This window comes from Thamnophis elegans, chromosome 4 (genome assembly GCF_009769535.1).
Source record: "Thamnophis elegans isolate rThaEle1 chromosome 4, rThaEle1.pri, whole genome shotgun sequence".
NCBI classification, from domain to species: Eukaryota; Metazoa; Chordata; class Lepidosauria; order Squamata; family Colubridae; genus Thamnophis; species Thamnophis elegans.
The window spans coordinates 2,696-74,784 of record NC_045544.1 but is presented as its reverse complement, the minus strand read 5'-3'; the positions used below and the strand labels follow the sequence as shown (position 1 = coordinate 74,784).

At 43.2% G+C, this 72,089-nt stretch overlaps 1 protein-coding gene, 1 long non-coding RNA gene and 1 pseudogene across 2 annotated transcripts; all 3 read right to left on the bottom strand.

The window, feature by feature from the left end:
- Window positions 1-18,187: 18,187 nt before the first annotated feature.
- LOC116508478 (transmembrane protein 18-like) lies at window positions 18,188-25,543 on the bottom strand. The gene is given in 6 exon segments (XM_032217120.1): window positions 18,188-19,017; window positions 19,724-19,773; window positions 19,776-19,816; window positions 22,043-22,097; window positions 23,749-23,869; window positions 25,296-25,543. Coding segments are annotated over 6 exon segments (417 nt in total). The 5' UTR covers window positions 25,347-25,543; the 3' UTR covers window positions 18,188-18,918.
- A 16,443-nt stretch (window positions 25,544-41,986) lies between these two features.
- Window positions 41,987-42,857, bottom strand: LOC116507176 (annotated as a pseudogene).
- A 146-nt stretch (window positions 42,858-43,003) lies between these two features.
- On the bottom strand, window positions 43,004-50,166 carry LOC116508475. Its single transcript, XR_004255344.1, has 3 exons — window positions 50,081-50,166; window positions 48,907-49,382; window positions 43,004-43,818 (listed from the first exon to the last, which is right to left on the bottom strand). It is a non-coding gene; the product is annotated as an uncharacterized LOC116508475 (long non-coding RNA).
- Window positions 50,167-72,089: the final 21,923 nt, after the last annotated feature.

Below are 72,089 nucleotides of genomic sequence, written 5' to 3'. Positions count from 1 at the left end.
CCAGTCCTTGGAACTATCTGTTTGATGAACCAAACTGTAAAATTAACATCCAGTTTGCCCGAACTGGTCTTGATTGGCTGAATCCCATCCCTGGACACTACCACACTTAAGGCAACCGTGTCAAAAATAGTGTTATCTATAAAATCATTGCCTTCCCTTTGCCATGACTTCAATGCAGATGGATTCCAAAGCAGAGGTGCGTTCCTACCGGTTCAGCCGAATAGGGAGTAACTCAGCCGGACACGTGACCGTACCGGTTCTCTCCTTGGTGCCACCATCTTTATTTTCTGTTCTGCACATGCACAGAACAATCTTCATTGAAAAAATGAAATTTTTAATGCCAGAAAAACAGAAGCATTTTTGCCTTCCCCAGCCCCCAGAAGCACTCTGCAGGCTTCAGCAGGGCTGGGGGAAGGAAAAATGCCTCAGTTTTTGTAGGAAATTGCCTGTTTTCTGCCCAAAATGAGGGCATTTTTGCCTTGTCCCAGCCCTGCAAAGTGCTCCTGGGGGCTGGGGAGGACAAAAACTTTTTTTTCTTACGGGGTTTTGCAGGTGCCCCCTTAGCTCTGGCGAGGCTGGAGGCCCCCCCCAAAAAAACCTTTTTCCCACCATTTCGGTGGGCGTGGCTTGGTGAAGGTGTCATGTGACTGATTGTACGTGAGTGATGTCAAGTTAGCCATGCCCATTCAATCACATGCCCCCCCCCACCATCTAGCCACGCCCACTGAACCGGTAGTGAAATATTTTGGATCCCATCATCCCTGTTCCAAAGGGATGAAGAACTGACTGGGATTCAGAGTGGGAAGAACTTCCGCAGTTGTTGGATTTCAGTTGCACCTCTACGGTTTTTAACTTGGTGCGTCGTAAGGGGGCTGCCACCGCTTGCAACATCTTGTCATCTGAAAGGTCTTCTTGCCTGTGAAATGGAGCCTTTTGTTGCAAAAACTGATGAAAAAAGAATGATCTTTTTCGGGAGATGGTGGGCCTCCCTCCCTGATTCCCTGATTCAGCCCATCTTTAGTGATCGGTTTTCCGTTAGATCGGCTGGCATAAGAGGTTCACAAGGTCTGTGTGTATCCATGCTTGTGCGTGCAAGGTTGTAAACTTGACATTAACAAGATTATCAGAAGACTAAAAAACACTACACCGTTCAGGAAACATGCAAATTAGATTTATCACAGATACAACTTCTCTTCTTGCGCCCAGGGGTCACGTCTGGGTTAATTTAATTTTCACAGTTCTATTTTAAATAGGGCATCACATTTAGTTGGTAAAAAAAAGCTCCCGTGTTGTCATCTTATTCTTTTTGGCAACAAAACTGTTTGGCTACACAATAAAGTTGTCTCATTATATACATCCCAGATGTGCTTTACACTTTTTGTGCGATGTTTGCCAAATGTAAACCCTAAGATACTTTGGTAGTGGGGATAAAAAAAAGCTGGATCAAGGAGGAAAGCTTGAAGTGAGAGAAAAAGAGGAAAGATAAATACAATTCAATGCTTATCAACCTCAGATGATGCCATTATACCAAAGTGATAATAGTGTTTATGGGAATGTTCTGGAGGTGCTCTGAACAGTTTAAACATAGCTGCTGTCATTAAAAACTATATCAACTTGATTGTACCTAGTTGATTACAGTTTCAACCCAGCATCAGCCTCAATCAAACATGTAAACAAATCGAGGTGGATTGCTGCCGGTTTTACTACCGTTTCGCAACCCGCATTTGTGTGCGCTCTTCAATGTAAATTGTTCTTTGTGCATGCGCAGTCGCTAAAAACCAAAATGGCGGTGGCCCAGTGGCGGCAAGGGAACCAGTTCAGGGGCGTGGCAGGCCTGGGTTGCTACCGGTTCTGCAACCCAGGCCTGACTTCCACTACAGGTTTGGCCGAATTGGCTGAACTGGGAGAAACCCACCTCTGAAACAAATGTACTATCATTCTTTAAGCAACTGTTGACTTACTAATATAGTGATGCCATATTGCTTATCTGACAATGGAGCAATAAAATCCCACCATCCTTTCTGGTAGTGGAGCTAAATGGGTCATTATATGAATGGTACAGATGGTGGCGCAGTGGTTATAGTGCAGCCCTGCAGGCTACTTCAGCTGACTGCTAGTTCTGCAGCTCGGCGGTTCAAATCTCACCGGCTCAAGGTTGACTCAGCCTTCCATCCTTCCAAGGTGGGTGAAATGAGGACCCGGATTGTTGTTGGGGGCGATATGCTGACTCTGTAAACCGCTTAGAGAGGGCTGAAAGCCCTATGAAGCGGTATATAAGTCTAACTGCTACTGCTATTACCCCTGAAAACTGACAAAGCAAATCTATTTGGTTCATTGTTTCTCACTCAGCCTGTTCAAACAGGAGGAAGCATCAGTCATATTTCTCATACTCCTGATACAAGCAGGAGGCCCTCTACCATTTCAGACAAATGCTTGTCCATTCTCTTCTTAAAACCCCCGTGGTGGAGTATCCACAACTTCTGAAGGCAATCCGTTCCATTGATTAATTGTGATAACTGTCGGGAAATTTATTATTGCTATATTGGTTCTCTCCTTGTTTGATTTCCATCCAATGCTTCTCGTTCTGCCTCCAGGTGTTCTTTGTTGTGTCAGCCCCTAACTACCAGAACTAAATTTGCATCTTAAATTTTAAACTAGGAAAGTGTAAATTTAATATGCTGAATTATGTATGGAATTGAATGATGCCTTTTATATAATGCCTAATAGATGGTGATACAATTGAAACATTTCTAACAATAATATGGGCCTATGCTACACTACCATAATGGTATTAGTACATACAAAGATGCTTTTGCCCTCTTGGTATCCTTTCTGGGTAGCATCTCCTAACCTGATATCCTCCAGAAAGCTGGGATGCCAGCACCATCTGGAGAGGAACAGATTAGGAAAGGCTATTATACAATCTTGGATATCCGGGGTCTCCACACTATAAAATTTGATTTGATTTGATTTTAATGAGCATTTATATGCCGCCCTTTTCCCTGAGGGGACTCAGGGCGGCTTACAACAATGGGGGGAAGGGAGTGCAAGACAAGACTTAAAAGAAAAAAAATGTGAATAAAAAAATTAACCATAAAAACACAACATTCACTCAACATTCGGGCGGGGTGAGAATAAATCCTATCCCCAGGCCTGACGGGATAGCCAGATCTTGAGGGCTGTGCGGAAGGCCTGGACTGTGGTGAGGGTACGGATCTCCATGGGGAGGTTGTTCCATAGCGTCGGAGCTGCAACTGAGAAGGCTCTCCTCCGCGTAGTCGCCAGTCGGCACTGACTGGCGGATGGAATTCGGAGGAGGCCTACCCTGTGCGATCTGATGGGACGCAGGGAGATAATTGGCAGGAGGCGGTCTCTCAAATAGCCAGATCCACTACCATGGAGCGCTTTATAGGTGGTAAGTAAGACCTTGAAGTGCACCCGACGATCAACAGGTAGCCAGCGCAGCTCACGGAGGATCGGTGTTATATGGGCAAACCGTGGTGCGCCCATGATCACTCGCGCGGCCGCGTTCTGAACTAGCTGAAGTCGCCGGATGCTCTTCAAGGGCAGCCCCATGTAGAGCACATTGCAGTATTCCAGCCTAGAGATCACAAGGGCTCGAGTGACTGTTGTGAGAGCCTCCTGGTTCAGGTAGGGCCGCAACTGGCGCACCAGGCGAACCTGGGCAAATGCCCCCCTGGTCACAGCCGACAAATGGTGGTCAAAACTCAGCTGTGGAGATGCTGAGATGAAAAGATGCTGAGACTCTAGAAAAAGTGCAGAGAAGAGCAACCTGGATGATTAGGAGACTGGAGACTAAAACATATGAAGAACGGTTGCAGGAACTGGGCACGGCTGGTCTAGTGAAGAGAAGGGCCAGGGGAGACATGAGAGCAGTCTTCCAATATTTGAGGGGCTGCCACAGAGAGAAAGGGGTCAAGCTATTTTTCAGGACACCCGAAGGCCAGACAAGGAATAATGGATGGAAGCTGAACAAGGAAATATTCAACCTAGAAATAAGGAGAAATTTTCTGACAGTGAGAACAAACAAGCAATGGAACAGAAGTTGGCTTTGGAAGTTGTGGGAGCTTCTTCACTGGAGGCCTTCAGGAAGAGATTGGAGTGTCATTTGTCAGAAATGGCATAGGGGTCTCCTACTTGGGCGGAGGGTTTGGACTAGATGACCTACAAGGTCCCTTCCAACTCTGTTTATCTAATCTAATTGAGGTGTAAAACCAGATTGTAGGACTATATGCAGTCACTGAAGCTTTGGGTAGTAGCCAAATTGTAATTAACAGTAGGGCATAAGAGGAAATTGATTAAACAGTTGTCATATTAAGAAAGTAAAGTGCAATGTGCAAATTAATTATATTTGATGAATTGAATCAGATATAAGTGCCAGTTTAATTTTTGTTCTGGTCCCATTCATTTCTTAGTTTTGGCTTGGAATTCCTGTTGGCAATTCTGATGAGATTGGCCCAAAATAAGCTGCTTGCCAATATATTCTCTTGGAAAATGACATTTGACAAGAGGCCAAAAAAAGAAAGTCTCTGAATATGTGGAACATTTGAATTGTATTGAACAAGATTTTCATGATCACGCTGCAATCATTATCATCATCATTCCAGTTACTGCAGGATGAAGCCCTCTTCTGTACGTTTCCAACCAAAATGGTCTGGAGCTTTCTTTTGCTTGTTGGGCCCAAAATACTTGCTGATGAAAACACATTCAAAAATGATTTTAATGTTGTATGTTCATTGTGGGGAAATTAGAGGTGATCCAGAAAAAAAGCATGCAGTTCAAGCAATAATTTGCTGTGCGACTTAAATAACGTCAAAAGCGGTTATAACATTTTTTGGTTCTGATTATCCCATGCCCTCAGAATCACTCAAAATATTAATTGTATCATGCCACAGTTATATGAAATTTTATTATAGTCAATCATTTGGCACATTCGGCATGTAAATTAATCCCAATATGTTTCTGTTATGATGCCCCCCTTTTAGAAAGTGCGGTATTTTCATTCTGTGTCGTTTATAGTTTTATAACTTCTGTCACATAACAGACATATGAAAGGGAAAAAAACCATTAATTTTTCCTCAGATTGAAGATACATCAATTCTGAGGAACTATGTTGCAATATTTGGTATTCTCTTTAAATCTGAAATGTCTCCCTCCCTCCCTCTCTCTTTCCCTTTTAACCCAGGCATAATAACAATAGTACTGGATGCATTTCCTTTAACACTTACTGAAAGAGGTTTTAAATACAAGTTTAAGTCAACCTTTTTTTAAACAAACAGCAAAAGGGTGGTTACAGTATTGATTTCGTAAAGTTATTAAGATTTTGGACTTATTCACAAGAATCCTTTCCATGTAAAAATGCTGTTGCTGTGAATTCTTTAAAAATATGATAATATGGGACTTTGAAGATTAGACACTAGTGAGAACCAGAAGGAATTACAAAAATACAATTAAGGGAGAAGAACATTTAACTTATTAATACAGAATGAAACAAAATACTTTTAACACTACCGGACATATCAAAGGTTATTTGTGACAATGAACTAAGAAGTTAATTTTAAGAGTGCCTCCACTATAGACAGGCTGTATTTAAAAGATATTATGAAAGATGAATAAGTTTTACTGGGCAAGACTGAATCTGAAAATGGATTTAAAAATGACAGACTACATAAATGATGTGGAAAAAGATGCCACACTGGACATACAAATGAAACTGGCAGATGTCTTGATAATGAAAAAGATATAGAAATAACAAACCAAATCTATATCAGTTGTTATTATTCTTGCTGTTTTTTTCCCCACTTCCTTTCTAATAACTATTAGCATGGAAATTGCTTTTCATTTTCCTCCTCCTTGTTTTCAGTGGAAGTGTGACTCATTGTCACACTCATGAGCCAAGGTGGTGCATGAGCCAAGGTGGTGCAGTGGTTAAATGCAGCACTGCAGGCTGACTGCTAGATCAGCAGTTCAGCGGTTCAAATCTCACCGGCTCAGGGTTGACTCAGCCTTCCATCCTTCCGAGGTGGGTAAAATGAGGACCCGTATTGTTGTTGGGGGCAATATGCTGACTCTGTAAACCGCTTAGAGAGGGCTGAAAGCCCTATGAAGCGGTATATAAGTCTACTGTTATTATTATTGCTATTGTCAGCAAGTTTCAGTGAACTTTTTATTTGGCTGTTTTCTGAGGGTTCAGGTAAACATCCATCGAAGTGGAATGAGGATGTTTGCATCCTAGTTCATCATTTTCATTTCCTATTTTCCCAGCAGCATCTCTTTTAAGGCCAACGGGAAGACTTTTCACTGGCGTGTCCTGGTGGTTCTCCCTTTAGACGTTTTGTTTTTCTCTTAGATTTCTTGCACCTTTTCAGATTTTGAGATTTCCTCAAGACTGACAGACACGAAGGTGAGCATTAATAGGATGAATGTGCAAATGTTTATGATTTGTACTAATGAAATTTTTTTTTTGTCATTCTGAGGAAAGCTCAGGTTCCGAGGGATATCCCTGAGGCACGTGGCCCATGACGGACAGATTGGATTTCTCAGAGAGGAGCTAACAGAGTCAACATCCTTAATGCGATTCATCTCATTTCCTATTTAAAAAACCAGATTAACCACGTATTGTGGAAACTGTAGACTTTATTTACGTATGTGTTGGACTGTAAAATACGGAGGCTGAATTTCAGCCAATATAAGCAGTCAAGGTGGTTTCCGTTAGTAAAACACATACAACACATAAAACACAGCAATAAAATCAATACAATTAAAATCAAATAAAAATTAGAACGAAGAGAATTTGAATCAGTCCAACTGTTCAGTTTGGCAAATGAAAGAGGCCAGAGAGGTTTTTCTATATATGAAATACTGGGAGGTGAAGGACCATCAGGGTGGGCTGCTGGGGGTTCACACGGGTTCCCCGTTGTCAGAAGGTTGAAAAAGATGATCACATGGGACACTGCCACTGTCACAAATATGAATGCGTTGCCACGCGTCTGAATTTTGATCACGTGACCATGGGAATGGTGAAATGGTAATACATGCGCAAAATGGTAATGTCACGGTTTTCTGAACGCTCACTTCAATGAACTGTTGTAAATCGAGCACTATCTGTATTGTAGTCTTGGGATGTATGCCAGTTTTCAAAAGTATATCAACACTTTTGCCGGTATATCAAGTTTGATGAAAAGAAGGACTATGATAGCAGTCTTCCCAATATCTCAGGGGCTGCCACAAAGAAGAGGGAGTCAAGCTATCCTCCAAGGCACCTGAGGGCAGGACAAGAAGCAATGGGTGGAAACTAATCAAGGAGAGAAGCAACCTAGAACTAAGGAGAAATTTCGTGGCAGTCAGAACAATTAATCAATGGAACAACTTGCCTCCAGAAGTTGTGAATGCCCCAACACTGGAAGTTTTTAAGAAGAGATTAGACAAGACCTCCAAGGTCCCTTCCAACTCTTCTTCTGTTCCGTTCCATTCCATTCTCAGCAAAGGAAAAAAAATTAAACAACTGAATTATCTTATGTTTTTTAGGTCACAATCTTCCATTGTTTTCCCTTGATTTAAGGAGCACAGCTTGGAACTATGCCTTTTGTGATCACCTTGACAAAAGGGAGAACAATCAATCACAAAGACTAGCCCATGTGGTGTTTCCCATGCATCTGGGAGATCTCAAACTCATTTGTCAGAGAAACGGATCTGAGAAAATATATGGGGGAGGGTTCCCCTAGCAATGAGTTTAATCCTGTAACATTGTTTTGTGAATATTTAATATGTGTTTTGATTAGTAATAATGCAGTACTTCGTTATTTGGGGAAGCAATTTTTCCAACCACTGGAACAAAATGAAGTAAAAACTTTTCTACGTTATTAAGAACATTTCTCTTCTTCACCTGCGATTCCTCCCCCCCCCCCCTTCAGTGCAACTAGAAGACTATCTGGGTGAGACAGAAAAGAGGATTCTCTTTTCTGTCTCACCCTGGAAGTTGCACTGAAATCCCACTGCTTTCAGTAGGAAATACATGCCATTCACTTAACTTGGAATCTATACAATGTATGCTTGAAAAAAGATAGCTGTTCCCCAGAGAACTGTAAAATATTTTCCCCAAAACGGAAGAACCACGGTGACCTGCCTCCATCGAGAGTGAAAATGATTTCTACCTTCAGAAAAGTGGCACTGACGCAGGCCCCCCATTGCTGCCTCCGGCCTCACACGGTAGGTGGCAAATAGAAGAAATACAAGTCTTGCCAAATGAAAAGATCTGGAGATCTTGAAAGCTTACACATTTTGCAATCTCTGGGATGGCCTAAAAAATCTAAGAGAGATCTTGGGCTCTAGAAATCAAGATACGAACATAACGAGGAGGTAAAATATTCAATTTCTTCTCTAATTTAGTGTGAATTATATTCAAACCATAGAAAAATTTCCTCCAACCATGTCTGGCTCCTAATCATCACCCACCCACCCCTTCATTGCTTTCTTCCAGGATATTTTTTTTCTAGCTTTCAATCTAGCCTGCAAATTTGCTTTTACCTTACTTTTCTAGCTAAATCCTTTCTGTTTCTGCAGATGAATGGATTTGGTTTTGTTTGATTTTTGGGGTAAGGGCTAGTTCTGGATAGTTTCTCTAAAGTTAAGGATGCTGTTCAAATCCAGCCATTGTGACTTGTTAGCCATGATTTGTTGTGTGAGCTCTACCAAGCATAATATTTAATGAGCCAGCCAATATGCTCAAATCAGAAATGCTTAATAATTCTTATCAAATTCTTATTGTACAGTGGAAGAGTCAGAGGTAGAAACCAAAACAGATGATCAAAAATTCTCACCAGTTCAGTGAGAAAGGAGCCAGTAAATGATTTCAGGATCTTTTAATTCAAATAGTGAGAAATCAGATTGCCCTGTGCTAGCTTTCTGTTTTCTTCATTCCTCACAAGTTATTTGCAAGCCGCCCTGAGTCTTCCGAGAGTGGGCGGCGTACAAAACTAATAAATAATAATAATAATAATAATAATAATAATTTGATAAGTAGCTTAAGTTACAAATAACGAGGTAGGAACAGTAGACTACATAGAGAATGTCTCTTTGATTCCATCAACTATTCAAGTTCATTCATTTGAACTTAAATAATGAATCACAAGCATTAGCACCAAAAATTGTGATACTAAATACCGCTGAATGACCTACCTGAGTTTATGTAAAGCTTTCTTAAACTTCCAGCTCAGCAGTAGAGCTGGTGAATGAATCCCATGATACAAAGTAAAGTATTTTAACTCTGAAAGAATTCAAAGATATTTAAGTGACGATGTACTCAGAACTGTCTTTTCAGATTGTCCTTAAAATGGGCTCAAAAGAGAACGTAGAAGAGGATGCAACTGAGAAACAGCATATTCAGATATGGATTTAAAATTGGCAGGATACAAGAATGATATTGACAAAGATATTACATAGGATTTACAAATGAAAGCAGTTGATGTTTACATAGATAAAAGCGACATACAAATAAGAAACCCAAATGACTTGGATGTGTGGATTTCAACTCAGAAAAGTGACTTGGATAACTTTTATTTTTGATAAGTATCAAAAGTGATACCTCTATGGATTTCCTGAGAAAAGTCAGAATGAAATCAGTTTCTGAGACACTACTTAAAAGGAATAAATATCAAGACTTTCAAAAATAAACAGATTTATAAAATTGTCTTATTCCAGCAAGGTTAAAACGTACATGATTTTTTTCCCTCTAGCAACTTTTAAATGGTTTTTTTCTTGACCAGGACTGAATGATTTGCTTATAGATAAGCTATGAAGAGATTTTTTGTGTGGCGTTTTTTTAGAGGAAGTGATAAATATGTTATTAAAATTGAAAGGAAGTGTTAAACTTGTGAAGGAGTTTCTGAGGTGAAGAGAAGATGGCAAGAAATTAATTTGTGGGATGTTATTTGATGGGATTAAATTTCAGTATGTTGTTTTTGTCAATTCTTAATTAAATATTTTATGATTAACTTTGAATGACAAGGCTTTAAAGGTCTGTTTATAAATATAAGGATTGTTTTTGGTATTTTTTTAGAGAAAACAAGTCACATGTAAAGTAATATGAAATGTATGTTTGAGGTGACTACACACACAAAAACCCCCCCTAAAATCCCATAACGGAATAGTTTTGAATGCAGATCGTGGGTTTAGCTATCAATAAACCCTAACAGACCCATTGTAGTTGGAATAAAAGCTTGAAGAGAGGAAAGAATTTAAGTTCCCTTTTACATCTTACTCATTTTACTCACAATGGGTAGATGGAAAAGACCATAGGATCTGTGGACCTTTCCATTCTCATAAGTAAAAAGAGCTGGTGAAATCTCTGTCACCTTTCAAGACTATTAGAAAGAGAGGGGAAGGAAACGCAGGACTTTGAAAGGCGGGGTACTCAGATAAGGCCCCAAATGAAACAGCAATTATTTTACATGCTTGATGTTTAACATTATGACTTAAGCTTAGCTACCTTCCCCAAATTTTGATTTTTCGGAGTTGAGGACTACAATTCCCAGGCACTTTAGCTTCTGACCACACTGGCTGGAAATTTTGGGATACTCAAGAGCTGATAAATCTAGAGGAAGACAGAGGCAGCTTCCTTCAGCAACCCCATGAATGACCCTTATGGCATTAGGCTCTAGCAGACTGTAATGCAGTTTACTTTGCAATCCATGTAAAATTAAACAGATTTGAATTTAAGATTTGTAAAGCCAATCAAGACAAAACATTTACGTAAGATCTGCCTTTGGGGAATTCTCTGCCTGGATTAAGGGACGCGGTGGCTCAGTTGCTAAGACGCTGAGCTTGTTGATCAGAAAGGTCGGCAGATCGAATCCTAGGGCCACGTAACGGAGTGAGCTCCCGTTCCTTGTCCCAGCTTCTGCCAACCTAGCAGTTCGAAAGCATGTAAAAATGCAAGTAGAAAAATAGGAACCACCTTTGGTGGGAAGGGAACAGAGTTCTGTGTTTAGTCATGCTAGCCACATGACCATGGAGGCGCCTTGGGACAGCGCTGGCTCTTCAGCTTGGAACGAAGATGATCACCGCCCCTGGAGTCGGAAATGACTAGCACGTATGTGCGAGTGGAACCCATTACCTTTACCCCACTGCTTGGATTGGAAGGCAGTTGTGGTCAGTTGCTGGAGACCAAATCACTATCGTCCTTCCATTGGATCGGACTCTTAAGTCATAGTAATCTGGTCATCTGTGTGGATGCAAAATCTCTGCTTTTTGGTGTTCGTATTCTACTGTGTGATGTTGCCACGTTTTCCTGCTTGTGTGGCTACTTATCTCGAAAAGCAGCATAAAACAGGAGAGCTTCCCCTGCCCCTCGGTCTCTCCAGATGGCCCTGCTTAAATTATAGTTCCAGGTTCCCCCAAAATCTGTGAAGCAGCAGCACCTGGTGGCAAATTGCAAGCATTGCACTGTGCTCCAGGGAGGAGTGCATTTTCCTTCCATGGATTGCAGTTTATTTACACCTCGAGTTACAACATTTAAAAAAACAGACAGTAGAAAATTCAAACATTTGGATGATTTCACTTTGTTTTCAAACTGCTCAAATTCAGAATTATATTTTAATAGCCTTTTCTTGTGAGAGGGGTAATCTGCGGTCTTTACTAGGCTAGACTGTTCTACAAACACCTGCATTTGTTTTTTTCCCCCCCGATTACTAAAATATTACCCCTTTTATTTATACAATTTAGACACCACCCATCTCACTCTGAATATCAGCGTTTTGCATGCAGGTCATCGTCAACGTTTGCTTAGGAGTTTGCTTAGAGGCAGTTTGCAAAAAAGTGAGATGACTGTTTTTCCTACTTACAAACGTTGCAGCAGCCCCACGGTCACATGATCAAAATTCAGACGACGGTTGCAGTGTCCCTGGGTCACGTGACCCCCTTTTGCAATCTTCTGACAAGCAAAATCAATGGGGAAGCCAGATTCATTTAACAACCATGTTACTAATTTAACAACTGCAATGATTCACTGAACAACTGACAAGGTCATAAAATGGGGATAAAATCACTTGAGTTTTTGAGTTTGAGTTTTATTGGGATTTATATGCCGCCCTTTTCCCTGAGGGGACTCAGGGCGGCTTACAACCACAAGGGAGGGGGGTGCAGTGTCAAAAACAGAACAGTATGTGAACAAAGAAAAAATAGTAAAAACACAACTTTCATTCAGCAATCAAACACTCGGGCGGGTAAATTGGGAACCTATCCCCAGGCCTGCTGGGAGAGCCAGATCTTGAGGGCTGCGCGGAAGGTCTGGATAGTGGTGAGGGTACGGATCTCAACGGGGAGGTCGTTCCACAGGGTCGGAGCTGCAACAGAAAAGGCTCTCCTCCGTGTGGTTGCCAGTCGGCATTGACTGGCAGATGGAATTCGGAGGAGGCCCAGTCGGTGCGATCTAATTGGTCGATTTAGGGAGGTAATCGGCAGAAGGCGGTCTCTCAAGTACCCAGATCCACTACCATGGAGTGCTTTAAAGATGGTCATCAGTACCCTGAAGCGCACCCGGAGACCAACAGGTAGCCAGTGCAGCTCGCGGAGGACGGGTGTAACGTGGGCGAACCGCGGTGCGCCCACTATCACTCGCGCGGCTGCATTCTGGACTAGCTGTAGCCGCCGGATGCACTTCAAGGGCAACCCCATGTAGAGCCCGTTGCAGTATTCCAGCCTAGAGATCACAAGGGCTCGAGTGACTGTTGTGAGAGCCTCCCGGTCTAGGTAGGGCCGCAACTGGCGGACCAGGCGAACCTGGGCAAATGCCCCCCTGGTCACAGCTGACAGCTGGTGGTCAAAAGTCAGCTGTGGGTCCAGGAGGACTCCTAAGTTGCGGACCCTATCTGAGGGGTATAAAATTTGACCCCCCAGCCTAAGCGTTGGTGTATTAGCCAAATTATTGGGAGGGAAGCACAACAGCCACTCGGTCTTCTCCGGGTTGAGTACCAGTTTGTTAGCACTCATCCAGTTCCTAACGGCCTCCAGACCCTGGTTCATCACGTCCACCGCTTCATTGAGTTGGCACGGGGCGGACAGATACAGTTGCGTATCGTCCGCATATTGGTGGTATTTTATCCCGTGCCTCCGAATGATCTCGCCCAGCGGTTTCATGTATATGTTAAATAGTAGGGGGGATAAGACCGAACCCTGCGGCACCCCACATGTTAGGGGCCTCAGGGACGATCTATGCCCCCCGACCAACACCGACTGCGACCTGTCCGAGAGGTAGGAGGAGAACCACCGTAAAACAGTGCCTCCCACTCCCACAGACGTCGCAGAAGGATACCATGGTCGATGGTATCGAAAGCCGCTGAGAGGTCAAGGAGAACCAGGATGGACGCATAGCCTCCATCTCTGGCCCTCCAGAGATCATCGGTCAATGCGACCAAAGCGGTTTCTGTGCTGTAACCAGGTCTGAAGCCGGACTGGAAGGGGTCAAGATAACTAGCTTCCTCCAAGGCCCGTTGAAGCTGGAAGGCCACCACCTTCTCAACAACCTTCCCGATAAAGGGGAGGTTGGAGACAGGACGAAAGTTGTTTAGGATGGCTGGATCTAAGGATGGTTTCTTCAGGAGGGGTCTCACCACCGCCGTTTTAAGTACGGCGGGGAAGTGCCCCTCCCAAAGGGAGGCGGTCACAACCGCCTGGATCCAGCCATGTGTCACCTCCCTGCTGTTGGCAACCAGCCAGGAGGGACACGGGTCCAGAATACAAGTGGAGGCACTTACAGCTCGAATGGCCTTGTCCACATCCCCAGAGGCAACATCCGGAACTCAACCCAGAGATGGTGTGGCAAGTGGTCCTCCTGTGTCTCGGCTGGATCTACTGCGGTGGAGTCCAAGTCCGATCGAAACCGAGCTACTTTGTCCGCCAAGAATTGAGCATAGTCCTCAGCTCTACCCTGCAAGGGGTCTCCCGCATCCCTCCTATTGAGGAGGGAGCGGGTTATCCTAAACAGGGCGGCTGGGCGTGACTCGGCGGACGCAACCAAGGCAGAGATGTATGATCTTTTTGCAGTTCTTAGTGCTCGGACATAGTCCTTGGTGCAGGTAGTTAAAAGTGCTCGGTTCGACTCGGACTTATCGGACCTCCACAGGTGCTCTAGGCATCTCCTCCGGCGTTTCTTCTCCCGGAGCTCCTCGGTAAACCAAGGAGGCCTCCGGGATCCACTGACCCGGAGGGGCCGTAGTGGCGCAATCCGGTCAAGAGACTCCGACGCCGCCGAATACCAGGTGGCAGCCAGAGTCTCCGCCGAACTGTGGGCGAGAGTATCAGGAATAACCCCAAGCTCCGTCTGGAACCTCAACGGGTCCATAAGTCGCCTGGGGCGGAACCACCTGGTCGGTTCCTCCTCCCTACGGTGGGGGTTTGGCCTCCGGAAGTCAAGCCTCAGTAGGCAGTGGTCTGACCACGACAGGGGTATGATCTCATTACCCCTCAGACCAAGATCACACATCCACTGCTCCGAGAGGAATACGAGGTCGAGCATGTGACCCGCTGCATGGGTTGGGCCCCGAATTACTTGGGTCAAGCCCATGGCTGTCATGGAAGCCATGAACTCCTGCGCCCCATCAGAGCGTTCACCGAGCGATGGCAAATTGAAATCCCCCAGAACTATAAGCCTGGGGAACTCAACTGCCAGCTCGGCTACTGACTCGAGGAGCGAGGGGAGGGATGCTGCAACGCAGTTGGGAGGCAGGTACGTTAGCAGCAAACCCACTTGACCCTTGAGGTCCAACTTTATCAGCAGGGACTCACACCCGACAAGCTCCGGAGCAGGGACCCTACGAGGTAACAGAGACTCCCGGATTACAATAGCCACACCGCCACCCCCTTCCCTGGGCTCTCGGCTGATGAAGCACCTGAAATCCCTCTGGGCACAGCTCTACAAGGGGGACTCCTCCTTCTGTGCCCAGCCAGGTTTCAGTAATACATGCCAGGTCTGCCCTCTCGTCAACAATTAAGTCCCGGACGAGGGGAGCTTTCTGAACAACAGACCTGGCATTTAGCGACAACAGCCTGAGACCAGGGTCCTGACTGCTCGCGCCATCTGGTCTTGGAGTGGGACTCATAGGGCCGGAAGGAGGGATCTCTGTGATGTAGCGAACCCTCCTTCCCCGGTAATGGCCAGCCCTAAAGTCCCCGCCATATCTGCCTCTCCCTGTCATGACCGCTATGCTCCGGCCCACTCCCGTGGCCATGGTCCCCCCAACCACCCCGGTACCCCCCGCCTTCCCCAGCAGGTCCTCCGAGTCAAACATTCTCATTTATCCACACTAACAATTCCCACGTAAAATTTAAAACATATAAAAATACAAAAGTAACAATTACTAAAAGTGGGCCATTCATTCAATTCCAACCAACTCCCATACACTCAACATACTATTTAAAATTGCGCAGTTATAATATATAGTAATATAGAAACAGTGGAGGAAGCGGTGACCTGCTCCTCTCCCTTATTATGTCCTGGAGAGATGTCCTTGGCCACCAAATCAAACGTGCATAATCTATAAGGTGGCTGTATACAAGCAAGATTGAATGTGGAGCTCCAAAGTTCGTAAACGGCAACCATGTAGTCTTACCCCGCTGGTGGAGGTTAGTGGGCTGTATATTCAAAAGTCTCTTTCCCAAAGATAGATAAGGGCCCCAATGTAGGAGACCAAGGTTCGAGGCTGACTTGTGCCACTCTTGCAGATGGAGGGAAAAATGCTGGTGTTTTCGAGGCTCAGTCCTCGTCACTGCAGCCACCATCCTCTATCGCTCCCTGCCAGCTAAGCCACAGTCCTACTCCTCCTAATGGTTAAGTAAGCAGGGAGCAAAGTCCGGGGGGGGGGCTACAACGACGCAGAGCCCAGTTCAAAGATTGTCCTCTTCCCTGCCCGGGAAGTACACCAGTTAACCTAGGACGGCCAGGTCTTTCCTAGGGCCGCAGGAGAAGGCAGTAGATAATAAATAATAAAGTAGGTAACAGATAGTAAAGTGAGCAAAGATAGATCCGAGGGGGGGGGGGGGGGCGTCTAGGACGGTAGCAAACACAACCATTCAATCCGCAGTTTCAATGCAGCCTCCGACAGCCCCTTCTTTCAAATGAACAACTAAATTAAAAATTAACCCCTCTCAGCTCACTAATCAACAGGGCTCACAGTCACAGTCACAATCACTCAGCTCCAGCAAAGTCAACAGGCTGGCCAGAAAGGAGGATGTAAAGATGTAATGCTGTGGGTCAGCTGTTTAGCGCCGCCATTTCCCTCCATGCTGTCCTCCACTTAACAAATGCCTCACTTAACAACAGAAAATTTGGGCTCAGTTGTGGTCGTAAGTTGAGGACTGCCTGTATAACCTCATATTGCATAACTATTTTTCATTTATCTTGCCTTCTTTCTGAAAGCTTTTATCTCTAATTGAACATTACCTACCAGATTCCCTAATAAATCTTTACCTTCCAAAGCTACAATCTAAAGAATTAGCTTCACTGAACTGAAAATTATATTTAATAGACCTTGAAAACAATTTCAGGAAAAGAAGAAATCCTTCTGATTCTCTGACTTTGAATCCAAACTGCTGTGTTTTAAAATGATTTTGTGCACAAATGGCAAAACTCCTTTTTAAAAAAATATTATTTAAACAATATGAGAAAAATACCTTCCCTCACAGCACTTTCAGAATTGGAAAAGCAAATGTTTACAGCCCCATCAAACTGTAGGACAGAGAAGACAACTACTTCCAAAATCTCAGCTATTTTCAGTTTGCCTCTATGAACTGCTTTCCCGCTCCAAATGGATGGATATGAAGATCCCCCCCACACCCCCGTGTCTGTCTGTCTGTCTGTCTCTCTCTGACACACACACACAGACACACACGAATGAAAATAATACCTGACACTGGGGTTTTCCTGCCTTCCTAATTACACTCCTTTCTCCTATTTTGGATATTATTATTATTTTGATAAGGCATACAAGTTTGCCAGACCCTTGTAAATATTCAAAAACAAATATCAAAGTACATTTGAGGATTATAGGATCAAAACTAAGAGAAACCGCCAGGCTGTTGAGTTTCTTCTTCTATTAACAAATATTTCAACCTCCCCACCCCACCCCCGTTTGATACCCGTATTTTCACGCATATAACCCGCGGGTAATGTGTGTTTCACCTACACAGCACGCCCCCCGCGGGGTATAAAAGTGGGCGGGGTATACGGAAAATATTTTACACAGATTAACTAAAGGGAGAGCTTGGGACCACCACTTTCCTCGCGGCAGTGGGCTGGGATGCAGATCAGCGGGCGCCCTTTGCGCTGGCCTAATGTTTTCCACCCTGACAGAATACTATTATTTCTGAAAGGCAGCCTGTGAGTTTAGCGGATGAACGGCAGAGGCGACGCTCCCGGGATGCCGAGGGAGTTCGAGGAATTGGGAGGCAGCTTTACCTCGGCTCCCCGTTCTCCATCGGGGGCACGTGCAACCAGACTGGAAAGGGCTGGGGGAGACTTGGCTCGACGGCTCGGGCTCCTTTTCCTCCCTTTTCCTGCTTGGGTTTCGGGATGCCTTCGTGAAAACCCCGCCCCTGGCTATGGGCGAAGCGACCAGGAAGAAGCAGGAGGCGAGAGGAAGCGCAGGCGGTGCTCGGCAGCCCGGATTCTGCTTCGCCGCCAGTTCAGCAGCTCCTTGCATTCTCTGGCTTGGAAGTCCGGCAGGAGGGACGGGAGGCGGGAACGGAGGAGAAAGCCTGGGCGAGCTGGGGAGGGAAACTGCTGTGATGGTGGAAGGGACGGGAGGGCGGGAACGGAGGAGAAAGCCTGGGCGAGCTGGGGAGGGAAACTGCTGAGATCGGGAAGGGACGTGCTGTGACTGCGGGTTATATAAGAAGGCGGGGTGTATAAAAACTTTTTACATAAATCTTGAAAACCTGCGGGTTATTTGCGTGGGCGGGTTATTTGCGTGAAAATACGGTAAGCCTTTCGTTACCAGTTTGTCCAAAGCAGGAGAGAACATTCCTCTCGCAAGACTGGATTGAATCTGGTGGTATCACTAGCACCAAGTTTACAATTAATTCTCTTTTAATCTCTGTATCCACTTCAGATCCAGGACTTTTGATTCTCTTGTAAAAAGTATTTGCAAGAATCTGAAAAATGATAAGAGCCCGATGAACCCATAAGCATTTAATTAAAAAAACAGGAACAAGTTCATCATATGACAAACACAGCAACCCACATGATTAAATTACTCTTCTCATATAAAAGTTTGAATAAGACGTCCCCAAAGTCCGACAAATTTACAAGCAAGCAGATTTAGCCTCGGCCTTCACAAAATGGAGGGAGACAAAGGCACGTATTATATATAACTGATATTGGGAAGGATTTGCCTCATGTCACAATGCACATTTTATCACTTTTGTTTTATTGAAGTTTGTACCAACAATAATTACTTTTGTATCATGAACATGTATAAACTATTTGTTATATGCTATGATAATTCCTAAATGGAAATTAGTCGTGAGTGGCAATTATGTAGCTAACCAGTTTTATGAACTGGTACTTATTAAAATTTACTTGTTCATTTTGGCATATTTGATGCACATCATGATAAAACCATGAACAACCCCTGTATTGAGCTGTGATAAAACAGTACGTTAGAGAATTCTAATAAACGTATGAGATGCCTTATGACTGGTTCAGAATGAAATAGTAGTCTATATAGCAAAATGCCATATAAGAATTGCTCTAACAATGGGCCTCAAAATGGACATGATTTTTTTCTCATAGAACTGTGAGAACATAAGACCATTTATAAAGGAATGTAAAAATCCCTAACTTCCAACCTCAAGTTAATAAGGGTGACAGAATAGTTGGTAACATAACCAGTTACAAAGATGCACTTATTCATTGACTTTTCTTATTTTCTCTCCTTGCTTTCCTTTCTGCTGTATTGTCTTTAGTTCCGTCATTACTTTCACTGTTTTATAAACCCAAGCAATCTGAAAAGCAAAACAAATTATGACATGTGAAATTCAATTCCTAATTGTGTTCTCATTTCTCCGGGGGCCTCTCTTTATGCAATCCAAATCTCCAGACATTAAGAGAAGATGCTATCAAGCTTGGTAAAGCCCAATATTTGAAGTACTGTCAATTTTTTCCAAATGAGAACAAAACCTCATTAAAAATACAGAATGTTACGAAAATGGTAGTGAATAAACAGCAAAATCATCCTAAGTCACACGGCCTTTGTTTCCTCAAAAAAAAAAAACACCCCACTTTCTAGTTCTATCTACCTCAATCACCTCACTACTTAGGATTTTACAGATTACAGAGATATTTTAATTCGTATAAGCCTCTACAAGAGGGGCGAATTCCTGATTCTTCTTAGGTTTTCTAGTGAACTTCTCGCATGCAAATAATTTAATGTTCTTTGAAAGGATGGTATTGCTGGTTTCCATTACTAACATGCTTAGTGGTTCAAAAGGGTTACCAGTTGAGTAATTGATGTCACACGTGTGTCAAGATGTCACTAAAGTGATGTTATTTACATTATAATAGCTACTAATAAATGCCTGAGCATCAAACATTATGAAAGTATCACCAGACATCATAAATAGGAATGGTCTATAATAAAACAATCTTTTTCTGGTTCCTTTTGCATTTTGACTTGATATCAACATTTGAAAGAAAGAGATTGGTGCTTACCACTATGAGGATGGCGTTTAGGAGTAATGGTACTGAAAACACTAATGAATAAACATTCCTTGAGAATCAAAGTACTGGTGCTTTGAGAAGAATCTGTAAAGGAGCAAAAAATTAAAATAAGCATCCTTGGTGAAAACCAACTCCATAAAAGACAACAGTGACACAGGCAGACTAAAGGCTGCATTCCAAATGGACTTTAAAATACAAAAAGTTTGAAACTTGTTTTGCTTTATGCCAGTTTTTATTTTGCTGGCTACCCCTGAGCACTTGGCTTGATTTAAGATGGCAGAGTGTTCAAATAAATGCAATCTTAGAATCATGTTTTCAGTGCTGCTCCTGCTGTTGAGTTTAGGATTATTCGTTTCAGGAAGCCCAATTACACAAACGTTGGGCACAAGGTAGCAGCTGGAAAGGAAGGAAAACCTACCTTGTTAAACATATATTGTTTTATGGCTTTTACAGTATAGATTAAAAAAAAACAACCCAGGAAAAAACCCAAAGTTAAAAATACAAAAATGAAGAGAAAAAAAACTTTTTTAAAAAAGTGGGGAAAAAACAACAAAAGAAAAAGTATATCAATTTGGCAGTAGTAATGATGTCTAGTGTGATTATTATTCAGCTGCATGAATATTTTAATGCATTTTTATAACTATGTTTTGGCATGCTGTATAAATTGGTCTATTTCATTATATTTGTCCATATAAAGTTATATGTATAGGCAAACTACTGGTAAGTGGCAAGTGCAATCAAGTCCTTAATCCATTAAGTGAAAGGGATCATACATTTATTTTTCCAATTAACACCAATTGTTGGCTTCCAATATTTAATATCTGACAATAGGCTCCAGATTCAGGAAACTGAATCCTCACTCGTTAACTGGTAATTGAAATTTTCTGTAAAGACATTCTCCCAACTGAAGAATCCCATAGAAATTTCCTAAGCAAAGGGAGTATTTTCTGAACTATTTTGTAGATATATAAACTGGGATTCCTTTCACATTATAAATTAATCTGGGAACAATATTTGAGAGTGTATGCCTTTCCCCAAAGGGAACCAGGATGACTCTCATTTATTAATACCTGAAGAAACTCCTCTCCATATTTTACTTATTTTAAATGTTGCTGAGATTTTTTTTTAGCGTAGACATACCGAATAGTTAATAGATTCAGTACAAATATAAATAATTGATGACTTTTTAAACTGATGGGTAACCAAATTTCAATCTATAGGCATCAGTTCCAACTTGAACAATGCTGCTTTTCTATTAAAAGCACCGATTTTTTGCCTCAACGGTGGACTAGTATTATAAATTTAAAAGTAAAATCTTATCTGCAAATAAACCAATTTGTGTTCAACTGATTTATGTACTACTCCATGGATCTTTTCAAGTTGTTTAAAAACACAAGTCAAGGATTCCACGCAGGTAGTAAAAAACATGGTGAAAGTGGACACTGTCTTTTTTTCTCTAAACAGTGGAAAAGTAGGAGAAAAATTCTCATTCTCTTTAGATGTGGCTGATTCATATAATATCTTAATCTATTTTATGAATTCCAAAGGAAATTCAAATCTATTTAGTATGGCAAACTTTCTCAACGTCCAATGGGAAAAACCTATAATTTTTCAGCTTCTTCTTGCCAAGTCATAGATTTTCTTTTGTTTTAAAGATTTTTTTTTAAAAAACCCACCCCAAATCCACACATGCTATATGGAAGACACTGATGTTTCCCAGCATGAAAACATTTACTCGAAAGGGAAAGTTTACAGATTATACGGTTGAACAAAAAGGTTTAATGTGAAGCACACTGAATCTCACTGAAAATTAGGCACATGCTCCGGTCTCCCGATTGTTAGGGCATTTGGCATGCGGCATTTAAAGGAACTGAATCATTTCTGCCAGAGGTGGGTGGAATATAACACACTGTTGCCAAGTTCAATTTCCTATCAGTCCTTGGTAAAATGGCCAATGGTAATAGAAGATGGGAGTTGCAATCCAATTATACTTGGAAAACATATACATTTAGCCCTCGACTTATAACCATAATTGAGGCCAAAATTTTTGTTGCTAAGCAAAAGAGTTGTTAAGTGAGTTCTGTGGCATTTCATGAGTTTTCTTGCCACAGCTGTTAAGTGAATCACTGCAATTGTTAAATTAGTAACATGGTTAAGTGAATCTGGCTTCCTGATTAATTTTGCTTGTCGGGAGGTTGAAAAAAGTGATCACATGACCCTGGGCTACTGCAGCAGTCATAAATACATGGCATGTATGTATGTATGTATGTATGTATACACAAACACACACAGTAAAAATAATGTAGCTACCTCCAGTTTGCAGCAGCTGCTTCATTTATGTATTCTGCAGAGAATACCAGGATTACTAGAAAGACAAGTACAATTGCAGATTGTTAAAGGATACTAAATCATCATTACAACCGATTGGACAACTAGCATATAAAATGTGTGCCACACAGAAGAAAGGCTGGCAAGGAAAGCATTTCACAAGGGCCCTCCCTAGTTTCCCAGACAGCAAAAGGAAAGGCCTGGAGAAATACTTTCAGTCTTGGAAGATTTTGCTAATGTAAACTTACAATGAAGACAGGGTAGAACTCCTGGTTTTGCTTCTTGGCTGGACTACTTCACAGGGCTAACAATTTGTAAATGGTTGGTAACTAAGGTAATTGCTAAATGGCAAGTGGTTGTAAACAGAAGTGCAGGTTTTGCATGCCTCAATCCCAAAATTACTTCACATGCCCAAGTAGGAGCAGCAGCTGAAAGTGAATCAGCAATGTTACAGCATCCCTGGTAAGGATAATAATGTTTTCAATACTCTTCTGATTTGAGGATAGTTAGAATAGGAATGGGAATTGGGAGCTTCTGGAAAGACACTGTTCCTATTCCCGATTTTTAAATTTAACCTAAACATGCTTGGTAGTGTGGTTGGAGGGTGTTGGAGAGCAGTCAAGGCCTGTGTGGGACACGTGTAGAATGAAATTTCGAAGCGCTCTATTTAGCAATATTCCACAGTAAGAGAAAATGTCAGCTAACATTCAACAATATCTAGAGGACAGTTCCTCATTTTAAAATCAAGGATTATTACATGGTGGATGGTCTTTCCTACTAAAGCTTTTTAATATACAAGACTCCCAGCCCTATTACTGATTTGATTTAAACTAGTGGAAACATTCTGTATCTTTTTTAGAAGTTTTAGAATTTTTACATTTATTATTATATCAAGACCACATAACTCATAAACTCAGGATAGAAATTCTTTTATTCATCCAATATAGAAACAATCCATACTATCCTACAGAGTATAGATTCCAAGGAAACACTCAGGAGCTAATTCTCATTCATATCCCCTCTGCCAACAGCAGAGAGCACTATGGGCAAGAACTAGTGAACCTAACTCCCGATTTCCCCTCATGAGTTGAATAGTATCATATAAATATTCCTGCCAGAACCTTAACTAAAATTAAAGTCTCTCCTGGGCTAACTCATTGCTCTAATCAAAAGGACCGAATAATATGTGACCTCCATATACTCTTCAGAATGGACAGAGCAAAAAATTCTGCACTTAAGGAAAAAAAAAACAGACTATGAAGGAATTTAAAAGACTTTAAGTCATAAAACATATTTTTTCCATTTAATCCATTAAACATTTCTATTTCTTACCCCAATTGAGCCCATTTGGTGGTACTGCCCTAGTCAACCCACAGCTATCCTCATGCCACAAAATACCAGTGTGGCCATTCAATGGAAAGAAATTACAGTATCCCTTTGAATAATACTATAGTGCTTGGTGTGGTTTCGTATATCCAATAAGTCCAAATACGGGGTTTATAAACCCTGGTTAGTATATTGCATGAATTTAGCCAACTGTGTTTTATTCTATAAACCATGGCTTAGTGTGACTTTATAGTCTAAGCATTCTTAACAAGTGAAAAACATTCATACATGACCCTTAAAACATGTCTCATAGTCTATCAGAGAACAACTATGTCCATAGAAATACTTCACATAATACTTACTGAGAGACAGAAAAAGTCCTATTTGGAAACGATAATGCTGCAATGAAAGGTAAGTAAAACATAAGCAGACTATGTGGAAAAACACTAGAGTTAAAATCCAGGGTTCAGACCAATCCGTGTCCTATGAAAAAAACGAAGATAAATTTATCAGAATTATAATTGCAGATGAGAACCATTCGCTGACAAAAGTTTCCAACCACATCTATGTTTACAAATATACTGAATGAATGCAATCTGCAGCCCATGAGAATCCTAGGTCCGCCTTATATCCCCCCCCCCCTCAACAAGAGTCAAATGTTCAGGAACAAAGGAACAAAGAAAGGGTTGCCTCCCCCCCCCTTCCTCTCTCTCAATTGTTTCTTTTTCCTCTCATTCTCTCCCTCCATCATTTTCTCATTTCTCTCTCTCCCGCCTTTCTCTCTTATTGTTCATATTCCTCTCCCCCCTTCTCTCTCTCATTTGCTTCCCTCTCTCATTTCTTCATTTGTTTCCTCCTTTCCTCTCTCATTCTCTCCCTCCATCATTTTCTCATTTCTCTCCGCCCGTTTCTCTCTCGTTTCTTTTTCCTTCCTCTCCCCCTTCTCTCTCTCATTGTTTCCCTCTCATTTGTCTTTCATTTGTTTCTTTCCTCTCTCATTCTCTTCCTCCATCGTTTTCCTCATTTCTCTCCCCCCTTTTCTCTTTCTCCTCCCTTTTTCTTTTTCTCCCCCCTCCTTTTTCCTCATTTGTTTCCCTCTTTTCCCTCTCTCTCATTCTCATCCATCATTTTCTCATTTCTCCTTTTCTCTCCCCTTTTCTCTCTCATCTCTCTCTAGAAACCCGCACTAGACCACGGAGGTGATGCGATGGTCCCATGTGGGAAAAATGGTTATAAGTCACTTTCGGTGCCTTTGCAAACTTCAAACAGTCACTAAATAAACGGTTGTAAATTGCGGACTGTCTCTACCTGCCTGGCTACCCAGATCTCTCCAGCTGCTCATCGCATCGCATGGCAAAAACTACTATAATCGCACCCCCCCCCCCCCGTCGTCCTGCTTTTTACCCACGCAGACGCCCACGCAATAACGACTGCACTTGGGGGCCAGATGACAAGTTGCCTGCCGTGGCTTATCGGTCGCCCCGATTTCTTCCTGAAACCACACGGGGAGCCGGCAGTTGGGAGAGACGGCGAGCTCAGCCTGACTCGCTGGCAAAGCGGACGGTCCTCCCCCCCCCCCACTCGGGATTCTCTGGACCCCCCCCCAAAAAAAACCCTTAAGCCTCCCCACCCCCCCAACCTCTGGGCAGCTGCAAACTCCCCCGCACCCCCCCTCCCCCTCCCCCCCCTGCAGGGTCGAAGAACAACCGCCCCCCCCCACACACACACACGCCGCTTTTCATTGCAAAGGGCTGGTTCCCCCCCCCCCCGCCTCCCCATAAACCGCAGAGCTCCTTCTCCTCTGGCTCCAACTAGGGAAGGGGTCCACCCGCGGGATGGTCGTGGCTCAGCCTGGCAAGAGCCGGTCGCCCCGCACCCTTCCAGCAAAGGCTCCGCGGCCAGGAATTACCGTGAGGACCCTGGTGACCCCGATCCCCGGCAGGCGCCCTGGGGGCTCCATGATTTGGGAAGAATCCCTCCTCCTCCTCCGCCTCCGCCTCAGCCGAACGCGCCTCAGCCGAGTGTGCCGGTGAGGGACGGACGGAGGCTGACTGTGAGCCACAGGAGAGGAATTGGCTCCACGCGCGGCCCAAGGCTCGCCCCCCCCCCCCCCACTTCTTTGCCGTCGCTCTGCGGTCCGTTCCGAGAGAAAGCCGGAAGTGCTTGTTGCAACTACTTTCACCTGCAGCTCTTTGGGAACGTGGGATGGGTATTCTCGCGAGAGCCGACCAGCTAAGGATCCCCCCTCTCACCCGACGCCTGCAGTGACTTGTTTCTCGCGAGATTTCGCTAGCCTACGGTTATATAAATGGGGGCTGGGCGGGTGTGGCGCGGCGTTAAAGGTGGCGGGAGGGCCCGCCGGGCGCGTCTGCCGTGGCTGAAAGAAGGGCGGGAAGGGGGGGAATGGGAACAGGCGCGGCGGCTTCTCTGAGAAAAGGAAAGCGTTGAGAAGGGGCAGGAAAGCAAACGAAGCTCTGAGAGAAAAACGCTCTTGTAATTTGAAGGGCAGAACCGCTTTTGCGACGGCGTCTCTCTTGGGAGGAAAGGAGGCCAGGAAGCTATAAAGAAATCGAGCTTGGTTGTTTTTTTTTTTGTGGAGGGGGGGGGGAGAGATGAATGCAGGTTGTTCGGGCAGCAGCAGCAGCTGCGCCTTGAACGCTCAGCCCCTCATTTCAGGGACTTTTACCCTGCATCCCATTCGAGCACTCGAGGGCACCGACGGGCGTTGCAGAAACAGAAGCGAAGGGAAAAGCCGTGGAAAAGGCCCGGGGGGGGGGGACCAGGAAAAAAGGGCAGGGAAAGACGCCTCTGAAAGCAGCCCGTGTTGATTTATTGCGAGTGGAAAGTTAATGTAGAGGAACAAGAATTTTTAAGTGCAGCTTCCTTGAACTTTACGGGTGGGCTACACGCTTTGTTCTGCCCATCTAATTCTGCCTCCTTTTGCTTAGCGGCATCGATTTTTAAAAGCAAAAAGGAGCTGAGATCTTGTGGAGTTAATAAAACCCTGAGTAATAACATGTGAGAGTTTACTGACAATGCCTTGTTGCAATCAGGCGCTCAGGTAAAACACACCTGATACATTCTCAGCCTCTCCAAGCGCACAAAATGTCTCTAGCTATAGTGTTGCTGTGCCTGCAGGAATAACGAGAACCGTTCTCGGCCCCCGCCAGCCACAGTCCACCTCAGTCCACAATTCCTGCAATTTGAGGGCTTTGGGCTCCAACCTTGTTAGCTAAACTCACTTGGACTGCAGTTCTTCAAACTCTGTTTGGCAGTAAGCTAGTTTGAAGACGAATGTGATTCCAATTGCTCTCGGGAAAATTTGCTCAGTAATGTGGAATACACCCCCCCCCCATGAAATTTTTGGGGATATTCAAAGGGGGGGAATGGGATATTTCCCCTAAAGGAGAAATGGGGGGAAAAAGACCTTAAGGGAGGCAGAAATCAGCCTGTTTCCCTGCCCCAAGAAGAAACTGAAGCCAGTTTATAGGAATGCTGATTTGTTAATCTATTCAGAAGGACTGAGTCAGGAAAGAACTTCAGATAAGCAACACAAATCAAGCCAAAAGTTGATAAAATTAACTTAAAAGCCTAGAATTTATATTTCCCCTTTTGCCTACAAAACTAGCCATGACCCATAGGAATATAGACCGTATAAAACCCATCCACTCTGAACTCCCAGAACCTCCTCACATGGTTGGTGGTTCTGCCGCTTCATTATATCCTGGCTTGGATGGAATCTGGATATTTCTTCCAACAACAGTTTGCTATCTGAACTGAAATGTACTTTTTTATCTTCAGAGAAATCTGAAATGTCAAGTGGGGGGAGAGAAGGCATATCGTGTAGCTTTTTCTTCAAATAGTTCTGAAGATTGCAGCCAGAAGGGGATTGTTCACTTTGCCTCTAGTAGTCGTAAATAAAACCTGGTTAGATCTAGCACTCAATTCTATCACTAACCACATTGTAATAAGGCATTTAAGCACAGTATTGTTGAAGGGGGGGGGAAAGCATTTTAAAATCAGAACAGCTGAAGGTAAATTCCTCCTGCTGCTTCATTGGAGGAGGGGGGGGAGGTGTTGAGTTGAAGATAAGGTTGTTCAGACAGTCATTTAGAATTGTTAACAAAACATCTTCATGCTCGATTAGTGGAATGTGAGGAAGATGACCTCTTGGAAAAAATTGTGGTTTGCCTGAGGAAGTTTTAGCTCAGATCATAGTTGTTCTTTTGCCTCCTTGCACCAACTTAGGTGGCAATTTACTAGCAAGCAATCGGTTTATACTCTAGCTTTGGAGTTTGGAAAAAATCTCTCATCCAAAAGTCTAGTTAAAAATCAAGATTATTTCTAACACCCTCTAAATCTTCCCTTGCGTTTCCTATTTTTAATTAGTTTTTCCCTTCTGAGATCTTTAATATGCTGATTCTCCGTTTCCAATAAACTGACTTGGGTTTTTTCCATAAATGGGGGGGGCATGCATGTTCTTTGATTTTGGTAACCTGATTCCAGAGTGATTTTGGGCTGCTCCCAATATAAAGCAGTAAAATGTAACAAATTCAATAAAAGTAACACAATGGCAGCCTGTAAAGACCCCCCCTTTTAATTTAGTAAATAACATCACATGTCTGAAGGTGAATCTACATCTACACACAACTACATATATTAAAATGCTGTATTTGTATTAAAACAGTTCATTTATTTTGTAAGGATATAGATTAAGGGCATAATGGGTTATGTACAAAGTATTTAATTATTCCATATTCCACCTAAACTCGCATTGAAATTTGATAAAAAGCATAATTTTGTTTTAATAAGCGGGTTCAGTGGAATGTTTGTAATGATTACAAAAGAACATTATACTTTTTGCTAAAAAATTTCATCTTTTTCCGGAAACCTATCTGATACTAAGAATTACATTGTTAATTAGCCAAATAGGTCATATCAAAGCAACAGAATAAACAACAAAACATTATATAGAAAAACCATCTGTATAAAATGGAATACAAACATTAAATGAAGAAAACATGATACAATGTTTCTGTTGTCCCTACAGTTTACTCCTTCTGACTCACGATATGTAGATTTCAACTATTTTATTCAAATAGAGGATTGCTATATGATTTTCAAATTCTGAGCACATGAAATATGCTGCTTTTAATATAAGTGTCCTAAATAACCAATATGGTAAAGTTCTGGCCTAGAAGTCAAGAGACGAGTTCTAGTCCGCTTTGGGGGGCATATGAAAGCTGTGACCCAGTTACTCCCTCAACAACTCATCTAATTTTTTGTGGGGAAAGCATGAGTAAGAAATATTTTGTGTTCATTGCCCTGAGTTATTTTAAAATAATAAAGGTGGGATAAAAATCTTAATACGTATAATTTGCAGTCCAGGGTACCAGTCTTTTTCTTACACAATTGTCAATAGGATGTGTTACTGTAGCAGAAAATGAGACCAGACCAGCTCTTTGTCAGAGGGAGAGGTTTATTTGCGCAAAGGTTCAGTAGTGATTGGCCAAGCAAAATCTGAACCCCGAAGGGCAGTTGTTTACAGTCTTTTATACTCTTAGCCAACATATCGATCATCCTAAAGTACTACCTGGCCTTCCTGTGTCACGTAGACCTCATACACGATCTCCCAAAACAGAGACAGGACATTCATTACTCATTTACCTCCCCACAAAGGGGGTATGGTACCAATATCCTGTTTCATTTGTTTTAGTTAGGTGAAGCAAACAGAACAACTAATCTTAAGGGTAATCATTCCTTTTTTTTCCCATTCCACATGGTAAAGAAACTTTAATACCCAAATAATCTGTCTAGTTATCAAATTCTCTTTTATTACTGTATATCTTTTATTGCTGGAGTTCTGCAAATACAAGTTCATTAGAAGTATTGGAAATAGTTCCGCACAAAAACAAACTGATTAGTAAGAAAATAATTTTAGTTATCCAAAATAAAATTTAAAAAGCAGTTTGCAAAGTGTGGTGGGTCTCAACGAGACTTCAACAGGAAGTTCTAAGCCAAAAACCACACCCCTGAATTCAAAAGCAAGACATTTTATACGCAACCCTAATCCGACGCCCCATTCCCTCCCCTTTGGTTCCATGGGATATAGGTCCTCCGGGGTTACAACTCATCCAAGGGGTTAGGAATACATTAATCCCCTTCCCGCCCTTTGCTTATGTGCCATTATCAGCCAAACTTCCTGGCTACGTGCAGTTTTAGCATGACTTAATTCCTAACGGTTGATACTATAAAGGATTTTATTTTTGAATTTCATTGTTCCTTACAGAGGGGACTTGGCTAAATTTTCTATTTAACCATTGCGTTCTACTGCTTCAATCCTGCATACCTCTCATTTTAGGCATTTTTGTCTTTGAGATTTTTGGAAAATTGAAAAATGTTTAATACATTTATACAATACAGTATGGTTATAAGTTTCTCAGACAAGGTTCTGGGTGAGGTGTCTGGTAGAAGGTGAAGAGTCAGTTTCTAAGGCTGGAACAAGTCAATATTTCATGTTATATACACAGTTGGTATAAAATTCAGCCTTTAGGTTACAATTGTTGCCTTTTAGGGGTCAATATTGAACAAATTAATCTGGTACTGGCAACTGCAGCTGTAAACCCAGCAACTACTGCTAATGATAGTCTTGTCATTTCATTTTTTAAATTGCTTTACACAACTGAGTGGAGAATTGAGGACTGTTTAACGTCTGACTCAACTCAGGGCACTTATCAAGAACATTGGCTTGCGGTAATAACTGTGTAAGTATAATATCCACTTGCAATGTGGTAGTATTTCAAATAGTTTAGAATTTAGCATTTCTAATTCTATTAAATTCTTATTTTCCTGTAAATTCTTATAAACTTGTAAAGCAGCACAAAAAATACTGATTAGTGCTGATATGGAATCACATAATCCACTGAATGGATTATTTCTATGGGAAATAGGGTGATTGGTTCCATTTTGATGAAAATGCTTCAGTTCATTGAGGTGGGGGATATTTCATTATACATAGCTCCCTTGAGGGTCTTTCCACAGCATTTCAGTTGGGTTGAGGTCTGGACATTGACTGGCCTATTGCAACAGCTCGATTCTTCTTCAGCCATTCTGTTGTAGATTTGATGGCTGGGATCATTTTCCTGTTGTATGACCCAGTATTAGCCAAGCTTTAGCTGTTTGACAGGTGGCCTCACATTTGACTCTAGAACATTTTTGATATACTGAGGAGTTCATGGCTGACTCAATGACTGCAAGGTGCCAAGGTCCTGTGGCTGTAAAGCAAGCCCAAATCATCAACCCTCCACCAATGAGTTTGATGGTTGGTATGAAATGTTCCTAATAGGCTGCTGTGTTTGGGGTTTTGTCAAATGTGGCACTCCATTATGGCCACACATCTTTGGTCTCTTCTGTCCAAAGGACAATGTCATAGAAGTCTTCCTAATTTTTTCAGAGGTTTGCAAACCTCAGCTGTGCTGCCATGTTCTTTTTTGAGAGAAGAGACTTTCTCCTGGCAACCCTTCCAAACAAAACCATCCATGCTCAATCTTTTTAATTGTACTGTCATGACTTTTAATAAGGCAGCAGGCCTGCAGAGTCTGAGGTATTAGTTGGATAAAGCTTTGGCAAGTAGTCCAAGCAAGCCCAGTAAGCTTACATCTGGGATGGTGCAACACGGCTCCTATCAGAATTACACTTTGGATAGTAGCTACTGAAGGCATGGAAGAGAATATTCTGGTTCATTCCCCTGAAAGCAGTGCATTGATGGAAGAAACATCTCTTGCATGTGTAAAAGAAACGTCCTCAGGGGTGTGGAGAGGGGGAGGGGAGCCGGCCCTGCGTCCCTTTGGCTTCCAAGTAACAAACTCTGGTGAACTCTTGTCCTGGGCCGATGGTGTGTATGACCACAGAGAGGACCGTTGAGTGCCTCCTCTGAAACACATGCCACAGATTTGCTGCCACGGTCCTAGAGAGTCACAAAAATGTATATAATTTAAATTGGTTTGCTCAGCATCAAATATCTGGTTAACTGAGAAATTGTAGAGTATTAACCAGAATGTGCTCAGTTCAATCCTATTCATTTTTTTTTAGTGATTTTTTTTTTAGTGATTTTATTAATATTTATAGGCCGCCCTTTTCCCTGAGGGGACTCAGGGCGGCTTACATAAAATAGGGAAGGGAGGGTACAAGACAATAAACGCAAACAATACATAAGAGTAAAATAGTAAACAACATTCATCATTCGGGTGGGGACAGATCATAATCTTTGTCCCCAGGCCTGACGGGCTAGCCAGATCTTAAGGGCTGTGCGGAAGGTCTGGACGGTGGTGAGGGTACGAATCTCCACGGGGAGATCGTTCCAAAGGGTCGGAGCTACTACTGAAAAGGCTCTCCTCCGTGTAGTTGCCAGTCGGCACTGACTGGCGGATGGAACTCGGAGGAGGCCTAATCTATGCGATCTTATTGGTCGCAGGGAGGTAATTGGCAGGAGGCGGTCTCTCATTTTTATTCAGAAGCAAGTTCTACTGTGTTCAGTAGGATGCCCAATATCAATTCCAGTATTTGACACCTACTCTTCACTATGTCCGCCATGTCCAGATTTTGTAGACAGTGAAGTACTCTCATCACTAACATTCAATTGTTTCTCTAAATCTTTAAATCGAGAATTTACTTCCTCGGATTTTTCTTAAAAATCCAAACTGGCCTCGTGAGATTCTGACCTTCGTTTTACATTGTCTCACATTGTTCTGAATTTAACATTTCATTTTGGTTAGTTTTGCTTGTTTTGCATTTAACGCCAAATTGAAAAAGTGTCTCCCCTTTATTAATTTCATCACGTTTCTGTTATCTTTTTTTAAAACATTTTTATTAGGTAAAAACGTTGGACATAGTGCAACATTTCTGACAGTCATTTCCATAGTTTTTTGATCTTGCAGCAATAACAGTTTATATCCGTTCCATAGGCACGTGCAGTCAGTCACATTACCTACCCATTAATCCCCTTTGTTATATTTACTATCAGTACATATACATATCCAATTCCTACCTATTGTACAATATTAATACCATATTTTCGAGTTCTGTTTTTCTGTCCTGACCTTTTCCCCTCGTTACATTTGTCCTAGATTTCATGGTATTCTGAAGTCTCACCCTTGTCTTTGAACTCGAGAGTCAGCCTGTCCATTTCTGCACACGTCTATTATTTCTTGTTCTGGGTGAAATCTTTGTTTTTCCAGTTCTGTGCGAAGACCAGTCTTGCTGCTGTTAAAATATGCAACATTAAATACAATCCACCTTTGCTAGGTTTCTTTTGTGATCTCTTAATAGAAATAGTTCTGGCCTCAACTTTATCCTTTGATTTAACATCTCTTCCAACCATTTTCCTATCTGGTGCCAAAAGGCCCTGGCTTCCGAGCACTCCCACCACATATGGTAAAAGGTTTCTAGCACAACATTACATTTCCAACATCCTGGCGATGAGTGTTCATTAATTTTAGCTAATGTTATGGGTGGGATGTGCCACCTATAGAACATCTTGTATACGTTTTCTTTACACGAGGTGGCTGGGGTTAACTCTCTATTTCTTTCCCATAAGTCTTGCAAATTGTCCAAATCTCTTATAACCCAATTCCTACTCCATGCTAGCATAGTTTCCTTTACCTGCTCTTCCGCCCTTGTATATTCCCACAAGTATTGGCAGAGTTTTTAAATCGTTTTCTCTTCTCCAAAGAGCGGTATTCACATGAATGTGCACATGCGTCTTAGCGCCTCTGTGATGCTCCAGCTGCTCAGCGGAGCGTCGCACAGGCTCTATGTGTCATGTGTAGATGCACCGAAGACTTAAAAAGACTGGTAAGGTGCTCGGGTGGGTGGGGTATATCCGGAGCAATGTACCAGAATGGTATCCGGTGCTCCATGTAGGCCCCAGTGTGCCCGTACCGGGGCATACCGCCTGCAGCCCACCACTGCCCCAAAGTCAGATGTACATTGAATGTAGATTGACTTAGCTACACAACTTCCAAGCAAACAGCAAATTTTGAAGCTCCAGGTAAAGAAGATTCATCTTAAGATGAGTAACCACAGTCTGCATGTTGGAGGTTCCTAAAGGAATGCTGGGAGACGCTATTTTAAAGAACATTTGAGGGAGGGGTGCAGATAATAGCCTTTCTCTGCCTGAGGCTGTAGAGACCCAGCACCAATCAAAACATTGAAGCAACAGGATAAGCCACCAGTATATGAAAATAAGAGCAAACTCTAGTACTGATGATGATACCTAATTTGGTAATGAAACATCTGCAAGAAAACCAAGCTTTATAGAGCACCAAAGGACCCAAGGTGGCGCAGTGGTTAAATGCAGCACTGCAGGCTACTGCTAGATCAGCAGGTCAGCGGTTCAAATCTCACCGGCTCAGGGTTGACTCAGCCTTCCATCCTTCCGAGGTGGGTAAAATGAGGACCCAGATTGTTGTTGGGGGCGATATGCTGACTCTCTGTAAACCGCTTAGAGAGGCCTGAAAGGCCTATGAAGCGGTATATAAGTCTACTGCTACTACTGCTACTGACCCCCCCCCCCAGTTTAATCCTGAGCTACAAATATTCTCTTCTATCAATAAACACTTTCTTAGATGAGATGTCTCCCAGTGGATTTCATTGGAAATCTTGATATAATTTTTCTAAGGAATGTATTATTATAATGACTGAGTATTTGATCCTTTATACATCAAAAAAATTCAAAGCTAAGGGTTAACGAATAAAAAAATTTGAAAAAAGGCTCAAAGGAAAGAAAAGGTGAAAGTGTAAGAAAGGAATAAAAGGAAAGCCAAAAAAGAATGACTTCCAACCACATGTGGTAGTATGTGCCCAGTGTTACTTTACATTTCCAGCATTTGGCCGATGATTTTGTGGAAATTTTTGCCAGTCTTGTCGGAGAGAGATGACAGCGGTAAAACATTTTATATACGTTTTCTTTGTAGGCCGTTGACATCGTCAATTTCAAGTTCCACTCCCATACCCTTTCCCAATCATCTAACTTAATTGTGTGGCCAATATTCTGGGCCCAGGTTACCATGACTTCTTTCACTCTTTCTGTTTCCATCTTTCGAGTTAGCAAACAATTATATATTTTCGAGATTAATTTCTCGTCTGGTCCTATTAGAATTTTATCCAATTCCTGGTCCCTGTCCTGGAAGCCAAATTGTGCTAGATCTGATTTCTACTTATTTTGTATTTGAAAGTATGGCCACCAGTCAATATTTATTCCCATTTCAGCCAAGTTTTCCCTTGAGTTTAATCTATTTTGGTTATCTAACAATTGTTTATAAATGACATTTTTGTCGAAGTTTATCAGATTTGGGTATATCAGGGCTTCCGTCGGGGATATCCATTTGGGTAATTGGATATAGAATTTCCTTCTAATTTCAAGCCAATCATTTATCAGTGCCCCTCTTAGATATGTCTTTTAAAGTAGCTGTGGACTTTGTTTCCCTCACTCCATAAATAATTGTGCCACCCCCATTGCAAGTCGTAACCTCCTATAGTTAGAATTCTTTTATTGGTTAATGTTACCCACTCCTTTATCCACATTGTTGTTGCTGCTTGGTGGTAAGTCTTCCATTCTGGTAGACCCATTCCACCTTGTGCTCTTTTATCTTGGAGATATTTATATTTAATTCTGGGCTTTTTGCCGTTCCACACAAAGTTTCGTACCGTTTTATCCAAGTCATTGTAAAATTTTCCTCCTAATTTAACCGGTGCCGTTTGAAATAAATAAAGTATTTTTGGCAAGACATTCATCTTAATTACTGAGATTCTTCCCATCAACGATATTTGTAGCTTCGACCAATTTTTAAAATCTTTTTGAATGTTTCGTAATAATTATAGTTATCTTTTATGGAAGAACATTTCGCGGATAGCCAAATCTCTTAAGTATTTGACTTTTTTGGTTACCTTAATTTCCATTACTTTTTCTAGTTCTTCTATCGGTTTTTGGGGGAAGTTTTTTATAATTATTTTTGTTTTTTCCTTACTTATTTTTAGTCTGGCCACACGCCCAAAGTCCTCAATGTCTTTCATTAATTTCGGTCCTGAGGTTAGAGGGTCTTCAACAATAAAGACCATGTCATCCGCAAAGGCCTGTGTTTTATATTGTTGTTTTTTAATGGTCAAACCCCTAATTTCCTGATTTAGTCTTACCTGGTTCAGGAGTACCTCTAGCGACATAATAAATAATAATGGGGAAAGCGGACAACCTTGTCTGACACCCTTTCCAATCTGTACCCTCTCCGTCAGTTCTCCATTAATTATGATATTTGCCGATTGCTGTGAGTATATGGTTTCTATAATCTTAATAAATTTGTCGCCAAATTTCATCATTTTTAGTTGTGTAATTAAAAATTTCCAGTCTAAATTATCGAATGCTTTCTGCGCATCGACAAAAATTAATGCTAATTGTTTCTCAGATCTTGCTTCATAGAATTCCAGAGTGTTAATTATTATTCTTGTGTTATTCCGAATGTATCTTTTAGGGAGAAAACCGTTTTGATCCGAATGAATGTTTTGATTTAATATTATTTTTAATCTTTCCACCAAAATTGATATAAAAATTTTGTAATCTGCGTTTAGCAAGGATATAGGTGTCTAGTTTTGAATTTTACTGTTATCCACCTCTTCTTTTGGTATTATTAGGGTGATGAAAGCTTCCCCCCAGGATTTTGGGACCTTGCCTTTTTGTAGTACCTCATTAAATAATTCTAATAGTTTGTCTTCTAAAGTGTTTTGGAATTTTTTATAGATTTCCGACGGAAGCCCATCCAGACCAGGTGCTTTATTGTTTTTTTGTTTTTGAATGGCCTTTTTCAATTCCTCTTGGTGATTTCTTTATCAAGCATCTCTCATCTCCTCCGACAAGGCTGATTTGATTGATTTGATTTTATTATATTTATATGCTGCCCTTTTCCCCCGAAGGGGACTCAGGGCGGCTCACAATTCAAATCAGGGAAGGGGGGTACAGACAGAAAATAAAAGACGAAACATAACAATACATGATTTAAAAACACACTACAGTCATACCATTCGAGACGGGGGCAACAGCTCTTTAGCCCCAGGCCTGTCGGAACAGCCAGGTTTTAAGGGCTTTGTGGAAGGCCTGGAGGGTGGTGAGGGTTCGAATCTCCACGGGGAGTTCGTTCCAGAGGGTCGGAGCAGCCACAGAAAAAGCTCTCCCCCGGGTAGTAGCCAGGTGGCATTGGCTGGTGGACGGAACCCGGAGGAGGCCGACCCTGTGAGATCTGACGGGTCTTTGGGAGGTAATTGGCAGCAGGCGGTCTCTCAAGTACCCAGGTCCAATACCATGAAGGGCTTTATAAATGACGACTAGCGCCTTGAAGCGTATCCGGAGACCAATAGGCAGCCAGTGCAGCTCGCGGAGGATAGATGTTACGTGGGTGAACCGAGTTGCACCGATGATCGCTCGCGCAGCTGCATTCTGGACAAGCTGAAGTCTCCGAATGCTCTTCAAGGGCAGCCCCATGTAGAGCACGTTGCAGTAGTTGAAGTTTCTGTTCTATTAAGTATTTTCTAATGTCTTGTTCACTAATTTCATCCAGTTCATATAGTGCATAACACCCTTGTACTTTGCAAGGTCGCATAAACCTTAGCAAAGATTTTGGAAGCAATTGTAAAAGTGCTAGATGACCAGATGACTGTAGAATGTACAAATAAGTACTTCTGCCAAATATTGGGATCCTCCTAGATCCCTCCCTGAAATTGCCAAGAATGGGTCTTCTACACTATTGGTGAATAGATCTTTTATTCCTTGGGTAATACGAGGTCATCCAAGCTGTCTGGGTCTGAAGGTGCTTTCCGAATTTAGTTTCACCTCTGTGAAAAACTATTTTGGCAATCTTGTAATTTGCAGGTATGGCAACATAGACCCCTGGGCTCACATTGGCCAGATAGGTAGGAGTAACTTGGGATATTCCTTTCAGTGGCTCTTTAGCTCAATCTCTCATCCCAGTCATGAATCTTGCCATTTCCATATTTGCTGATGAGGGACAATGGGAATGCTCGTTGATCTTTATAACGTTTCCATTTCTGATGTGAATCTTGGCCTTGCATTAGGACACGTTGCTCACAGCACCAAAATGTGTAATAGAACAGTCAACTTCGCTCAGCCAATCGAATATGTAGTATTAGCCACCAGAAGCAAATTCTTCCTCTGGCTTATAACAGTAACATCCATCTTGCATGTAGTTACTAGACACTCTTCAGCCAAACTTCTTTGGCTGATTGGGTCTGCAGCATCTTCTGCTGGGGCAAATGCAGTAGGATTGAACAAGTCCTTTTTTATATATAATTTTTATTAAGCTTTTTATGAAACAAAACAAAAACGCACATTTATATCCATTCTTCCCAATCCTAAGACATAGGCATATCCCATTTTGTTTATCGTCATACATACTTTCCATTCATTTTACATTTGCTATTTCCTCTTTACATTTATAATTCCTATAACCTTATATTTTACACACACACACACACACACACACACACACACACACACACACACACACACACCTTCTTTATCTTGCAGTTTAAAAGTTAATTTGACCATTTCTGTTCATTATTTTTTTAATTATGTTTTTGGAAGGTATGCTATCTAATTTCCAGTTTTGAGCGTATATTATTGCTACTGTCAGTATAGGTATTATTATATAATCAATTTCCTTTGGAAACATTCCTCTAATTATCCCTAACAAAAACATCTCTAGTTTAAATTGAATTTGAAGGCCTGTTATTTCTTGCAACCAGGTTCTTAATTTATTCCAATATTTCCTCACTTCCGGACAAGTCCACCACATGTGGAATTATGAACCATATTTGTGTTTACATTTCCAGCATTGGGGGCTCAAATTTGGGTAAATTTTTGCCAATCTTGCCGTTGCTAGATGCCAACGTTAAAACATTTTATATAAATTTACTTTGTATGAGGCCAACATTGTTAATTTGTAATTTTTTGTCCACAACTATTCCCAATCCCCTTATTGAATACTATAGCCAAAATTCCTTGTCCAAGCTATCATGTTTCCTTTAACTATTTCCTCTTTCCTTTCAAAATTTAATAAGTAGGCATATATTTTGATTATAACTTTATCCTCTCTACCTTATAATACCTTATCAATTGGTAATTGTTCAATTCCTCTTGTCTGTAATTGTAAGTATGGCCACCAATCAATGAATATGCTCTGTTCTTTCGGTTCTTGATTCATTTTCCAATTACCTTGATTATCTAGCAGTTGGTTACATCTTCTCATCTTGGCTGTGTCTAATGTGTTTGAATATATATCACTGCTTCCATAGTCGATAGCCATCCCGGTATCATAATATAATACTTTAACCTGATTTTCCTCCATACTTGTAATAATGCTCCTCTAATTGTATGACTTTGGAAATGCAAATATTTTGTGCTTTTTCTCTCCCAAAAATATCTATGCCCCACCCGGTATGTAAATCATATCCTTCTGGAGTAAGTATCCTTTTATTGGTAAGGAGTACCCATTTTTTGATGCATAGCAAGGCAGCTGCGTGATACTATAACTCCCAATCAGGGAGTCCAAAGCCACCTCTAGTTTGGTTATCCTATAGTGATTTAAGACTTATTTTGGGTTTTTTCCCTTCCCATGCAAATTTAATTATTTTACTTAGTTCATTAAAAAAAAATTGATCTAGTTTTATGGGAATTGTTTGAAAGAGGTATAGCCATTTTGGGAGTATGTTCATTTTGATTGTGGCAATTTTGCCCACCAATGTTAGTTTGTTTCCTCCAATCTTCCAAATCTTGTTTTTTTCCATCATTTTTTAAAAATAATTATCCTCCTTTATTGTTGAATAGCCTAACCTTGCTGTCAATCAGATCCCTAGGTATTTAATTGTTTTTACAATTTGCAGTCCAATTTCCTCCTCCAAAGGATTGAACAAGTCCTAATGGTAAAATTGGAAAAAGCCCAGCTGGGCACCATAAAAAAGTTGTTCTATTGGCTTAGCTTCAAATGGTTTGGGTTCTGCAGGTATCTAGTGGCCAATTCCTCCAACAATTAAAAGAGCCCCTAGCGCTGCATGATGTTGAGCTCCTGTCACTCATCTTCGCTGCTGCCCATATGGAGTTTAAATACAAGTTCTATGTATATAGATAAAAGGCTTCAGTGGGGAGACAAATTGATGCTTCATGCAGATGGTTAGAATCCTGCTGCCACAGGTCCTTCCCAGTTGCGACTCTGTGAGGCTGCTTTCTTTGGTGGAAGGAGAGGGCCTCGGGTACTGCTGCAAGACATCCACTCATCTTTCTGGGGCAGAGTTAGTTCATCCCCTGTGGTGCTTACCTTGAGAAGTGTGTGAGCATGAGCCAAACAGGACTAGCTGTCTTGGGCAGCCAAACTACTATTCATTAGCTTTGTAATCTCCTGAGATTGTTGGAAATTGTCCTCAGGATCTTTCAAAAAATGTCTTATTTTTGCAGGGATGATGTACCGCAGAAGGTCCTCCTCCATGGTATATTGTCCCCCTGGGTCCCACTCTCCATAGAGTTCATTGCAATAATTAAGACAGAAGACTAGGGCATGAGTGACTGGGTGTAGCAAGCAGTGTGCAAGAGGAGCAATAGGTTGGCACTCAAGCTTATCAAAGAGATGGCAGGAGACAGGCAGAGGGAGGCAACAAAGGAGTTGGGAAAGCAGGAGAAAGTGCATATGTACAACTTCCTAGAGTGCAGGGGTCCCCAATCTCCCATTACCGGGCTTTGGAATATTCAGAATTGGGTCACGTTGAGTGGCTGGCCAGAGGCCATAGCTCAACTTCCACCGTCCAAAAGAAATACACAAATTCCTTCAAAAAAACCAAAATCGAACTCGCAACCGCGTTCGAGAATTCCAGCTTGCAGCTTCCTCCAGCAACCGCGTTCGAGAATTCCAACGGGTGCTCGCACAAAGGCGAGCTGGCCCGCCACTTGCTCAAGGGCTGCTGCTTGCACCTGCACTGGTCCTGGCCCATCACTCTTGTGGGCCAGTCCCCCTCTTCCCCCCTCCCAACCGGGCTGCAGAGCCACAAAGGTTGCAGACTGCTGTACTAGACCTGAGGAGTGTAATCTGAGTCAGACTATCCAATCAAGATAGTTTGTAACTGCAAAGTACAGAGGGAGAAGCCAGAGAGACGGTCAGGAACAGAGCAAGGTTGAAATGAAGCAGGAATTCACTAAGCACAAAGCCAATGGCAAAGTTGCTTCCAATAATGAAAAGGCGCAGTCTATGCGCAGATTAAATTCTCTTGCTACTGAGGCCTTCCCTGCTCAGCAGTTTAATTTGAGAAATTTATATGGCTTTCTATTTAGAGCGAATCTGGGTGATTTACAAGCATTAAAAGCACAGTATAAATAAACAAAAGTTTTTTAAAAATCTGTTGTGTCCGGAGTTCTCCCTCTGGTCTGTTTTTCCCAGGGGGGAACTATGCTTGTTCCTGATTGCTCACCTGTTTGACAGCAGGTATAAAAGGAGTTGTCAAACAGGGTCTCGGCTGTTGCTGTTAGTTGAAAGAACATGCTTGTGAGCTGCCTTGTTTGGCAATCTTGTTAGAAATAAACCTGTTAGCTTTAAGCCTGGCTCTCCCACTTCCTTACCCTCCTGTTCTAAGAACAGAACAAAACCAGTAACCTTCCACTCATCCAGCGACAACATACAGTCAGATTCCAATAATGAGGCACTGGGCTTTTGACTGAAGTCAACATCTTGTCATTTGCTCGCTTGTTGCCTTGAAATCCTTCAAATAATCTAGTTCCAAACCATGTTTAAAATGAATAACCAGCATCTTGAATTGGATTGAGAAACAAATTGGGAACTCCTGTAAAAGAGATGGCATTTGCACTAGATTTGTGCCAAGCTATGCCTTCTACTGCAATCTGAACCAACTGAAGCTTCCGGGTGCTCTTCAAAGGAGGCCCATGTGGAGAATATTACCAAACAGAAACCAAGAGAGGTCTGTCAGAGGACATTGCTTAATTTTGCTTGAGCAAAAATGTACAGAAGAGTATCATTGGTAATAGTTCCATGCAGACAGATGATCTCTCCCAGTGGCTTCATGTGGATGTTAAACATTACTTGAAGGAGGAGAAAAACCACCAATGCAAATTAAAATTATGGGGTGTTTTAACGTTCAGAAAAGATAATGTTTCCCTTAGGAAAGTTACTATTCTGCAAAGATTTCACACACATTAAAAGCTGCATGTTAAGTAAAATGCGTATGTATGTATACCCTAAAAAGATTGCACAATTGATTTAATACTCTCATTTTATGTAACTTTTGGATGTGTGTTAATTAATTTTTGGTAACCATTAAAGTGATTGTAGCTGCCATTTAGGCCCAACATTTTAACGTTTCTTCCCTTTTGTGGGTTATTTTCAAAGCAGTGTTTTATGGCAGCTTAGGAAAACATCTTTGGACTTGGAGATTCTGGTAGGGTCCTGAGAACTTTTATGTCGTGTGGTCTAGATCAGTGATATCCATTGGCATCCTTCAGTCTCGAAAGACTATGGTATCGTGCTCTGGAAAGAGGTCCTAAAGCAGATCACTGATATCACTTCTCAATATTGAGTTGCAAGAAGGGAATGTCCTCAACGTTTTTATTGTTGAAGGAGTTGGTGAGGGGCAGGCAAAGTCTGAATCAAACATTGAAGTGTCACTATTTTCAAACGTCATCGATAGCTAAGTCTTTCAAGTAGTTGGTTGAAACTTCAACGGAACCAAATTCTGCTTCTCTCGTCCTTATTTAAGACGGACATTTCAATACCCTTGAACTGATCATCTCCTAATCCAGCCAAGTAAGGAGATGGACTCGCATCTTCCATGAGGTCCAAATCTTGTAGAACAGGAACATGACATTACATTATCCGAAACCACCAATGAGCTATTTTCAACTGGACTTTACATAGACCGTGGTTCATAACCATGATTCCTCTTGATTAATACGTGGGATGTATTTGAAAATATGAATCAAAACCTGAGTGATTGGAAGGGATGGTACCTAACCACCACACATTAACAGGCTGTTTGCTAATTTCTTGCCTCACATCTCTTTGATTTGCCTGACAATATTGGCTATAAACACAACGATGTAAATGTAACCTCCCACTTTGTAAACAAAGTTAGGATGTGTTTTTTTTTCAGTTCCAAAGAGTAGAAGTCTTGCCCAGGTTTCCACCCCTGTAACATTGATGTAAGTTCCATTAATACTAGAAAGACATTGTTTTATTTTCCACAAGGGCAGTATGTCTATGGGGATTCTCAATCATCTGGTCATGATGGTTTCCAAAAGGCAACTGGACTTGTTTTTGTTTTCCCCATGAAAACATTTTACTTCTCGCCCAATAAGCTTTTTCAGTTCTGATTGAAGTAGGATTGATACTCCTTGCAGTCTTGTCAGTAACATTCTGAAGATAGGTTGTTAGCGTTCTGAGTGATGTTATTTATCTCTAACTACAGTAGCTGATAACCCGGTGTAATTAAGGAGGAATAATGGTCCCCCAGGCTGTGGGGGCTGGACTATAGTTTGAAAAAAACATGAACAAATTTCTATGAATACTGCACATACTTTTATTTGTAGCGCAAAAAAACATGAAATAATACAATATTTAAAATGAACAATTTTAACCAACGTAAATATACTACTAATTCAATGGGAAGTGGGGGCCTGGTTTTAGTCGATGAGAAAGTCAATGTCCTGTTTCGTACTTGTCTCTGCCAGTCGTAACAAGTGATGCCAATGTTCATCAGTCTGGATCTGGTTGGAGATTTCAGTTTCATTCTGGAAAAAGTCTGTTCACAGACGACGGGTGTTGCCAAAGATGGTTACCGTTTTGAGTGCCTGGTTCCTTGAACTAAACGTCTGTTTTAGAAGGGGACGGATGCATAGACATCAGTAAGGCTGCTTGACTTGAATGTGTCTTTCAGAGAGTCACAATTCTATAGTTCAGCCAGTTCCATCTGGCAAATTGGATCAACAATTTTGACGTCAAGAGAAAATGGGTTATGCAAAAGCAGAATGTCCTGTTCATGAGCACAAAGGTCTTTAAATCTGAAAAACTCCCCTTGCAACATTTCCAGTGAATCCGCACACTTTTTGTTTGGGAATGCAAATGTTGGTTTTTTTCAGCCAACGGCTTTTGAGTAGTTGGGAGATGGCCTTCACTTGTTTAATGAGGAGGTCCAATGTTACCTCAAATGCCTTCACACGTGAAAGCATGTCTCAGATGAGCTTCCCCTTTCCTTGAAGTTGCACATTCAAACTGCCGAGTAGCTCTCTCACTTCTGTCAGAAAGGCAAGGTGCCATTCATCATTTTTTTTTTTGCTCCGGTATTTATCTGTTTTGTGAAATCAGAAAAGCAGAAACCTGTGGAAGTAAGTCATAGAAACATTTCAAAACTCTCCCTCGACTCGGCCAACAGACTTCTGTGTGGTACAAAATATCTTCATAGGCAACATGTAGCTCAGAAATCCCTGAAACTGTCTGTGGGACGGTGTTAAGTCATGTCTGCCCTAATGGCACCGAGAGTCCTATCGCTTACGTCTCCCGCACATTATCGAAGGCTGAGCGTAATTACAGCCAGATCGATAAGGAGGCATTAGCTGCCATTGCAGGAGTGAAGCAATTTCATTACTGCCTCTATGGCCGACATTTCCACTTAATAAACTGATCACAAGCCACTATTAGGCATATTGGCTGGTGATCGGCCAACTCTGCCCATTCCGTCCCGGCGCATGTCACGGACAGTTTTTCTGGCGGCATATTCATATGTTGTGGTGTACCCCACAGGTATTCAGACGCCTTAAGCCGCTGTACACTTTCTACAGTAGTTGTGGACCCCTCCCCGACCTATCAGGTCCTCATTAAGGATTCTTTGGACTGGACTGGGTCTGCAGGGGGTGGCCACAAGGCCAGGTACTACCAGAGTTCCTGCCATACTATAGGAGGCGATTGGAGCTTAGTTTTGTCTGCTATGGGGAAGTAGGGTCATCATGCCCACCGAACTGCACTGCCAAGTCCTTGTCCGTCTCCATGAGGGCCTCCCAGACATAGTACGGATTAAGGCAATGGGCTGCGGCTATGCGGTGGCCCAACATGGATGAGGCCATTGTGGATTGGGTGGGAAACCCTGCCAACTGTCCAGACCGGCTCCAGCCACCGCCTCAGCGAGAGAGTGGGAGATGGACTGTGGTCCCGAATTCATGTGGATTTCACAGGACCTTTCCAGGGGCAGACCATATTGGTCATGGTGGATGCCTTCTCCAAGTGGGTAGAACTCACACCCATGGCATCCATCACGTCTGAAGCTACAACCCACGGTCTGTTGGATACACTGGTGTCCAACAACAGGCCCCAATTGACATCAGCCACCTTCCAAATGTTTCTGGCCCACCTTGACACCTGGCCAGTAATGGACAGGTCAAACGGGCTGTCTGCTTGACCAAACAAGCCTTGGGCCGAATGGGCACTGGAAATTGGGCCACCAAAATTACCACGTACCTCTTAGCTCAACACATGACTCCTTGTCAAGCCATTAGTAAAAAGCCCAGCAGAACTCTTTTTTTTTTCAAAGAATTTTTTTTTTAAAGACAAACTTACACAAATAAAACATAAAAATATCTTCTTGCATCCAGCTTGTCTGTTGGTTATAAAACTTTTGTGCATCCTCTCCATAGCCCTCACTTAACAATTTATATAAAATTTCATATCAATCTAATACAGTATATGTCTACATTATTATCATTATTAATCTTTTTTTTTTCGTTCACTTTATACGAGATATTCTAAATTTTGAATTAATTTATATTATAACAATTCATTACATCCTCCTAAATCCATTCAATAATAGTACATTTTTATATTCTGTGTCATTCCATTGTCTTTGTATTGTAAAATTCTCAGTCATATTTCATTTCCATATTTTTTGTCTAACCATTGGTAAAATAAATCCCATATCTTATAAAATTGGTAATCATCTTGTTCTCTAATTTCAAATGTCAATTTACTCTTTCAGCACATACCGTTATTTTATGAATAACTTCCTCCTGTGTTATTTTCTCATTTTTCCAGTTTTTAGCAAATACAATTTTGGCCACTGTTAACACATTTACAAACAAATATTTCAATTCTCTACTATATGTTTCTGGTAAAATCCCCAATAAAAATATCTTGTTTAAAGTCAATATGTTTTTCTATCATTTTTTTCCAACCATGTGTGGATGTAGTCCAATATTTTGTAGCTTCTGCACACGTCCATCACATATGGTAATATGAGCTTGGTATCTGATGACATTTCCAACATTTGTTTTTGATTCTTAAACATTCTTGCTATTCTCGTCCGGGGGTAAGTGCCATCTGTAAAACATCTTATACAAATTTTCTTCACATGCTGTTGACATTGTCATTTTGTAATTTTGAAACCACAATTTTTGCCGTTTCTCTAAATCAAGCCCATATCCAAAATTTCCCTTCCCAAGCAATCATTGTTTCTTTAACTTGTTCTTCTAGTTTAACTTCTAATAAATATCCATATAGTTTTTAAATCACCTTTTCATCAGTACCTGTCAGGATTTTATATAAATCAGTCAATTTGTCATAAAAGCCTTCTATTTTAAAATCTTTATCATATCTAGAATGTATTTGCACATATGAAAACCAATTCATTCCTTATACCTTGTTCTTTCGGTTCTCACATAGATTTAAGTTCACCCTTTGCATTTAGTATTTCACCATATCTAACTGTTAGTTCCTTTTTATGTTATTGGATATGAAAATGCTTCAGTAGTTGATACTGGAATTTTGAAATAATGATGCTTTTTATTCTTTTCCCAGTTTAATAACAAAGCCTTACGTATATAATGTCTTCTGAAATACCCCTGTGTTTTAATTCCCTTGTACCATAAGAAAGCGTGCCATCCCAACAACAAATCATGTCATTCTAATGTCAATAATCTATAATTTCTTAGCGTTATCCATTCCTTAGCCCACATCAAGTTTGTTGCCTGGTAGTATAACTCCCAGTTAGGCAGACCAAATCCTCCTCTTGTTCTAGCATATTGCAACAGTTTTAATTTTATTCTCATTTTCTTTCCCTGCCAAATATACTTCAACACTATTTTATTTAGATCTTCAAAATATTTTCCTAATCTAATTGGAATTGTCTGGAACAAATATAAAATCCTAGGTAGTATATTCATCTTAATTATTGATATTCTCCCTATTAGTGATAGTAATTTTTCCCATTTTGCCAGGTCTGTCACTATCTGTTTGAGTTTATGATGATAATTCTCTTTAAGTGAACTGCATCTTGCTGTCAAACATATCCCCAAATACTTAACCTTATTTGTGACCTGTATCTTCAAAGCTTCCACCAATTCTTCCTTTTGTCTTACTAACATAAATTCTTTGTCAAAATCTTCATTTTATCTTTATTTATTTTCAGGCCCTGCTACTATTCCATATTCCTCTTTTCTACCAATTTAAGTGCTGTTTCTAAAGGGTCCCCTAAGATGAAAACCAGATCATCTGCGAACGCTTGCAGTTTGTATTCTTAATTTTCATTCCTTTTATATCTTTTTCTTCTCTAACATTTGTATTTTAGACTTCTAATGTTAACACAAACAACAGAGGTGGCAGTGGGCAACCTTATCTTGTCCCTTTCCTTATATCAATATAATCTGTCAATTCTCCATGTATCATTATCTTTGCTGATTGTTTATGATATATAGGAGCCAAGGTGGCGCAGTGGTTTAATGCAGCACTGCAGGCTACTGCTAGATCAGCAGTTCAGCGGTTCAAATCTCACCGGCTCAGGGTTGACTCAGCCTTCCATCCTTCCGAGGTGGGTAAAATGAGGACCCAGATTGTTGGGGGCAATATGCTGACTCTGTAAACCGCTTAGAGAGGGCTGAAAGCCCTATGAAGCGGTATATAACTCTACTGCTATTGCTATATAGCTTCCATGGCTTGAATGAATTTCTTACCAAATCCCATCTGCTCCAACTGTAGTAACATAAATTGCCAATTCACGTTGTCAAAGGATTTCTCTGCATCTAAAAATATCAAGGCCATTTGTTTTTCAGGGCGTGCCTCATCATATTCCAAAGTATCCAGAATTATTCTCATGTTATCTTTAATTTGTCTCTGGCAGAAACCCATTTTGATCAGGGTGAATAAAATTATTTAAATAACTTTTTAAGTCTTTCTGTCAATATTGAAGTGAAGATTTTATAGTCTGAATTTAGCACAGAAACAAGTCCTAGCAGAACTCTTAATGGGGCAGTGGCTGCACAAAGTTAGATCAGCTGCACCCTACCTATGCAGCAGACACACCCCATGAGGGCTGCGAGTACCCCTAGAGTTTCAACGTGGGCAATGGGATGTTTGCCCTGAGTTTCACAGGCGACCCAAAATGGGTACCCAGGTGGATCATGCATGTGACTGGGCCCTGTTCTTACAGGGTCTGGCTAAGTGACAGATGAGACTGGCGGCGTCACATCAACCACCTGCGCTGCCACTCCACACTCAACCACTCACGCTGCCCGGCCCACTCTTCCCTCACTGAAATACCAGGTGCTGCCTACCAGCCCTGCAGTGCACCACCCAAAATGAGGCCCCCACCCAAAGTGTTCTCGGCGGACAACTCAACCCGAAAAAGCAGGCAGACTGTCAGGGGTAGAGTCTCCAGAAGCCACTGGTGCGCAGTCTCCAAATCCTGCCCTCGATAAGTGGGAACATCCTCCTCCTGCAATAGCCATCCAGGAACTGAGACGTTCAGGGTGGAGCTGATGTCCCACCTACCTGTGTGATTACGCATGCGTGATCCAGGGGGGAGTGTTGAGTCCTCGCAGATACAACCGGCCCATGTCATCGACTGTGGGAGTGCTTCCCATTAGCCGCGACATACCTTCCTGCTGGCGGGAGAATTGCAGCTATCTGATTGGTCACCCATCTGATAGCTACAGTATAAATAGCTGTCAGACAGAGACTGCCTTGCCTTTTACCTAGTTGTTGTGAGTTACCATTAATAAAGAGTAAATAGTTGCCTTCCGTCTCACCTCAGACATTTGCTCAAGAGCTCACGACTGAGCACTGTGTTCAGTTCATCTTGCGATTTTGGCAAGAGTTCATGAAGCTACTTTGGACCATCCGGGGATTTAGTTCCTCCAATTATCCAGAGATGATGGGAGCAATTAAGGTGATTTCCCCCCCTCCCACCCTAACCTCCCTCCTTCCATAGTCATTGGCTCTGCCATCCCCTATAATAACTCACAACCAGTCCCTCAGACACCCTGGGGAAGTGGGTGGGAGGAAGGGAGCCCACATGGCACTATACAGCTCACAATCTCAGCGTCAGCAGAGTCAGTACCTGACTTTAAATGGAAGGCCTGCCACAGGCACTCTGGCTGCAACATTTCATAATCACATGTCATCATGCTGCCCTCAAGGTCTTACCTAGTTTCCTTCTCCAGAGGAATCTTAGATATTTTCCAAGAGCCACCAAGTGTTCTGTTTTGGAACCCACTTTTGTGGGTGCTGGTCCTTGGCCTCCGGTGCTCCAACAGCCTTGCTAGTTGCCAACCATCTGTTCTAAGATTTTCCAAATGTGGACTCAACCTTCAGGCCCTAATTTTGTTGTTGTGATGTTGTAGCTTGGTCTTAGCCTGGTCTTAGCCATCGCAGATCTCACAGGCATTGGTGTTAGTTTGCTACCAGCCTGCTACACAGTTGTCAATCTGTAGCTACAGTTATCTTTTTTAAGATGGATGTTTTTCGGATCATCCTGAAATGTTTGGTGTCGTGTTTTCTTTGGCCTTCCTTGCTTTGTCCAACCATCTGGTGGTAGCTAATTCACTGTGGCCTTTGCTGGAAGTTGCTCACTCGTGCAGAGTCACCTGTCCATCAAGGCACATTCTTCAGTCTGTCAGCATCTGACAATCGGAAAGTGTTCATACATCAAGTGAAATAATTTTTAAAATGTAGCTCAAAAATCTTCCAGAAAGTTTGTTGCAGGGGTGTAAAAATGAACCATCACAATATTTGTTAATGCTCATTAATTAACAATGTTTGTTAATTAGAGACCCCAACTAAACTCACTGACGTATCCCTGCAAAGAACCCTGGCCCTGATTCAGAGTCTTCGGATGTCGGGTAGCCGCCTGTCTTAATGCGGTCCTCATGCAACCCCCTGAAGTCATCCAGCAAAGGACTCGCCTGGGCCAGCAGTGGGTTCGCCCAACGAGCAGTGGAGCCGCTGGAGAGAAGGCTAATCATAAACCCTACTTTATCTCGGTCAGTGAGGAAATCCTCTGCTTTCAAGCTGATAAATTTGGGACATTGTCCCCAAAAAGCCGGGAAAATGGCCTGGTTGCCATCGAATCCATCAGGCACTGCAACCGGGCATTTCCTCCAAGGCGGTGGTGGAGCAGCGTAAACTTGGAGCTGAGCCACCTGGGCAGCCAGCACAGCTACCTGTTGCGTGAGCTGCACGTTTTCTGCACGAAGCTGCTTTAAAAGGCAGGAAACGTACTGTGCCCAAGCCTCCAAGTTATACTGATGCCGGCTTGTCCATCTGCCACGACTAATGAAAGTAGATAAGCCACCCCTTGGCTAGGAGCCCAGAAACTTACCTCTATGGAAAACCAGACTCATGGAATTCACGGACTTCTTCAAACTTAAACTGATGTTTCCTGCAAAAGTCCACTGTCGTCGCTCCACCCATAAGCTCTCTGGGAGGGGCCAATCAGTAACCCCTTGTGTCCTATTTCCCTCTGCGAGTCTGTTTCCACAGCTGCTGCCTTCTCCTATCAGCCCTCCGCATTTGTATGTCAGGGACAACCTCTCCCTGTTCTTCCTCACTGCTCCCTGGCTCAGACGCCATCTGGTGGCCAACAGGACTCTCTAGTCCCTGTTCTAACTCCGAACACCCCCCAGAGTCTTCCTCAGCCTCCAGGGCCTCCAGGGCACTCCCATAATGTTCATCGCTGTCATATTCCATCAACAGCTCAGCGGGCCAATAGTCAATTTTAGTAACCTATAGTTATTTGCAAATTAGTTCCTTTTGTAACTCTTCAAAAGGAAAGAAAAAAAAACACACTATTGAATATTCTCAAATTTTCTCAGTTGTCTTCTAACTACGGAGTCAAGGTCAGGCATTCACCAGATGTTATTTATTCTTTTTTTCTTTTTTTCTTTTTTCAAATATATTTTATTCATTTTCCCATTCCATTTTACAGTCACTTATATACTGGATATTTGCTATAAGAAAAGAAATAAAACAAAATAAAAAAGAAAACACAACTCATCAATCACAACCCCACCTGACACTTCCATCCTCCATACACCCCATCTTCCCCCTCCAACTTTCCTTTCCTCCCTCTAACACTCCCCTCCTACTTCCCTTTCCCCTCAAACCTTCCTTCTCCCCTTACTCCCAGCACGCCCTCCTTACATTCCCCTTACTCCTTCCTTACTCCTTCCTTACTCCTCCCTCTTCTTTCCCTCTACCTCTCCCCTTGGTGTATTCCTTTATTCAACTGTTGTTTATTAATATAATATGATAAAAAATAAAATAAACCAAGGGGAAAAAAAGATGAAAGAAAAGAAAAAAAAAAAGAACAACCGTATACAAGTGCATTCTTTTTCTTGTTGAGACTATGTTAACACCCACCCACCCACCCCCCATGAATCCCCATCCCTGATCCTCCCGACTTCCCAGGGCCCACACCTGGCACTGCCCTCTGTCTAAAGTATCTTATGATCATATGGATTAAAAATAAAAATAATATATATATAAAAAAATAGATAGAAAGAAAATACAAATTATATAAAGGAAAAGCAAAGAGAAAAAAAAGAAAAGGAAAAAAAGGAAAGAAAGAACTCTTTGTATTAAGCTCAGCCCATCTTTATTTATGTTTAAATAGTGTAAATCATTCTATATGTATTTTATTCTCGTCTCTTGCTTCTTTGTTATTTACCCCATCCTCCTGTAGACTCTCCAATTCATCTTCCTTAACCTTATATTCAGATAAACATTTATACAAATTTGTTCAGACATCAGTTTACAATCTAGCTCAAAATAATCTCACCAAACTTTCCCTTCTAGTAAAATTTAAGCAGCGTGGATCAAATATTACTTTACACAAAAATCAGTTTCTATCTTAAAATGATCCCATCAAGCTTTCCCTTCTAATAGGATTTAAACAACGTAAATCACTCCGCATGCATTTTACCCTCATCCCTTGCTTCTCTGATATTTACCACTATCAAATTTATGCAGACATTAGTTTACAATCTAGCTCAAAATAATCTCACCAAGCTTTCCCATCTAATAAAATTTAAGTAGCATGGATCATTCCACATATTCAAATAATACTTTAAACAAGAATCAGTTTACCTTCTGTTTTAAAATAATCTCATCAAACTTCCCCTTCTAACAGGATTTAAACAGCGTAAATCATTCTGCATGCATTTTACAAATATACATTCAACATCACCCCACCAATATCCGATTCCGCTTTTTCTACCAGAGAGAGGTCGCAAACCCCCATTCAATCCACAACTTTGACGAATACTTTGGAATGTCTAAATCCTCGATCTCCGCTTTTCTGCTTCTCCGAGAGAGGGAGAGCTACCCCCTCCATCTTGCAGCAATGTGGTCTGCTGCTTGCCTTCTCCTTCGGCTTGTCTTTCCTCTTTTCCAAGTGAATCAGGAAGTCCCGCCTTCAAAGTCTTGTAATAGAAATCTCGAGCCTCCGAAACAGAATTGAGACGAAGTCTTTGATTCTCAAATATGACCGTAATGCCGGCTGGGGCCTCCCATTTATATTGAATCTGATGATTTCTAAGCTCTTTAGTTAAGAAAGTATAGTCTCTTCTTGCTTTTAACATCTGGGATGGTATTTCTTTGAAGACAATCAAATCCTGGCCATCAACTCGGAATCTGTTATTGTAAAACTTTTGCATGATTGCGTTTCTGGATTCTTTTGTGGAGAAATATATAATTATGTCCCTCGGGAGCTGTCGCTGTTCCGCTACCAACGAATTCTGGCGATAGATTTTACGAATCTGCCAATCAAAATTAAGTCCCGGGCTTCCCACCGCATGGCTGAAGGCCTCAACAAAGGTCTGTTTCAGATTCTCTCGCTCCTTTTCGCGGAATCCTCTGACTCTTATTGCAAATGCCTTCTTGTTAAAGTTTATCATAACGAGCTGTTCTTGAGTATCTCTAATTTTTTGTTGTAATGTTTGGATATTAGTAGTCAAATTAGAATTAGCCTCCTCCAAGCTTTCCAATTTATTCTCCATTTCAGCGGTATAATCTGTCAGGGCAGACACGGCTACAAACGTATTCGCCTTCATTTGGGCAATCTTAGACTTTAAATTACCATATAGCTCCAATACGAATTCTTTAATTTCTTGTTTAAAGTCATTGAGCATTTGAAAGAAAAATTCCTGTGTTAAGAATTCTCCAGTAGAGGGCGTAGGAGACAAGGGCAGCGATTTCATAGTAAATTCTTTAGATTCATTCGTAGATTCTTTAAGCACATTCGTAGAGAGACGCTTCGATTTTGACCTGGGTGCCATTATAAATAAACAAATAAACAGCACTCTCGCTCCCCTCTGTTTCCAAAAAAAAAAAATATTTTGTTAAGGAGCGGTATGCAGGAAGGTAAAGCCGGCTAAGTACATCCCCTATCAGTCACCAACGGAGAGAAATCGCCATTTTGAAGTCCGTTTAAACAAAGAAGCCTCTAGGACAAATGAGGCTAGTGTTTAAGATAGTAATAAAAGCATAAATCTCACAGGGGTGGGACCCGCCCGTATTAATCCTAGCTTCAAACAACTTTGCTTTATCCTGGGGGGGGGGTCGCCTGTCTAGGGCTGCAAAAAAAAGCAGCTGAGAAGAACTGGCTGGAGATAAAGGCTCCGCTTACGCTGGATCTAATCTCTGTCCACAGCCAAAAAAAGAGAAAAAGGCTGTGAATTACGAATAGATCCTAGCCACAGAGCTACTCCCTGCCCCTTTCTAGCCAAAAAGGGGTGATATCTATGATCTTATTTAGATATACAGACCAGATCTCTGAGAGGAGCTCCGTTGAGCCCTCTTCGGCGACAGGCTCCGCCCCCAGGAAGTCCCCCAGATGTTATTTATTCTTTTCTGTGTATTAGACTTTGTGTATTAGATTAGGGCTAGGGTTTCATTAAATATACTGCAGCTATAGTGTGGTACTTCTCTTTCTCCAGTAGATGGCTCTCTTATGCCCTGATCCAATGTAAGCAATCTCAAAAACAGCTGATTATCGAGTAAATCCAAGGGGTTTAGAAAGTCAAATGAAGTTTCTCCCTAAAGTTGCTTTCAAATTATTTGGACTTTTTTCCATGCTGTCTATTTTTAAAGCTTCTCTTGGGCTTTTGATCACCTTTTCATTTCTGGGCTTTTATCCCCCTCTGTGTCAATTTGCGACTATTTTAAGCTTAGGAGTTTTCTTTCATATTCTTTTTGTTGTTGCAAGTCATCAAGGTAAAAGTTGGTAAATATCGTACCCAATTTCAATGTTCTGTCCATACACCGCTCCTGCACAATCTTGGTTCCTGATTGTCCTGGCTTTGTGGCTGCCAGAAATGCAGTGCCTACTGCCATTCAGGGAGAGCTTGCTTTGGACCTAACGAGGAATTTGCGGATTCCTCATGGTCAGTGAAGTGCCTCTCTTCCTTCACTTGTCCCTACAAAGATGGCTGTGACCCCGAAGGGTCTCCTGGCAGTGGTTGCCAGCTGGATTTTTGCAGGACTCAGCAGAGCCTCCTATTTTCCAGTTGTTCTTGCCAAGGTTCCAACCGGAAGTCACCAGGGTCTTGAGCTTTCAACTGGGTGGGGAAAACCTGGAAGCTTTCAGATTCAGGTTTTCCCAGATGTGCCAACATGGCTCTTACAATAAATTGAAGTTTTGAGGAAACCGCCTTGGATTCTGATTTTAGTGACGATGCTTTTTGGAACCCTTGACAAAATAAATATATACTTCTTATGGCTTGACATTGCAAGAGAAAAATGAACTAGACTTTTTTGTTATTCTTTTTTGTTATATTATTTGTTATATTATTTGTTATAATGACCAAAATTAACTAGAATAAAATGTGGCATTGTGTAAAATGTTGGCATTGTATAGAATGCCTAGGAAAACTACAGAACATGTGACATTTTGGGGCTAAGTGTGAAATGTCTGTTACTTCAATATGCTCTTTATTTTCCCTGTATAATACCTAGGCACTATGCAGAATGACAAGAACTATTTAAGCAAAGTATGAAATGAGAGTAATGGAAAAGGCCTCTGTTGAAAAGATCTATATGAGCATGAAAGAAGAAATAAATAGCACTTCCTTACTGAAAAAAAAAAGAAAAAGACCAATATTGGCCAATTTGTTGCAACAAGGAAGGCTAGAATGCCATTTTGAATTGCACTTAATTGTCTTTCATACAAGCATTAGATTCTTCCATGCCTACGTAGTATATCAGGCAAGAAGGGATCTCCAGCATTTTCAGTGTTGGGCTTCAGCGTCTTCCCATGTGATAGTTAGAGTCTTTTAAGTCTTACGTGAATGTTTTTCACCATGTATTTCGAGGGCTTCCTCTTTAGGAATTAGGGTGGGGCAGGGATCTAATTGTCATCTTGGGGATTTGATTGTTCTCCATATAGCGAATATGACCTACAAGTTTGGAGTCTTCTGCATGTGACAATGTTACATAGTTTGCAAGAGAAACAACATTCATGGCAATAGTTTTTAAAATCCTTTGGTTTTTTCCGGCATAACTCACAAAGGAGAATGCAAAGTTCAATTAGCATGACAAATAATGTTATTGTGCTTGCATGAAAGTTCTTTCAGCCCTCTGCCATGTCCTCCATGGGCAATGGCCTAATGAGCCTCATGAAGAATGTTCAATAATTCAGGCTCTGATGTACAACTGAAGCACTTGACGCTTTTTCTAATAGGATAGATCATTTTTTCCCCACCACATATATCGGCGATTCAGCAGCCAAAAGTCTCATGGTTCCTTCTTAGTAGTAACCTGAAGCATAGTTTTAGCAGCATTGGTTCACACTTTGGATAGTTCTTAGAATTGTCGCAACGTCAGCATGCTGTGATTCTTGCCTGGACCCTGCAGTCGCTCCGCCCTTGTCTTACATGTGGTGTAGGCTATAATCTGCGCAAATTAAAACTCGTGTGTTCACCGCCAAACCAAGACTGAAGTGCAAATGGCAGGAATAGAGTCAATATTCTATAGTTGAGATGAGCGTGCCTCACCGCATGACCACAAAAACTTTATCAGCAGGAGTAGTTTATACTTTGCTGCTTTGCCTTTTGGCATTGCATAGAAATGCCCAGGAAATATGTGAAATATTAAGCCTTTCATACTTCGATATCCCAGTTTGGGCATTTCTATAGATCTCGTAGGCATTCTTTAAAATGCCTAATTTCACACATTAATGGTACACACAACGCGCACGCACACACACCCACACCACACCCACACCCCCACACCCAAATCCTCTGAAAGTCAACCACCCAAGGGACATAAGGAAAGTGATCAACCTACACTGAGGTGGTCAACATGGAACAACTGCACTGATTATATATATATACATGTGCCTCATTTTATTGTACAGCTTTTATTAGAGAATGTCATACAGAAACACATGAAAATCATTCATACAATACTTCATCATACAAATTCAATACATTATTATAAATATGTATTGTTTTCTCAGGGTTTGTTCATTCTGTCTGAAAACTGTCAATTTTAGCCTGTTTGTTGTGTTGATCCCTTTTCAAGACCTCTCCAATTTACTGGCGTGCTGTCAATCAACTTCTGGGTCAGATGCCTAGAGCCTGCAGAAGAGGCACAGTCCCTTGGCAGCAATCCTCTGCAGCGGTGAGCTGTGGCCGCTTCCCCCCCCCCCACTTGTATAGGTTCTTTGGCTTGTGACTTCTTGCAAGGCTTTGCCGATGCAGGTGATTGCAACCCCCCCCCCCAGCTCCATGCCCTCGTTTGGAGCCACACATCAATACGAAGAAAGGTGCATGAACTCTGTAAGATTTGGGCCAGGTCACCCAGTAGGTCAGAGGTCAGACCCTCCTGGAACTGGTATACGAGGGCATCCTTTTTCCATCACAAGTCCTGGTTTATCACGGATACAGTCTTCTACTGGCTATCTCCCCTGCTTTAACTCATACAATGGCCAGTTTGTTGTCTGGCCTTTCACAAGGTCCTTGAATTAGCCTTCAGTTGGGTACAAAACCCAGCATAATCCAGTAATAGACTTCACTGTGTGATTAGTGTGGTGTCCCACTGGGCTGCTGGGCCAGTTAGGTGGCTGATGATAAATCTCACTTCCTCCCAATCTATCGAAAAGTCATCTGGCCACACAAACTCATAAAGAGCTGGTAGTCTCAAAGGTCCAAGTCCTGGACCTGGCCAAACAGAAGCACAATCGCTCTGGAATTTGTTAAATCAGAAATGAAGTTTATTCAGGCCGGACCCTCGGCATGCATTGAATCCTGTTAATTTTTTTTTTGTAAAGTCAGCACTGGGAGCTGCCGCCTCCCAGCATTTTTTATATAGGCGGGGTCGGTGCCCTCTCCACCTAGACATGCCCCGGCAGTTCAACCACCATCCGGTAGCCAACTGGCCAGCTTCAGCTAGTTGCTCTTTCAGCTTGTTCAGAGAAGCGGCCGGCCACTGAACAAATGAAGACGGCAAGCAGTCTGCCAGGGTTTCACTCTGTGGTCAACCGCTGCCATTATGGCCTATGCTGGTCAGTGAGTTTTCAACTTCCCGATGTGCCACCAATCAGTTGGGACGGGTGATCAGAAATGCTGCCATGGCTTATTTCCTCTGCCAAGTAGGTGCTGGTGCATTTGCCGTCAAACAGCTAGTTGGCGGCTGGCTCTCTGCTTCCCAGCGCACTGCCGATAACTGTTCTAGGCGGCTGGCACTGCCCCCACTGTTTGCCGCTCCTGCCTTCTCCCAATCCCCTCCCCCCAAGTATTGCAACCCCCCACCGGGGTTTGAAAGGTAGTGTCCCAAGGACATAGGGAAGTGCTCCAAAGTCCCATCAAATTTGTCTGGCACAGGTACTGGCCCTCTCTGGGTGGGATTAAACAGGTAACACCAGTATGGGCCCTCGCAATGAGTGAGGCTGTCTCTTCATGAATAACCTGGCTGGCCAGCGTTGTCCTTGTCACTTCTGCACTCTGCCCATCCTTGAATGCGGTGGGGTAAGTGTGGACTCTACCTCCTCATCCTCTCTAACCACAGGCAGCTGCTCCCGTTCTTCACCTGAACCCTTTAGACTAATCTGCTGCTGCTGCTGCAGCTCTCTGCTCCAGCTCAGTCTGCTGTCTGTCCAGTAGCTCCGGCTGTGGTCATTTCATCGAGCTGGAGCCCCCTGCTCCCTAATCCATGTCTCCATGCACCAACCCCCATACTAACCTCCTCATAGGTGCCAGGACCTGGCACATCCTCCTCAGCTCACGTCTGGAGAGGAGGGCATGACCAGGGCGCATGGGGATTTTGTCTGGTTCTTATTTTGACCTTGATAGTTGACATAGCAGGCAGGTTGTACAGTATGAGGTCATCTCCCCGCAGGTCCTGGATGAATTTCCCATTTAGGCGTTTCTATCTATGGGTTCCCCTAGATTTGTCTTAAAGCTTTTGCTTCCCTTCCCTTCTATTAAATCAGGATGGGTGGATAGAAAGAAACCCAGGTTCCTTCCCTTCCTGTGTCTCCTCCATCCTTATCTTTGCCTTAGATTGGGCCCATGTTGTTTCACAGTATCAACCTATTTCTAAATTCCTCTTCTGATAGTCTAATAAGCTTCACTTAGTGTTCTGACCTGAGACACGGAAATGAGAGCTAGTCTTAGTATAGTTGCTGCTCATTGACAACAACCATCAGCAACCAATCCTCCCCTGCTTTGGCCAGTGGTCGACTGCTGTCCCGATAACAAATGGACTTGGGATTTGTCTTACGCAGCCCTTCGGTGCTGCTGGGGATTCATGCCACACCCCCTGTCCAATTGTCCCGGTTCCAGCCCCACTTCCTACTAGGAACCAATTTCTGACTAGGTTACATGGCAAGAGAGATCACTCCTGCCACTATCATCAATTCCATTCCCTTTGCGTGTGCTTTAGCTTTAACCAGTGTGTCTATCTCAGTCTGTCCAAGCACACTTGGAAGAATTTGCTTCCCCATAGATACTGCCGTTTATATTAAATTCTTGTCTGCTCCCAGTATCTACTAGGCCTCTCATAGTGATCCCTCTGACTTGCTGGGTCCATCATAATTTTTCTCCAGAGTTGCTTGCCCTTACTGCAAAGGCTTCCCTTTTTTCCTCTGGCTTTTACAGTCCCTGGACAAATGGCCTTTTTTCGCCACAGGTATAACAATTACAGGTCTCTCTGAGCTCCCATTGTCTTGCTGTGGATTGGGTAGGAGTTTAAAGGCTTTTCCCTTTCTGTTGTCTTCCAGCTCCTTAAAGTTCTTAATTGCTGGAACATGTTTTCTTAATTCCCTCTTAACTGCCACATTTTCTTTTTTCATTTTTTCTGCCTTTTTGTGCTGCCAGGTATCATTCACTTTTTTCATTATGGCCACAGACCACCATTGCAAAAAATAATATATTTTTTAAATTAAATAGACGAATTTATTACTAAACTTCTGCTAACATTCAGAGAAACTACTTCATCCTTCAATTCTTATAGAGGATTCAGTATAGTAGGATGTGAGTCCTTAGATTTAGATTAGATTTAGATTACTTTATCTGTATGCTGCCCTTTTCCCTGAGGGGACTCAGGGCAGCTCACAATTCAAGGGGAGGGAAGGACAAACAAGTTACAAACATGAAGACAATACATCGTTAAAAAGCGCAACAGTCATACTATTCGAGTGGGGTTTAGCCCCAGGCCTGTTGGGACATCCAGGTTTTAAGGGCTACGCGGAAGGTCTGGAGGGTGGTGAGGGTACGAATCTCCATGGGGAGTTCGTTCCAGAGGGTCGGAGCAGCCACCGAGAAGGCTCTCCTCCGGGTAGTTGCCAGTCGACATTGACCGGCTGATGGGATTCGGAGGAGGCCTAATCTATGGGATCTTATTGGCCTAATGGAGGTAATTGGCAGTAGGCGGTCTCTCAAGTACCCAGATACAATACCATGTAGGGCTTTATGGGTGATAAGTAGCACCTTGAAGCGCACCCGGAGATCAACAGGCAGCCAGTGCAGCTCGCGGAGGATAGGTGTTACGTGGGTGAAACGAGGTGCACCCACGATTGCTCGCGCGGCTGCATTCTGGACCAGCTGAAGTCGCTGAATACTCTTCAAGGGCCACCCCATGTAGAGCACATTGCAGTACTCCAGCCTAGAGGTCACAAGGGCACGAGTGACTGTTGTGAGAGCCTCCCGGTTCAGGTAGGGACGCAACTGGTGCACCAGGCGAACCTGGGCAAATGCCCCCCTGGTCACAGCTGACAAATGATGTTCAAAAGTCAGCTGTGGGTCCAGGAGGACTCCCAAGTTGCGTACCCTATCTGAGGGGTGTAGTATTTGACCCCCCAGCCTGAGAGATGGAACACTTGGCCAATTAGTGGGAGGAAAGCACAGCAGCCACTCGGTCTTATCTGGATTGAGAACAAGCTTGTTAACCCCCATCCAGTCTCTAACAGCTTGAAGGCCCTGGCTCATCACGTCCATCGCTTCATTGAGTTGGCATGGGGCGGACAGATACAACTGTGTATCGTCCGCATACTGGTGGTATTTTATCCCGTGCCGTCGAATGATCTCGCCCAGCGGTTTCATGTAGATATTAAAAAGAAGGGGGGACAGGACCGAACCCTGCGGCACCCCATATGTTAGGGGGCCTAGGGGTCGATCTCTGCCCTCCGACTAACACCGACTGCGACCTGTCTGAGAGGTAAGAGGAGAACCACCATAAGACAGTGCCTCCCACCCCCACCTCCCGCAGTAGGATACCATGGTCGATGGTATCGAAAGCCGCAGAGAGGTCAAGGAGTACCAGGATGGAGGCATGGCCTCCATCCCTGGCTCTCCAGAGATCATTGGTCAATGTGACCAAAGCAGTTTCTGTGCTGTAGCCTGACTGGAATGGATCAAGGTAACTGGCTTCCTCCAAGGACCGCTGGAGCTGAAAGGCCACCACCTTCTCAACAACCTTCCCCACAAAGGGGAGGTTGGAGACTGGATGATAGTTGTTTAGAACGGCTGTATCCAAAAATGGTTTCTTCAGGAGGGGTCTCACCACCGCCGCCTTTAAAGCGGGGGGAAAGACCCCCTCCCGTAGGGAGGCGGCAACAACCACCTGGATCCAGCCCCGTGTCACCTCCCTGCTGTTAACAACCAGTCAGGAGGGGCACAGGTCCAGCACGCATGTGGAGGCACCTACAGCTCTCATAGCCTTGTCCACGTCCTCAGGGGTAACAGCTTGAAAATCAATCCAGCGATGACCTACCAGATTATCCCTTAGTGCCTCGGCTGGTTCTCCAGGATTGGAGTCCAGGTCCGTCCGAAAACGAGCAACTTTATCCGTGAGGAATTGGACGTAATCCTCAGCCCTGCCCTGCAAAGGATCACCCGTATCCCTCCTATTTAGGAGGGAACGGGTTATCCTGAACAGGGCGGCTGGGCACGACTCAGCGGAAGCAATCAGAGAGGCAATGTAAGTTCTTTTTGACGTCCTGATTGCCTGGATGTACTCTCTGATGCAGGATGTTAAAAGTGCTCGGTTCGATTCAGATTTACTGGACCTCCATTGGTGCTCTAGGCGTCTCTTTCGGCGCTTCATCTCCCGGAGTTCCTCAGTAAACCAAGGGGCCCTCCTGGATCCACTGCCTCGGAGCGGCCGTAAAGGTGCAATCCAGTTAAGAGCCTCTGTCACTGCTGAATTCCAAGCAGCAGCCAGAGTCTCCGCCGGACTGCGGGCGAGAGTATCAGGAATAACCCCAAGCTCCATCTGAAAACCCAACGGGTCCATAAGTCGCCTGGGCGGAACCACCTGGTCAGTTCCTCCTCCCTACAGTGGGGGTTTGGTCTCCAAAAGTCAAGCCTCAGTAGGTAGTGGTCTGACCATGACGGGTAAGATCTCACTACCCCTCAGACCAAGATCACAAGTCCACTGCTCCGAGAGAAATACGAGGTCGAGCATGTGACCCACTGAGTGAGTTGGGCCCCGGATTACTTGGGTCAAGCCCATGGCTGTTATGGAAGCCATGAACTCCTGCGCTCCATCTGAGTGTTCACCGAGCGAAGGCAAATTGAAATCCCCCAGAACCATAAGCCTGGGGAACTCAATTGCCAGCTCGGCTACCGACTTGAGGAGCGAAGGGAGGGCTGCTGCAATGCTGTTGGGAGGCAGGTACATTAACAGCAAGCCCACTTGACCCTTGGGGTCCAACCTCACCAGCAGGGACTCACACCCGACAAGCTCCAGAGCAGGGATCCTATGAGGTGCTAGAGACTCTCGGATAACAATGGCCACACCCCCACCCCTTCTCTGAGCTCTCGGCTGATGGAGCACCTGAAAACCCTCTGGGCACATCTCTACGAGGGGGACTCCTCCCTCCGGGCCCAGCCAGGTTTCAGTAATACATGCCAGGTCTGTCCTCTCATCTAAAATTAAGTCCCGGACGAGAGGAGCCTTATGAACTACAGACCTGGCATTTAGCGACAGCAGCCTGAGACCAGGGTCCTGATTACTCACACCATCTGGCCTTGGAGTGGGACTCATAGGGCCGGAAGGAGGGATCTCTGTAATGTAGCGAGCCCTCCTTCCCCGGTAATGGCCAGCCCTAAAGTCCCCGCCATATCTGCCCCTCCCTGTTAAGACCGTAATGCTCCGGCCCACTCCCGTGTCCGTAGTTCCATCAACCACCCCTATGGCTCCCGCGTTCCTCGACAGGCCCTCCGAATCAAGCACACTCATTTGTTCACCCAAGCAATCCCCACATAGTAATTAAAACACATAAAATACAATAATAATAGGATAATAAAAAGTGGGATCATTCACTCAATCACATGCAGGTTCCATACACTCACCATACCAGTTAAAAATTGTGCAACCGTGCAAAGTTCGTACGAGGCTTGTGCCAAAATAGGGGAGGAGGTCTTAATGTTCTTAGCCTTCTCCTCTGCAAGGTCCAGTAAAGAGGGCAAGGTCCAAAGAGGGCTCCTCCGCCCCTCTCCCTTCCTCCGAGTCCCAAAAAGGTACCAAAGGTCCAAAGTCCGTGTTGGGTGAGGTGGTTGCAAATGGAGGGGGCAGGGCGTAAACGCCAGATTTTAACAAGCAGTAGCTTCGCAGTCTCACCCCCTCCAGGTCAGGATGTAACCCAAAACAAAAGCCAACAACGGTCCATGGAAGGTATGTAGATGGTATGCAGGGGAGTGTCTTGTCTTCCCCCCCTCCTATAGGCCTGAGAGGGTCCAAAGTCTGGGGGTGGTTGGAACAGCTTGAAAGAGAGGGGGGGTGCGTCGGTTGTTAAAAGGCCAAGTCCCCACCCATATTTCTGCCATCCTCTATCGCTCCTTCCATAAAACGAATGCACCGCAAAAACACAGTCCATGGCGTCCTGAGAGTTGTAATTAGGTGGGCGCTGTCCGAGTTGGTATTCCAGGGGCAGTGACGGGTGGCAATGCGGTCGGAGGAGGTCGGATGTTAAAAGGCCAAAAACGGATGGTCACAGGCCAGGATAGTGGAGAGCCAATGCTGGGCAAGGGAACAGGAGGAGGCTTCGCAGCAGCGAAGGCAAACAGAAGAAAAGATATTGCCAAAGGACAAAGCCCAGACACAAAGAGCGAAGGGGAGAGGCTGCGACGATGATGACGAGCCGAGCGAAATGGAGGGAAGGGGGGGCGTCCAAGGAGGGCTACGGCGGCGGCAACCACAGCCAGCCGCCCGATCCGTCCAGTCAGTCCAGATAGGTCCCCGCTCTCCGGGGCTATGATGATGAGTAATAATGTCAGATTAATAGGGGCCCCCAAAGCTCACCGCTCGGCTAGATAAACTAGCAGTCACCGAAAAACAAGGTAGAAACGCCGCCGTCAGCAGCGCGGCGCCGCCATCTTCCCCTCCAAGCAGTGCGAATAACTCCAAGGCTGCCGAGAATTGCACCATCCGGGAAACGCCCAAGAGTGGAAATTCTTCAAGATGTTCAGTCCTCTCGTGTTCCCTGGGCTCCAGTCCACCCAGGGGACCTTTTTAGGTGGATTTTCAGCAGGTTCCGAAGGATCTCCAGGGCTTTCTTCGCCGAATTTCTGCAGAGCGAGGAAAGCCCGGCAGCCATTCGTTTAGCTGGATCACTTGCCTTTGATTTCACTGGGTTGTGTTTCTGCACCCAAGCCCTCAATCTGGTGGAGAGTATGGTAGAAACTACTCTAAAATTACTTCCTCTACGTTGGTGTTGACTCTTCCCTTTCTCATGAATGTATCTATTTGCAGCAGGGATGACGGCAGGCTCTGGAATCCTGGGAGACGAATTCACAGGTGGTAAAAGATTTGTCAATGCCTAACCCTCCTTCACAATCCTGGTGCTAGTCACTTTAGGCAGCCTGCCTTCTCAGAGCTGAATGTTGTTAAGTCTGGCATGACAGAGTTGCCTTTCAATGTCCATAATGGTAAAAAAAAATCTAAAATGAAATATATGATGATTGAGCTGAAAAGACTGAAGAACCCACATTTACAATAATGTCTGGCTATATTTTTAACTCATGCATTTCCCGGGTATTTATCCCAATCCTGTATTTTCTCTCCATCTTCCCCACCTTTGAGCTAACAACATAAAGTTGGCCTCATACTGACATCAAGGGCCTCTAGAGCAGTGTTTTTCTTTTCAAGTTTCAAGAATCAAAAACGGGAATCGTCCCTCATTAATCTCTTGCCTGATTTACACTTTAGTTGCTATGCTTTAAATCAGTGGTAGTCAACCTGGCCCCTACCGCCCACTAGTGGGCGTTCCAGCTTTCATGGTGGGCAGTAGGGGTTTTGTCCAATACTGAAGCACTTTCCTTTTTTTAAAATTTAATTGGCTTTTTAAAAAAATTTCATAGCATTATTTAAAAACATTTTCATTAGGTTTTCATAAAATCACCATTACTGTGGAACCGGTGGGTGGTTAGAAAATTTTACTACTAACAGAGATACAAAAGTGGGCGGTAGGTATAAAAAGGTTGACTATCCCTGCTTTATATAAAGAGGGATAGAAGGGAAAACAACTCAAAACAACAATAAAGGGGGGGGGAATCATCTACCCATCATCCCTTGCCTGCTTCGATACTTCAGTTGCAATGCTTTTTTTTTACTTGTCTCCCTCATTCCTCTCTTAAATCTCCCATCTATGTCTATTTCTTGGATGCCCCATCTAAGCATTCCTCCCACCTCTACCGGCCTCTTCACCGGCCTATTTTCTAAAATTGCCCCGCCTCCATTTCAAGCATATCTTCCCACTCTCTTAGTATGTTTCACCCTGGTGTAATTCATCAATCATTTTATTATGGTCTCCTCGTCTTCTTCCTTCATTTCCTGGGCTTCTGTAGTTATCATCCTTTGTATAGTGTTCTCCATTTTTTTCCATAATATCCTTAAATTTTTTGTCCATAATGTCTTATATTTTGAAAAAGTACCATATTTTCCAGCCTTGTAAGGCAACTGGGTGTATAAGACGACCCCCTACTTTTCCTGTTATAGAGTTTGGGCTATACTCGCCACATAAGACCAACTCTGTTCCGAGGCACACCAAATAAAAATTTAAAAACATCAGATTTGATTTCAATATGGTAATTTTAAATCAAGTGGTTTCTTTCTTTCTTTCTTATTAAAATTTATATGCCGCCCAATCCCGAAGGACTCCGGGCGGCTTAGAAAAGAAGAAGAAAAAAAGAGAGAGAGAAATAAGAAAAAAGACAGTTTAAAATCAGAAATCCACATGCATTCATTCTAATCGGGCTGGACTTCAACAATGAGGTCAACAGCCCCAGGCCTGCCGGAACAGCCAGGCTTTAACAGGCAGGCCACATGCACCATTCACTCCAGGACGGGAGGCGAGTCTGGACCCCCATCCACTTCTGCTTCTGCACTCAGTGGAGGAGGCTCCAGGTCGCACTCCCGGTCCTATTATATTCACCAATCAAGCACTCTCCTCAGACACACCCCACAGTAGTCATTAAAATACAATAAGACAATAATTGATTAAATTAAAAGTGGGCACATTCTCTCTCACATTCATACATTCATACACTCAACAAACCAGCTAAAAAACACAGTTCTTAAATCCGCAAAGAAGGTGGTCAGCGCGAGTCCGAGGTAGCTGGAACCGGTAGTAGTTTGGGAGGGAGGGGTTTCTCGCTCTTCTCCCCTGCGGGGTCTGGAAGTAGTATAAAAAGTCTAAGGTGGCCGGGGCAGCTGGTGATAGTTGGGGGGGGGAGGCTCCCCATCCTCCTTGGCCTTGTCCTCTCTCTCTGCGGGGGCCATGTTTCACAAAGCAGCATGTAAGGCAGTTGGTATGGCAAAAGTTCCCCATGGCCTGGCATGCTTGAATGGTCTTATATACCCCCTTTCCACCCTCAATACAGGCCCATTTCCCAAAAGCCGGCCCATCGCTATTCCCGAGGCGGCCCAGCAGCAGCGTGCAGTTAAAGCCGAAAGTGCTGCCCCTGCTCTCTCGTCCTCCGTCTCCTCCAGTTGGTCTTACCGCTGGCCACCACCGCTGCAGCAGCCGGAGCGGCGGGCAAAGAAGGCCCCCGTGACGGCGTTGTCCGAAAAGCCAAAGCAGCGAAGAAGAAGAGGCCTCACCTGGGACAGCAGCGGCGGTGGCGGAGGAAGCTGGCCGCTCGATCCTGAGGCCCATCGGCACCCTGAAATGGCAGCTCCGAGGCCGTGGCGGCCGGAGAAGGCGGCATTGTCCAAAAAGCCACGCCCGGAGCAGCAGCGGGCGGCAGAGGAGGAAGCTGGCCACATGGTCTTAAGGCACATTCGAAAAGCAGTGTTGTCCGAGAGTAGTATTTTTTTCAGTTAACTGCTTCTTCAGACCCCTTGTGTTCTTCTTGGATGATTTTCACTTCAATTCCTGAGCTTCGGCTCTGTTTATTTGGCCGTTTCCCTCACGAAGCCTGAGCGACGGAGCCATCTTCCTTGCGCATGCGTATATTTTGACATGCAGGTATTTTGCAGGAAAACTGTCACTTGTTTGTCATCGAACATGTAATATAAAACATTGCAAGTGGATTAAACTTTTCCTAATTCACTCTAAAGCTGAAAGGAAGGATAAGATGATAAACCCAGGGGGTGGGGGTGCAATGCTGTTTGTTTTCTAAGCTGTCAACCAAACTGGAACTGATGATGATAGGTGGAAGATGAGAAACAATAGAGACGGAGAACAACAACTGGCGAATCAGCGACACCCATCATAATTGCAAGCTATTTTTACAGGTTTGCTGGCGTGACAAGTTTCCCTCTAAAATCCTTCAAAATCCTCCTGTTCATCATCCGACATCATAAGTTCACCAATGACATCTTGTGATACATTTGTAAGGCAGTTATCATAGGATCTAATTCCGTATCAGATGGTGGTGTCTCAACTTTGGCTTCCCATTCATCTTGCCACAAGTAGTCGTCTTCCATACCATCTAATGAATTTGATATGCCACACTTCTTGAAAGACTTGATTACTGATCCAACTGTGGAAGACGCATGTTTCCTCCTTTTGTGAATGACTTTTCGCCGCTAACCATCCACTCATTCCACTGTTCTCGAATGTGACCTTTAAATGGCTTATTTGGGCACATATCCAGTGGCTGCACCAATGATGTCAATCCTGCAGGAATAATTGCCACATTTGTGTTTGTTCTTGGTAGCCTTTGCTGTACGCTGGGAGTTAAATGAGCCCTGAACATAGGCTACGTTTTGAATAAGTCCATTTGGTCACCTGCTCCATACATTATCAAACCATAGCTTTACCCCTTCTTCTTCATCCATCCAGCCTTCTTCATTCACATGTACAAAACAACCAACAGGGAACTTGAGTTTCGGCATTGTTTTTCTTTTAAAAATAATCATTGGTCTCAGTTTGGCGCCATCAGCTGTGCATGCTAGTACCACTGTAAAACTGGACTTCTCATGTCCTGTTGTTTTAATTAAAATTGTTTTTTCACCTTTTGGATTGACAGTTTTATTTCCAACCATATCAAAATTCATTGGCGCTTCATCTATATTTCCGATACTACTCAACACATAGCCATGTTTATTGCGCTGTTGCATTACATATTGATGGAAACTACTTACTTTGTCATCGAGATCTGCAGGTAATATTTGTGCAATTTTGGTCACGGCCGTCAGGTGTTCTTCTAAACTAAGCCGCGTATCCAGGAGGATGCCCAGATTGCGGGCCCTCACTGAGGGGGCTAAAATTTCTCCCCCTATCATCAAAGATGGAACAAGATGCACAAATTGGGTTGACGGAAACCACAGCCACTCCGTCTTGGAGGGATTGAGCTCCGGGCCTCAAGACATCATGTCGAGGGCATCATTTGGGTGATTTGGGGTAGAGATGAAAAGTTGGGTATCATCAGCATATTGATGATACTGTACCCCAAAAGCACAGATGATCTCACCCAGTGGTTTCATATATATGTTGAACAGGAGGGGTGAGAGAACCGACCCCTGGGGCACCCCACAAGTGATGTGCCTTGGGGTCGATCCCTGCCCTCCAGTCAACACAAACTGCAACTGATCTGACAGGTAGGAGGAGAACTATCATAAAACAGTGCCCCCCACTCCCAACCCCTTGAGTCACCGCAGTAGGATACCATGGTCGATGGTATCGAAAGCCACTGAGAAGTCTAATGGGACCAGGACAGAGGAGCAGCCCCTGTCCCAGACCTGCCAGAGATCATTGACCAATGCCGTATCCGGGCCTGAAACCCGACTGAAACTGATCCAAGTAGACAGCTTCATCCAGGGACTGGGGAAGCTGACATGCTACCGCATTCTCAACAACCTTCGCTGCAAAGCGAAGGTTGGAGACCGGACGATAGTTGGCTAAAGAAGCTGGGTCCAGGGAAGGCTTCTTAAGGAGGGGTGAGAAAGTGGGGTGAGAGGTGAGAAAGAACCCCTCTCTCAACTAAGTGTTGGTAATCACCTGCAGCCAGCCTCGTGTCATCTCCCGGGAAGCTGAGACTAACCAAGAGGGACACGGGTCCAGCACACAAGTGGCAGCATTGAGTCCTCCCATAATCCTGTCCATGCCCTCAGGGGTCACAGGATCAAACTCATCCCAGATGGTCTCCACAAGATTCATCCCCGTCGACTCGCCCGAATCTACCCAGTCAGAGTCCAAGCCTGTCCTGATCTGAGCGATTATATCCTGCAGATACTGAACAAATTCTTCAGCCCTACCCTGCAAGGGGTCTTTCCTAGCTCTGATTAAGTAAGGAGTGAGTCACCCTAAAAAGGGCGGCTGGGCAGTTATCTGCGGACGCGATAAGAGCGGAAAAATGTTGCTGTTTTGCCGCTTTTATCACCACTAAGTAGGATTTAATATGAATTCTTACTAGTATTCGATCAGATTCGGACCGGCTGGCCCTCCAACCACTCTCTAGGCATCTTTTCTGGCGTTTCATCTCCCGGAGCTCCTCGATAAACCAGGGAGCTACCCGGGATCGACACCGGGTCAGAGTCCGCAAAGGCACAACACGATCCAAAGCCCCAGTGGCCTCCCTATCCCAGGCTTCCACTAGGGCTTCGGTCGAGTTGTGAGCAAGGGATTCAGGAAAAGTCCCAAGCTCCATCAGGAACCTTTCAGGGTCCATCAGGGGCCTGGGGCGGAACCATCTAGTTGGTTCCGCCTCCCTGCGGTGAGAGGTAGCAGTACGGAAGTCAAGCCTGATGAGGAAATGATCCGACCATGACAAGGGTTGGATAGAAATATCCCCTGAATCTAGAACATTCATCCAGAGAAAAAAATCAGGTCGAGCGTGCATCCCCCATTATGGATGGGGTCTTGAATTAACTGAGTTAGGTCCATAGCCATCATGGAAGCCATGAACTCCCGAGCTGACTCAGATGTCTCGCCAATGGAAAGCAGATTGAAATCCCCCAGGATCATAAGCCTGGGGAAATCAACCGCCAATCCAGCTAACACATCCTAGCAGCTCCGGCAAGGCCGATGGAACGTAGCAGGGAGACAGGTACGTAACAAAAAGGCCCACCTGAACTTCAAGGCCCCATTTATACAAAAAGGGACTCACACCCGCCTATCTGAGGCACAGTGACCTCCTGAGGTCTGAGACTTTCCCTAATAACCACCGCCACCCCCCCACCCCTGCCCTGGGCTCTTGGCTGGTAAAGCGCCCAGAAGCCTGGTGGGCATAGTTCACTAAGGGGAACACACCCCTCTTTGCCCAACCAGGTCTCCGTAATGCACTCCAGGTCCGCTCTACCCTCTTGGATGAGGTCGTAAATGAGGGGAGTCTTTTTTTTTTTTTTTTTTAAATATATTTTATTCATTTTTCACATTCCATTTGCAATCACTTATATACAGGGTATTTACTATAAGAAAAGAAAAAAAAAGGAAATAAAACGAACAAATAAAAAGGAAACACAACTCATCATTCACAACCCCACCTAACCCTTCCATCCTCCATACACCCCATCTACCCCCTCCAACTTTCCTTTCTCCCTCTAACACTCCCCTCCTACTTCCCTTTCCCCTCAAACCTTCCTTCTCCCCTTACTCCCCACACACCCTCCTTACATTCCCCTTACTCCTTTCTTACTCCTCCCTCTTCTTTCCCTCTACCTCCCTCCTTGGTGTATGCCTTTATTCGAGTGTTGTTCGATCTGATAAAAGTAAAATGAACCAAGGAAAAAAAAATAAAAGAAAAAAAGAACCACCGTATATAAATACATTCTTGTTCTTATTAAGACTATGTTAACACCCCCCCACCCCCCCCCCCACAAATCCCCATCCCTAATCCTCCCGACTTCCCAGGGCCCACACCTGGCACTACCTTCTGTCTAAAATATCTTGTATACATATGGATTAAAAAATTAAAAGTAATATGTCAAAAGAAAGAAAAACAGAAAAAAAGAAGAAAGAAAAGAAAAGAGAAAAGAAAAAAAAGAAAAAAAAAGAAACCACTCTTTGTGTTGATCTCAGCCCCCCATCTTTATCTATGCTTAAATAGTATAAATCATTCTATCTATATTTTATTCTCGTCTCTTACTTCTTTGCTATTTACCCCAACCTTCTGTAGACTCTCCCGTTCCTCTTCCTAAACCTTATGATCCCTTCCGATAAAATTTAAGCAACGTGGTTCATGCCACATATTCAAATATTACTTTACAGAAGAGTAATCAAACTTTCCCTTCTAGTAAAATTTAAACAGCGTAAATTCTTAACCTCCTTTTCAAACAGTAATTCAAAATAATCTAACCAAGCTTCCCCTTCTTAGTAAAGTTAAGCAGCGTAAATCAAGTATTACTTTACACAGAAATCAATTTCTATCTTAAGATAATTCCAACCGACTTTCTCTTCTAATAGGATTTAAATAACGTAGTTCATTCCACATGCATTTTACCCTCATCCCTTACTTGTCTGATATTTACCGCTATCAAATTTATGCTAACATTTGTTTAAAATCTAACTCAAAGCAATTTCAACCAACTTTCCCTTCTAATAAAAGTTAAATAGCATGGATCATTCCACATATTCAAATAATACTTTCAGCAAGAGTCAGTTAACCTTCTGTTTTAAAGTAGTCCCTTCTAACAAAGTTTAAACAACATAAATCATTCCGCATTCTTTTTACACCTATCTTAAGATAATCCCAACCGGCTTTCTGTTCTAATAAGCTTTAAACAACGTAAATCATTCCACATATATTTTACCCTCATCCCTTGCTTGTCTGATGTTTACCACTATCAAATTTATGCTGACGTTAATTTAAAATCTAGCTCAAAGTAGTTTCACCCAACTTTCCCTTCTAATAAGAATTAGTCCGCTTTTTCTACCGGAGAGAGGTCTCAAACCCCCATTCAGTCCTCAACTTTGGCGAATATTTTGAAATGTCTAAATTCTCGATCTCCGTTTTTCTGCTTCTCCGAGGGAGGAAAGGCTACCCCCTCCATCTTGCAGCCACATGGCCTGCCGCTTGCCTTCTCCTTCCGCTTGTCTCTCCTCTCTTCCAAGCGAGTCAGGAAGTCCCGCCTTCAAAGTCCTACAATAGAAATCTCGAGCCTCCGAAACAGAGTTAAGACGAAATCTTTGATTCTCAAATGTAACCGTGATGCCGGCAGGGGCCTCCCATCTGTATCGAATCTGTTGACTCCTAAGCTCTTTAGTTAAAAAGGTGTAGTCCCTTCTTGCTTTCAACATCTGGAAAGGTATATCTTTGAAGACAATCAGGTCCTGGTCATCAACTCGGAGACTGTTGTTATGAAACTTTTGCACAATCGCGTTTCTAGATTCTTTTGTAGAGAAATGTATAATTATGTCCCTCGGGAGCTGTCGCTGTTCCGCTATCAATGAGTTCTGGCGATAGATTTTCCGAATCTGCCAATCAAAGTTAAGTCCCGGGCTTCCC